This window comes from Quercus suber, unplaced genomic scaffold (assembly GCF_002906115.3).
Source record: "Quercus suber isolate HL8 unplaced genomic scaffold, Cork oak 2.0 scaffold_614, whole genome shotgun sequence".
Lineage (NCBI taxonomy): Eukaryota > Viridiplantae > Streptophyta > Magnoliopsida > Fagales > Fagaceae > Quercus > Quercus suber.
The window spans coordinates 1-65,408 of NW_027070057.1; the positions used below are offsets into that span (position 1 = coordinate 1).

The window sequence follows — 65,408 nt, forward strand, 5'->3', positions numbered from 1 at the left end:
ATAGGATTCCAAACAGATCAATCCTTAAATTTTGCACCTAATGGAAGGCCAAATATTTCAAGGGCAAAGAAGACTGCCCACATCTCAACAGACCCATCAAAGCCTCCAATTGTGTACCCCACCACAGGTACCAGCTCAGACTTCCCCAAATTTTAAAGAATTGTTGGGTGAATCAAGATATTTAGCAAACTTGGAAGTCATGCCATACATACTAGAGGCTAGCAAATCAATATATTTAGCAAATTTGGGAGTCATTGCATGGTTACATGGGTTAATTTGTAGAGTTTATCCCTATGCCACCGTAGTAATGAGATAGAACCCTATTTTTATTTGCAGGTTCCAATAAGCTTGCTGATAACGATCCTGTACTGACTAGTGTATTGCATCTTCAGACATCACTCTTCAAGGGATGAAAGGGATTTCAACTCTTTTCCTTTTCCTTCGTCCTTTGACTCTAGATTCATGTGACTTGAGGTCTTAAGGGGTTCAAGGTCAGTGCTTACTACCATCTTCTAGTTGGCCATAGTAAGCAGTTTTTCCTTGGAAAAGCATTTGGAAGCAGAAAATTCCCTCTAGAGTGGCTTTCTTTCTTTGGACCACAGCCTTGGGGAAATGTCTGACAATTGACAACTTAAGGAAAAGAAAGATTTGCATTTTGATTGGTGTTATATGTGCAAGTGTAATAGTGAAACTATTGACCATCTTTTCCTTCATTGCCAGGTTGCTATGGAGTTGTGGGATATGGTTTTTGGTTTATTTGGAGTTTGTTGGGTTAGCCATTCTCTGTTGTTGGGCTTTTGGCTTGCTAGCAAGGTCATTTTGGTCGCCATCGTAATGGAGATATATGGATGGTTGTTCCTCATTGTTTGATGTGGTGTATTTGGAAGGAGAGAAATAGTAGGTGTTATGAAGACAAGGACTGTTCCATGCCTGATCTCAAGCTTCTTTTTTTTGGAACCTTACTTGATTGGTTCTCTGTGTGGAGAAACCATCATTTTTCTTCTATTTTGGATTTACTTGATTTTTGTAATGTTCGTTTTTGATTTGTTCACCCCTATATACTCCTTGTGTACTTGGGTGTCTCTCTCTTTTTGATATCAATGAATCTTTATTACTTATGAAAAAAAAATTTATTAGGCATTTCTTGTAAATCTATTTTAAATAAAGTTTCCTAATACCTATAAGAAAAAAATATCCAGGCTGATCTCCTCATCTTGATTCTGCAAGCATGTGCTGACACTATAGACTATTTAATTCTGTTCATAACTTATCTCGACATACTTTAACTGACTTATGCTCAGCTACAATTAAATTAGATTAGTTCTACAAAAGCAACTACCCAAAATTGTTTCATTTTTGCTATAACTGCATAGTCTATGACCATGAATTGGTACACATAATTTGCGTTGGCATTATTACTTAAAATTTAATATTTTATTTGGGTGGTGAAAAGAGATTGGTTTTAAGGTGAGAAAATCTACAGCTTTGATAAAGAGCTTTGAGGTGTTTTTTTATTTTCATTTATGCAAATATATTTCCTACAGCAAAACAGAGAGGAACCTTAATATTCCCAGCTAGTGGTACAATCACAACTGCATAATTTACCTTAAAAACTTAGTGAATGCAAGCTGAGATTTTGAATGGGAAAATATTCAATAGAAATAAAAAAGAAATGAATAAATAAACTGGTTCAAAAATTTAACAATATGCACCTGTCCAATGAGTGGAAAATATAACTGTGCAATATATAGCTTATCTTCAGGCTTTTGGTATCGAGCATCAAACTCATGCTTGCACAAGAGGACTACTAATATTCTAGCTGCCTACACATGGAAAGCAAGTATTACAACAAAATAATAATAATTGCATGTTTTCCACAATAGTATACAGTACATAGCTAAAAATGAATAACAGTCATATTTATGCAAATTGTGCAGGACACAAATACATCTATATATATATGAAATTAAGGTCAATGCAAGAAATCTGAATTGAGACTTACATTTGCCCGCAGAGATAAATCGTCATGATCCCAAGTAAGGAAAATCTCCTGTATCAAGACAGATGAAAGGTAGTTCCTACGACATGAACATGCATTTAAGTCAAGCACACATCACAGACCACCTAAAGTAGCTGAGCCAAATAGATTGAAATCTTAAAAAGTAATGAAAATAAAGATTTAAAATAATAATAATAATAATAATTGTGAAGATATTCCATTCTTCCATAAGCATGCCAACTGTTAACACTAAAGGTGATGTATCGTCAGCTATCCCATAAAATCTAATACAAATTGTAATTCAAAATGGAAGAGTCACACCTTTTGGAAATGTATTATAAAGGAACAGTATTCTGGATATTGCATGGGAATACATCTATCACTAATGCAAGAGTCAAGTTTTTCCAACCTTCATTGTAACAATAAATGGATTTTAACAAAAAAATAAAATTAATTAATTTTCAACATCTATGATAAGGATAGCAACACATCTGAGAAATAATTAACATGCATGTGAAATCACAACTATAATTAATTTCTAGCTTCTGTACATAATGCAGCATTATACTCCCTCCAATGTATTTTGTTAAACCTTTTATCCTTAATAGGATGTCTGTAAACATGTCCATTTTCTGCAAAGGCATAAACTATTTTATGGCCTTTTCTATATTACCCTTACTTTTTGAAATAAAATACAATAATACTAGATGAACTCAAACAATGAACTAAGTCAATAAAAAGAAAATGTATAAAAACAATGAACTCAATAAGTCAAATGCTCCCGTTTTAATACTAAAATTCGAATTTTGGAGCTTATTAGCATTACTAATATGCTTATAAACAAACAACTCTAGATGTTCTAGTATGATCAAACCAGAGGCTCCAACTAGTAGTGGCATGATGTGGTTTAGCAATTTTGGAGAAAAGCAGCAGGCATCCTTGGATGGATCAATTAAATTAGCAGAATATCATCAATTCCAACGTCAAAGTTTGGTTTGATATTATTTTACAGAAATTATATGCTTACAGAGAACACTATACCACAAAACAATATCAAATAAGCAAGTTACACAGAAATTTGAGCTACTTTGAGATGCTAAATTCACCTACAATTCCACCGTTATCCATATAAAAAGTGATGAAGTACCAAAGAAGAAGTGTGACATTGATGAATTACCTATCTGAAGGGTCTCTCCCAGGCATTTCCACAAAAAGGTCATGATCACATATAATCTGCAAAAATGTAGCTTGCAGTCATGCAGAACCATTTGGCACACCCAGAAAACTTGTCAAGGTACAAGGAAACCTGCACATACAGAAGAAACTATGTATAGAGTATAGAAAAGGGCAACAACAAAGTCCACCACTTTCAGGCCAATAGCCCTACTGCTTTAGTACGGATGTACAAATCACATTTTGCATTCCCCTACAACTAAGATATGTTTCTTTATCAATGTTAATAAGTTGGTGTCGTTTGTTAACTCAAAAGTCATCATCCTTATTGTCTTCACCTCATCCAAGTAGCTAGTGGAGAGAAAATAGACAATTATACAAACAGAAAACCCAAAACAAAACAAAATAAAGAGGATTGATAAGGCACTGTCTCAAACATTCAATTAAACATCCCAAAAGTTAATCATCAGCTGTATAAGCACACTCATAAATACATTCCAGTTGCCCCTATTAAAACAATGTTTTATACAGTAGCAATTTGGAATTCAGCCACAATTTAAATACAGCAACCAAAACCACCAAGTAAAATATGGAGGTGAAATAATGCCAGCACCAGCAAAACAAAGTATTTTGCAGTGCAATTCACACTGAATTGTAACAATGAGTAATGCAAGGAACATATCCAGTGGTGTCATTTGACCCAAGATACAATGTCTGTATTGCATCAACTTTTAGAACAAGACTGCTGGTGTATTCCTTAAGCATGGTAATCCATTTTATGAGAAGTTTGTGACCCTCCGCTCCTCCCGTTTATTACAGAAAAGTGGATGATAAGTTGGCATTGCTTAAATTCTCCCGAAGTTACTCTTTTATCTAATTCTAATTTTCTAAATGATGAACAAAACTATTGAGTATTTTTTTATACGTCACCATGTTTATCATCAAAAGAGTTCTCAAAATATAGCAGGGCCATTCAACATTCTTGGTCTATGGTAGATTCAAAAGGATCAATCATAAATTCTTACAAATGTGCAACATTAAAATACAGCAGAAAGCATACCAATTCAAAAACTTGGCGAGGTTCAATGATGGACAAAAGATCATAACAAAAGAAGGCCAAACTGCTATTCAAACGTTTTGCCAAGCTCAACCCCTTCTTACAGCGCTCATGCACTTCTGTTAGAAGGCAATCATACAACTGCATTATACATCTAAAGACACCTTCTTTCAATTGCATTGGAGGGATATCTTCATCTGTACCAAAAGGAAAATAATATTATTAAAATAAAATAAAATAAAACTCACTCAAAAATTAAACCAGATTATAAGCTGATTAGAAATGTGATGCTATGATTTGCTGGCAGCGACATGGAATTAAATTGTACGATCAACAAAGAATTTTAAACGAAAGCAACTATATATATAACAAAAGAAGAAATGGCATCCTAACATAGTTCAGTAGTACAATCTATCAAAAAAAAGTGCAGCAAATAGAATGGCAAAAATAACATTTTTTTTAACACCAATCAAAGATATGTGACTCTAAGCAGCAGAAAAGGATATAAATTGTTATTAATATTTACTAAAAACACCATATGGTACCATCACTACTACATGATTCACTTGAAGTTTAGACTATAGACAACATCCAGTAAGCAAGGATGAGCAAGTCAAACCAATTTTTAAAGGAAATATCACTCCTTTGGACATGGAAACTACAGCCCAAAAACCAAAGAATATGCTTGTTTCCATGATAGATGAATCATTCCAAAATTTATTCATGCTTTATATAATATTAATGAACTTAAATTTAACAAGCAAAATATTATTCAACATGCATCTTAGATTGAAAGCATATCCTATCAAAGGCACAAAATAAATTTCTTTCCTTACATGTTAAATTACATTTTTTATATCTAATTTCTTGGATTTTGGACATGCATGCGACTTAGCTAGATAATATTTATGATGAAAGAGGCACAAAGAGATTTGGGAAAATCCCTTCAACCTAAAAAATCCAATTCCTCATTAAAAAATGAGGGACACATCCAATGCACAAGCTAGCTTTCACATGGGAAGTTACACTATATATTAAGCTTGTAATCATGCACCTAAGTAGTATTATTAAGCTTTCCAATAATTGAAGACTTGACCAATGGCCTTCTCTACTACCAAATAACTTCTTAGTAATTCAACATCTACTAAAAATATAGATGCAGAAACAACATGGATATTAGCAAAAGCCATCTTAGGAGATGGCATGAATAAGATTCAGGGAATTCAAAAATACCTGTGGGAAGGTTATGATAGAAAAGACGAGTCTTCTCCAATGCCATTGACTTGACAATTAGCTCAAGGAAAACCAAGCCATGGCCAAAACATCATCATATACTGGTCCAACACGGTAGCCTTTAGCCTGCACAATAAAGTTAATACTGTTTAAGAAATGAAAAACAAACAGATATATAAGCAGAAAACACTTTTTTTTTATAAGTAATAAGATTATATAAATCAGGAAAAGAGCGTCACCCAAGTATACAAGAAATATACTGGGGTAGACAATCAGTTACAAAAATTGCATAATCTAATAAATCAACATTAAAAATAAAGAAATGTTCCTCATGGCTGTCAGCAAAATCAATTATATATTGGCACAAACAGGATAGCAAAATCAGGATTTCGGTTTGAATTAATAGGATAACATTGAATAACAATTATATAATTAATTTATGTAAATATATTTGGATTGACATCTTCACCAAAAATAATCTCTCTTTCCGCTTCTATTCTATCTATCATTTTACAATATTAATTAAGGATTAGTGTAGAAGTTTTGTAAGTAATTGGCTTAAGAGTGATGGGAGATTGGGAACAGAATATAGAAGTTTGTTTGGCTCTGTTCACTAGAAATAGCTCTCCGTAGTAATAGTAATAAGAAGTTTTTGTCCAAATGCTGTTTTTTCTTCTTTTTTTTTTTTTTTTTTTTTTTTTTTGAGAAGTAATTGGTAAGCTATGCATGCATCAGTAGGTCTTTATATATATATATATATATAAGAAATAAAATGCATCCAATGGATCTAAAAGCCACGACCTTACCCTCCACCCAATCTTATACATAGGGAGGAGGTATCATTTGAACTAGATTTCATTGGCTGTTTGGCTGAAATTTTAAATCTTGAGAGTTACTGGTTTTTGAGAATTTGAATCCACAATAGTAGACTTTATTGTGTTTAAGCATGCTTAGAATTTGAATTCATGTTGCACTTTCATTACTCTATATTTTAAAATACACTTTAAATGATGAAAATAATCTTTTAAATTGTTCACTTTGTACTTTTTAAAGTCATAAATTAATACTTTGAAAATTATGTGTAATTTTCTTATACCCTCAATGATCAAAAAATCATATTTTTGTTAAATTACTCCAATATTTTGTATAAAGTTCAAATTAATAAGTCTCATATCAGTGATGTGAGAAATGAGATTTCTTTGGTAAAATGTCGGAGTTGAAATTCTTACATTTCATGAGTACTGTCATTCTTGAGTTCGTCAAAGGAACAACCAAACTATCAAAAATTCTCAGAAATTACAATTTTCCAACTTGAAATCCTACATCAAGCACATTCCCTAAAAAAATTGATGAAAAACACGTTTGAGAATGTATTTTTGGTCATTCATTCTTGATAACGTGTTTTGCATTCAACAATGGGGTTCTTCACTGGGATTTACACTTTATTCAGGCCATATAATGGGAATTGGAGTCCTTGATGACTTTCATGGATACCATTCATGGTTTTAGATTTAGGGGGATAGGGGAGGAAAAGATGTGCTAGAAACCTGATAAGAAAAAGGGCTTCAAGGTTGGTTCTCTTCTGGATACAGCTGCAATCACCAGTGAGCATCCTTCCCCTTGGAAAATCATATGGAAATCAAAAGCTCCTCCGAGAGTAGCCTTCTTTGTATGGACTGTAGCTTTTGGGGTAGATTTTTTTTACTATTGACAACTTCAAGAAGAGAAAGGGAAGGATTAAAAATGGTGCTATATGTAATGCAATGGTGAATCTGTTGATCACCTTGTGCTCAATTGCCCTATTGCTTCAGATTTGTGGTCAATGATTTTGGTTTTATTTGGACTTTCATGGGTGATGCCAAAATCTGTAGTTAAGCTCTAAGCTTGTTGGCAAGGTCGTTTTGGTTGTCATCGAAATGGTCGGTTATACCCCATTGCTTGATGTGGTGTATTTGGAGGGAAAGAAATAGCAAGAGTTTTGAAGACATTGAAAGTTATTTGCCTAACCTTAAGTTGTTCATTTTTAGAACATTATTGGATTGGCTGACAGCCATAAGGAACTTTTCTTTATTTTCTACTGTTGATTTATTAGATTTATGCAATTTTTGTAACTGATTGTCTACCCTAGTATATTTCCTGTATACTTGGGTGACTTTTTTTTCTGATTTATATAATAATAATAATAAAAATAATAAAAAAAACCTGAAAGCAATAAAAATAGCATGTCTCCAAACTTTCTTGTCGTTGTATTTTAAAAACCAAATAGGGCATAGCATTTCAGAGCTGTTTAATGATTTGCTGGAAGGTTTTATTTTAAACAGCAACCAATGAATGAATTTAAAAATTTTATCAGGATAAGATTGTGATCCGTATTGCATTTAAGAAACAGGCTTAGGTTTTTATGGCTGTTTGTTGATTTGATGTCAATGTTCACATGTTCAGATTTCTTGTAAGATGCTCATAGACAAAGAAGAGGGAAAAACAAAGATGATCAAAACAATAAACTGAACCATTTGATGTTAATGTTTCCATTTCCAAGCTGACAAAAACAATATACTGAAATGAATCTATTTTTACTTGGTCAAAAGTGGACACCAGAACCAACTTGCAAAAGTGGCATGCTAATTACCATTGCATGTAATTTACATGCTACACTTGCATGCTAAATTGTTCCTGTCAATATAACATTCAGGACATACACTCAGTGGCGGTTTACAGAGAATTGTATGTTATCACTTTTGTTTTTTCTCGGTCCCATGCACTTCTTCTATACATCACACTTAATAGTTACATGTTCTGAAGTAAATTAACTCACTAGAACTAGCATCAAAGATTAAAGTGTGAGCAGTGAGATAGAATTACCTTACTTCGGGCCAAGCTACCCCAGACAGTTGACAAACCAGGATATACTGGTGCTTGACGACCCCCAAAGTCATCAAAAGTATAATCAACATAGTTAACTAGAAAATGATTTCGTTCAGCATCATCAGCCGACTCCTGTTGCACCCTACCAAAAAAGAAAATATTACACGCTATTAAATGCTAAATTGGAAATGCAATCGTTGAACTACAGGAAAAAGAGAGCAAAAGAGAGGGTGGGGGCTGTTAGTTTTTTTTTTTTTTTTTTTTTTTTTTTTTTTTTTTGGATTAGTAAGAAATAAGTATACTCACAAGGCTACTTTATGCATGAAAAGCACAAAGCAAACCACAAAATTACAAAGAAAAGAATTAAATAAAGAACAGGAAAAACAAGAAAGAAAATTAATTACAAAAGAGGAGAGAACAAGGAATGAAGGAGAGATTCACTAGATGTGAGTCCCCAAGCTTGAGACCAATCAAATAGAGATCCACTAAAAGAAGCACACAACTGATCTCTGGAGCGTAGCCTGTCANAATTACAAAAGAGGAGAGAACAAAGGAAAGAAAGGAGAGATTCACTAGATGTGAGTCCCCAAGCTTGAGACCAATCAAATAGAGATCCACTAAAAGAAGCACACAACTGATCTCTGGAGCTGTCCAAGTCCTCAAAAGTCCGCTGATTACGCTCCTTCCAAAGACACCACAATAAACACAACGGAACTGAATACCAAATATTAGACGAGTGCTTCTCCAACCAATTCCACTAACCAAATAGCAGACCTGTAACCGTTCTAGGTAAGACCCACAAAAACCCAAAAGATTGAAAAACTCACAAACAACTGATGAGTCTTCTCACAATGAAGCAGTAAATGATCCACAGTCTTTACACAACAACGACACATAATACACCAATCAACAAAATCAAAACCCCTAAGTCTCAGATTATCACCCGTAAGAATCTTATGCCATGCTACAGTCCAAACAAAGGAGAGACGCGAAGGAGCCTTAACTTTCCAAATATCTTTCCAAGGAAAGATAATATAAGAAGAATAGCGTGTCATAATACGTACAAATGTCAAAATCCCTATTAGTCTTCAACTTCATCTCATCCGGTCACCAGTATCTGTTAAAGGAGTATTGGATTCCAAGATACAATTAAAATCCTCCCAAGTATCCAACTCCGAAACATTAAGATCCCGAAGGAAACAAACATTCCAAGTTCTCCTTTCCCCCACTCCCAACCTTAACAAAGAACACTCAACAGAGGCTTCCCTATAATGGCAATACCATACAATCTCGGGAAAGCCAGTTGGAGGGGTTGATCCCCACACCACACATCTTGCCAAAATTTCACTCTACTCCCCACCCAAACAACAAAGTGAGTGTTTTTGCTAAAATCCTCCCAGCCCATGCAGATACCTCTCCATAAACCACACCCATGAACACCCCTACCCAACTTAAAAGTCCATCTCCCCCCCCCCCCCCCCCCACAAAACTCTTCCCCAAACTTCCTCACTACCACCCTCCTCCAAAGCCGTCTCCTCAGGCCCAAACCGCCATAGCCATTTCCCTAGTAAGGCTTTATTGAAAGTAGTTATTTTCCTTATACCTAACCCACCATTGGCAATAGGCACACACACTTTATCCTATTCTACCAGGTGAGTCTTATGCAAACTAGTCAAACAAAAAAATAAAGAAGAAAATTGAAGACACACACACACACACAAAAAAAAAAACAAACAAAAAAAAGGAAGAAGAAGAATAGGTGATTGCACACAGCACTCAAAAGCCCTTCATATTTTTGTTAGCATGGAAGTATTTACATATTAAGTGTTTGCATGGATATACGAATATGCATCATAGTGGCAAAGACCTCAAATTTCTGTATAGGTGTGCATGGCACATAATTCTGACCATAACTGAAATACATACCGAGTTACAATATTAACCATGGCTCTGAAGGCCGCAACCTGAAAGAAAATTAAAAAGAAAATGAGATGGCAACATAGAGCTAAGAGCCCAAGAGAATATCAAAGTGACACTCAAGTGAAGACATCAAGGAAATTATGAAAACCGACACAAGAAAATATGAACATTAAATTCACAAGCACGAAACAGAGACAATAAAAAGCACTAGTAGAAGTTTCCTGAATACCTGTAGGGTTTCTCCACCATTGCCAATAAGATGGAGAAGCATATTCAAAATTGGGTGAAGAAACTGAAGCAAAGCTGTGGAATCAACATTCTTCAAACTGTTAATGGCCTGCACAGAAATCAGTACATATTGGAGTCAAGCCATTCAATAAAGCAGGTCAACCTCTATTATATATACACTAAGAAGCCTGGACATGGACACAGGGCATGGATATGACACTGAAACTAACACTGACACAAACAGAAATTTTTGAAAAACTAAAACATGACATGGCAAAGGCATGGAATAAGTAATTGATTAACATATTTTTAGGTATATTTTAAGTTTGTTATAATTTTTTAATATTAAGAATTAAGTTCTAATAAGAAACAAAGGAATGCATCAAATATACAGGACATGTCACAGGAATATCACAAATAAGCTCTAAAGTTTCAATGCTCAATAAAAATTAATAAGTTTGAAAGAAGAAAAAATCTTAACGCTGCCATCCATTCAAACAAAGTTCTGAAAAGCTGCAGTTTCAGATCAAAAATATCCTGTTCACACCCAACCATTTTTGTCTTTTTTCCTGTTCCCAGTAATTGTGTAAATTACTACTATGGCAAAAAACTTAGGTATTAAGTACAATACATAGGTGTTGTACCTCCAGTTTACCATTGAAAACACACGTGGCACACACAAGAGTACAGTACATTAGGTGGGGTACCTCCGGTTACCATTGAAATTATGCCACATGTTGCACACACAAGGCATGATTACCGCTTGCAACCAACTTTACTTTCCCATATAATGTTCTCTCTCTTCCTTGGTCATGATGAAAAAACAAAATCCCCATTGAAAACACACGTGGCACACACAAGATTTCAGTACATTAGGTGGGGTACCTCCGGTTACCATTGAAATTATGCCACATGTTGCACACACAAGGCATGATTACCGCTTGCAACCAACTTTACTTTTCCATATAATGTTCTCTCTTTTCCTTGGTCATGATGAAAAACCAAAATCCCCATTTTGTTCCTCTGTTACTATCAAACCTCAATCTCACTCCCACTGGAAATACCATTGAATCGAATTTCAAAATTGATCCCGCCATCAGCTCTAAGGGCTCATTACAGTAGATAGCATTGTCATCTAAAGCCTTCACAGCTTTTGCAGCATCACCATGCATATTGATGGCAGACTCTTTACTACTGTTCAAAATGAGAAACAGACTGTCAATGAGTTTGGATAAGCACTGATCTAACTGTTTTGAGCGCCGATGAGTGCAGATCGAGAGAGAGATTACATTGCGGGTAAAACAAGCTGTAGACTGGAAAAATTTTTAAAAAAAAAGAAATTGCTAGATGCACAACAGACACGCAGGCAGCCGTGTCCCCAAAATGTCCAACAGAAACATACCTGGGTTGTTGCCATGTACAAGCTTCCTTGTTTCTACACAGTATTTGTATATCTGTTTCTATACTATAGAAGTTGGGTAGCCTGTCACACAATGGCACAACCACCCATGCCAGACTCAAGCTGCTGATATCATATACTACATCTAAGTGACTCAGACTTGGATCCCAACCATTAATCATGCTCTGATGATTCCTGTCTCCATTAATCATGTAAGGCTGTAAGTCTCTAGATAGCATCAGTATTTGTGAATGTATCCTAGCCCAGATGCAGGGTCAGCAAGGTCTATCCATTGCGAGCTTCGGTGCTGCCCCTTAGGTTTTTCACAGACATTTTGGGACCTGATTGAGAACTGAACAGTCCAAACTAGCCCTTCACTGCATCTTTTCAGCGATAGGATCAGCATCAGGCAGGCAGCCATATTTTGAATCCCATCCCAATAAAACCTTAAACTGATATGGTAGAGTACTAGCCTAGACTTACGAAGACACATATCCAGGTAGTTGTCTACCTCATTTGGTTTTAACATTAATTGGAGAAGCAGGAGAAACAAAAATAAATAAATAAATAAATAAAGAAAACCAACAAAAGAAAAACATATGGCACAAAAGTAGTACACGACTCTTCAAGATCTTGTATTTATGTTGCTGGGAAAAGGAATTTCCTTCAGGAACAAAGAGGTATAAGAAATACAAAAGAAAATAAATAGATAATAAATTTTAAAAAAAGGGGGAGGTTTTGAAAAAGAATGAAACATATGATTATGATGATAAACAAAAATCCTAAAATACTGAAAAGATTAAAGCGTAAATTCAAACAATACCTCCAGAAGTTCAGAACCCCAAGGTGGGCTTGTTCGCAGTGTGTGTCTGTCATATTCAAGAAAAAAGTCTCTAATGCGCTCATTGATGGGGTATAAAGATGAACAAAGTTTTAAAAAAAAAAAAAAAAAAAAAAAAAAAAAAAAAAAAAAACCAAAGAGATGCCTTTTGTTCATCCTTGCACGTGAAAGCCAAGTAACTGAGAAATTTAGCACTCTAATAAACAAGAATGAAATCAGTATAAAACTTTGTGAGTGTGCGCGCATGTGTGTGTGTGTGTGTGTGTGTGTGTGTGTGAGAGAGAGAGAGAGAGAGAGAGAGAGAGACTCAACAGTCAGGTGTTTACTTTGTAATCATTAACTAGCCTAAGTTTGATTTGCACCCGAAGTATGAACTAAAACAAAGAGAAAAATAAAATGCAGGAAAACAGATGAATGTTTAATTTAACAAGTAAAATGTTCTATATAAGCGCACAGAAGAAAAGGTTCTATGGAACATACCCTTCCCGTGTCCTGGAGATAATGTGGAACCAACTCCTTCATAATTGGCAAAGAAATTTCAGATCGCAACCTGAGCAGAACCATATCCATTATAGCTTCTAGATATCAATTGACCATTTATTAATAATTACACTAGTACTAAATTTATAATTGTGCAACAAAGGATAAAAATGGTCATAAAATCAGAAAAATCGCATTATTTAGTCCATTTCTATAACTCAAAAATTAACAGGAAAGAATGCTTACAAAGAATGGATCTGTTTATGATCACATACTTGATGAAGTTTTAACATCAAATACAATTCAAAGAGAGGAAACCAATCCTATGGGGAAGGATCCAGTTGAGAAAATCACAATTTATTGGTTCACTGGCAAGCATGCCAGCAGCATCCTTTTTAAGTGATCCCACAGCTTACATTCTCACTTCTCAGGAAGGTTGAGTTACTGCATTAGGAAGCCCCCTTTCATTAGACAAGAGTGTAACATGTACTCCCTTGAAGATGTCACAGGAGGCTTTTCAATTCAGTTCATTATTCTTGACTTGACATCTAATTCTCTCTGTTTCTCTTTTACCCAGCTCAAATAATAGTAAAACGGAGCACAGAGCCATACACATAGTCAATTGCCAACAAGCATACAAAACCTCCCTTTTTTTCTAAATGCATTCCCTATGCATTTTCCTGGTCATTAACCTCTTACAAATATATCTGATTCCACGGTAGATACAATTAATTCAACTGCTATCAAGTCTACAGGTATTTGCCATTAATTGTTATTTAGATAATTATAGCGTGGTAGTTCATGAAGCATAGACAGACAAGATATGGCCAATGAAATCACTTTTTAGCCACCAGAAAGGCAGACTACATGTGGCTACCCAGTAATTCCAAGGCTATGCCCAAAAATTAGACAAAGATAAGCAGCTGCCACAATCAAAAGTAGATATAAACATGAGACAATTAATATAAGTGTCTGTTTAATGAATTACTAAAGAAACAGCAGCCATATGGAAAAAACAAAAGACAAGATGGACTCTTCTAGCTACTAGGACAAACAAGGAGAAAGATCAGATTTCAAGGAAAATACATACTGAGCATGTGTAGATAATGGAAGTGATGCATATCCAATAACCACCTGGAAAACACATGGACCAAATGATCATTTCAATGAAGTAAATATGATAAAACTGAAGAAGCCTCACAACACAAGCCATATAAATACAAAAATCAAGTAAAGAAGATATGACGATATAAAGCAGTAGTCTGAAATACAAAAAAAAACAAACAGAACTCACTGGCTTTGGAGCTTCTAGTTTTGTCTGAAGATCAACATGGAAGAATGTGAATAAAAGGTGATGTGTTGGCGTCCAGATAGCAGGGAGAGCAATTTTAACCTCGTCATGGTAAGAAGGCACTCTAGCCCCAACAGCAACTTGCGTGTTAACCCACTTATGTAGTGATGCACCAAGCTCCCTCGGATACATTGCCTAGTTAAATTAGTCATGCATGTAAAACAATATGACATTTAGAAAGCATACTGCTTTGACTTATCACACAGAGGGACCTATCAAAAAAAAACTTATCACACAAAGGGGGAATAAGCGTACTGCTGTGAATATATAACAATTGACAGATTTACCTCTAAAGGCTGTCTACGAATATCAGTATCATCCTCTCTCAGCTCAACCCGTATGAACAAATTCCTCTTCCGACTTAAACTAACCGTCAAGGGATATACATACAGACAATGAAAAAGCTGCAGGAAAGGTTCATTTCTCGTTGTTGTGCGGAAGTCGAAAGCTTGGAACTGCAAGTTAATCATATAGTTATTTTGGAAAATTATACGCACAAAAAGAACATTAACTAGACACATTATTAAATGTCAACTGCTATTCTGCATGTTACAATTTTCAGAATACATATAGCATTACAAGGATAAGTAACATTCATTCAAGAACAATGAGCCAACTGAAGCACATTGTTTGAGAGCGTCCACTGAATTAGGGTATATTCAAATTGCATACAGTTTCGAAAATGTGGACCCTCTGATCTATTTCCCTAAACATTATTCTTGAAGGGATGGTTAAAATTGATGTACATGGATAAAGAACTGACACTCCTCATACTATAAATGGAAATTCATGGGACCTTAAATCCAATCATTTCTCAAAGAAAATAAAAACCAAAACTGAATTATAGCCATAAGATCTTAACACTATTGACAAAACATTGATTGGGTATAGAAAAATTCAACACTATAGTGTGCTGCAATACACTTCCCAACCCTCCAACTTTACAAATTTTATAAGACACATTTGGGAACACAATCCACCATTGATCTTATATTGACTAAATCTTATAGACTAATACTCATTAAGTGATTAAATTATTAACTAATTTTAGTAATTAGTCATAGGTCAGTATGACTACCAGATATTCAAGAAAGGATACTGCATTTAAGTACTCGTATCTAGCTAATCCACAAAATAAAAGTACTTGACTTGCAATTTTAAGTGGCTCATATAAATTTTATATGAATTATATAAAAAAAAATTATTTCAATTTATATGATTATTTCATTACTTGATTATTGTATTTCCCTTTTTATATATATATATATATATATAGGATTATGATTTCAACTTCCTATGATAACTATTTTTCATCAGGCCAAGATACCAAATGGTTTTATGTGAAGGCAATGTTCAAGCCTCAGATCTCTTATTTCAAATTTATCAAAAAAAAAAAATTTAAGTGCGCTTTACTTCAATCATGCGCTCACTTGCACTTTGTATTCAACGCTATAGTGTGCTGCAATACACTTCCCAACCCTCCAACTTTACAAATTTTATAAGACCCATTTGGGAACACAATCCACCATTGATCTTATATTGACTAAATCTTATAGACTAATACTCATTAAGTGATTAAATTATTAACTAATTTTAGTAATTAGTCATAGGTCAGTATGACTACCAGATATTCAAGAAAGGATACTGCATTTAAGTACTCGTATCTAGCTAATCCACAAAATAAAAGTACTTGACTTGCAATTTTAAGTGGCTCATATAAATTTTATATGAATTATATAAAAAAAAAAAATTATTTCAATTTATATGATTATTTCATTACTTGATTATTGTATTTCCCTTTTTTTATATATATAGGATTATGATTTCAACTTCTTGTGATAACTATTTTTCATCAGGCCAAGATACCAAATGGTTTTATGTGAAGGCAATGTTCAAGCCTCAAATCTCTTATTTCAAATTTATCAAAAAAAAAAAAATTTAAGTGCGCTTTACTTCAATCACGCGCTCGCTTGCACTTTGTGCCTAAGTTCCAAAAGGCCTTTGCGCTTAAGTGCTCCCCACACTTTACCAACACTAGACCAAGAGCCCAACTCCATTTTGATTACCCTACACTAACTAGTTCAAAAAATATAAATAATAAGAAGTGACAGGAAATATGATACTCTAAACAAAGTGCCTAACAAGATAGGATCACAATTCAGACCCTAGAAGGTTGGTCATCTATTTAGGCATAGAAAAGGACTATATTGATAATAAAGAGACTATTATTATCAACATCCACCAAGATACCAAAAGAAAAATATGTGAGGCATAAAGCTATTTTGTTCTAGACAAATGATTATATAATTACTATAATAAATAAATATCAACCCTTGTTCTTTGATCATTTATTACTCACTCATCTTTGTACGTTATTTTCATTTTCTAGTCACAGACTTCAAATATCCCAACCAGCCATTAGCTGAGAGTAAAAATTGCAAATTAGCTCATTCCATTTCAGCTTTAAATGCATCTGCAGCCAGTGCCTCCATTACAATATGATGGATCTATAGAGTATGCTTATATTCTTTGTTTTTTATATAGGCAAACACCACACATGCACCCATAAAGGATAGAACCCATAGTCTCACCCTCCAGCCCTTGTTTACAATGGGACCAGATACAATTTGGTCCAAAGACTATTGGCTTTGTTTTCCAAAAAATTGAAAAATCAATGATGAATAGATCCACCAAACACCAGATAGATGAAGACAAACAAATATTTTACTACAAGATGGAAGTAATAGGTTGAGAACAACTGAATTCACCCATGTTTATAAGCACGCATGCGAGGAGACTGAACCATAAAAAATAAGTTAAAAATAAATAGGAAACCTGATGCATGCATCAAAACCACAAAAAACTTCATGGTGTATTCATGGCATTTCAATCATGATGAAACAGCTGTGAATTTTCATATAGACTCACTCAATAAAACGAAATGGACAGGATCCTAGTTTGTACAAGGGCATTGTACTTACATCATCAACACTGAAATCAGCATTTCCATGCAAACTCGATCCATTTCCAGAAATTTCTTTACCATCATATAAATTCCACTTTGAGTTACTACTCTGAGGCCCATCAGAACCATTATTGGTGAACCTTCTGAATGTGGAATCAGCAATGCGGTCCCCCAGGTCAATGGAATCATTGGTCACACTCCCAGTTTCTGATATATTGTCCAAGTCAGCTTGGCCAATCTGGTGCTTCTCAATTTCCAGTCGCAAAACACCTTTCACAGGTTTATGAACCTTCCGTTTCGGATCCTATGTACAGCCCAACAACAACAACAACAACAAAAAGGTTATTGAGCAGTATATTAATTAAACTTTTAATGATAAGTGAAAGAGAAGACTTCACATCCTCACATTTAGGGGGGGAAAAAGGAAGAAGAAGAAAATAAAAGAGATGCCTACAGAGTATCCATAAATATTCACATGTCCAGCAATGAACTAACATACAAATGATCAATTGAAAAGGCAAGCCCACTAAGGACTCATTCATCATATATTGATGGTAGACTAAGTCATGTCTGGCTCTTAGCCTCTCACTCTTTTTTGATCGGTATATTACACACATCCTATGGATCTTGAACTCACAACCTCACCCTCCATTCCATTATTGGGGGAAGAGGAAGTGTTGTTTGAGCTAGAGCTAGAGCTTATTGGCAGCTGGCCTACCACTTTCCTCATCTATGCATTCTCTGGAATTTAAAAAAGAAAAGAAATAATAATGGATATTTATCACATTCAAGTGATACACTAATCCTCTCAGGGAGCAAGATAGTGCAGAGCACCAACTTTTTTGAGAAAGGGGTATAGGAACTTTCCTTGGAGATCAATTTGGCAAGCCAAAGTCCCTGTGCGAAATTCTTTGCTTGGACAGCTACAAAAGGAAAAATTCTAACGACTGATAAGTTTGGATTGGTGTTGCATGTGTAAAGCAAATGGGGATTCACCAAATCATACTTGTCTTAATTGTGAGGTAGCACTTGTTTCTCTTCTTTATTTACACCCCATGTACATGCATAGTGCCCCTTTTGCACCCTTTGATCAAAGTTCTTATTTTCTGGTCAAAAGAAAAAAGATATTATTTTACCTATCCAGAGAAATAGTCTGGAAAAATCAAGCTATTATAGCAGGTCCAGAACTTAGTTCCATTATGCTTGATGTGGACTATTTGGCGTGAACACAATTGGCGTACATCAAGGATGCAGAAAGTACAGGGACTCAGTTGTTAGAGATGTTTACTAGTTCTTTGTTCGATTTGCCTCACACATGGGGGGTTTACTAATAGTACTTCTATTGTGGAGTTTATAGATTTGTTTCCTTGTTTCACATAATTTTTATTGTAGTAATTCTTTGGGCTTCTTTGTGTCCATTGTTCATGAAGTAGTCTTTTCTCAATAAATTGATTATTACAAATCCAAACGATAAAGAGAGAGAGAGAGAGAAACAGGTTTCTTTCAGTGGGCTCACCCATGGCAGGTTACATGTTGACAAGCTTCTTGGCCTTTATGATAGAGTACAAATGATGTCTGGAAAATTGCAATGGATCTGGAGAATCTATTTTTCAAGACTCCAGTATCAGCAAATCTAAAGAATGAAGCTCAGAAGAACAACATGCAGGCACACTCGCATGTCTGGTTCTGCCCAGGCTTTTACCTAATAAACTTGCTTCCACTCACCACCAGTGAAGTAGTGAGCACGTCCCTACCATTTCCCATATATTCTAGAGTAATCTTTTAGGAGGTGCGATTTTACATATTCCAGCCATATCCTTCTCATATATTTGAACTTAAGTCGTTCCAAATCAGGAGTTAAAGTTGAACAACAAGGGTTTCAAATCAAGTATCAAAGCATAGCTGTGAATTCCACCTGATTCCTTAGTGATAACATAAGATGCCTAAGGGCAAATCAAGGACAAAACTAAATAGAGACCCAAACTTTATGTAATATATCAACGAGAATAATAACAAGACAGCTAACCAACATGCAACATCACTGTTTTAAAAAAGAAAAAGAATATGGCAAAGTGGCAATAGGAGTTACGGGAGGCAAAGTACATAAAAAATTAATAGCAGGCTAAAAATCTTAGGGAAGCTGTACATAGACAGTCAGAATAGGAGGTGGACATAAAGTTCACAATGATTTAAGCAAGTGAATGACACCAAAAATTTTGCCAATGCATCATGGGGGGAGGATCAATCAAAGGCCAAGTAGTTTAAATCAATTCATTAGCATATAATAATGTTAGCTATAATTTCATGTATTATTTCTAAACCACCATAGACAGGAACCTTAAAAACCTACAAGAATGAGGCTTCAAAAATACAAATAAATCTCTTCCTACCTGAAGCGAGTCCTCAGTATAGCTTTCTTTAACTTTACTCAAGTTTGAAATTTCAACAATGACAGAGCTTCCACTTGAATAACCCAGCTTTCCATCTAATGTGATCTTTGTACTAGGCTCAAACACACCCTCATGGGAACTTGAGCCAGATACACTAGGAGCAAGAGGGCTGCTGGGGGAAGCAGACCCTCCAGTAGCTGTACCAATGCTGTTATCAAATAACGAAACCATAGCCCAGGCAAAGGATTCTCTGTAAGGCATGATTTGAGACCACACCTGCAGTTTCTGCCTTTCTCTCTCCGACAAATGCCCCTGTTCAGATAGGATAATGCAATGAATTTACAAAAACAGAATAGTTCAATCAAGCAATCAATGAAAAGAATAAATTTGTACCAGATTATTGAAAGTAAGGAAAAGAAAAATGCCTTCAACAACACAAAAACTCACACACAGAATTTTGCAAAGTCATTTCAAATAATTCACAGATAAGCATATTCAAGGTATCATGACATCTAGGACTGAAAAGAGTGATGATCAATACAAATGCCGTGATCAGGTTGAAACCCAGCAGGTCATGGGGAGACCAGAGCCAGCCTATGATGCACAAGTACGGATACGAGTATTGGTACTATACGGGTACAGGTACAAGTACGAGGATACAACATTTCTTTAAAAACTTAGGATATGATACGTAGGGGATACGGCAATTATTTAATTAATTAATTTTTTTTAGGTATATTTAAATAATTTTGGACATAATTTTTGTTTATTTTTGGTTTTAAAATTAAGTAACAATAACATGTTTGAAAAAATATCTAAAATTAATCTAAAGGAAAATTTAAAATTAATTAATAAACATAAACACTATTTTAAAAAATAATAAATTTAAAACTATATACAAGATTTTTTAGGAAAAAAGAATATATAAAAACATGATAAAAATTATACACAAGACTGTAACATATTAAAAAGAATATTAAGCTGATGCTTTAAATTGTTTTTTTATATTCAATTTTCAATATCCATTGAGTGCCGAGATGATGATGGTGCTGTCTTTTTTGGGAAAAAGAAAAGAAATAAATAAATGTACTCTTTGGGAATAGTTGACAGCTGGACATTTTATTATAGCTGTATTCGTTGGGAATACACATAATACTATTTGAGCCAAGGCACATATGAAAAAAACAAGAAAAAGTTGAGAATAAGGAGAAAGATGAAGAAGGAGATGAAGAAGATGAAAGAAACAAATGAGGAGAAAGACGAAGAAGCAGGAGCAGGGAGACAACGAGGGATGGGAACCTGGACCTGCAGTGACCTGTAACAACCTCCGGCAACCTTTGGCAGTACTTATTTCGACCCAAATCTCTTTGTTTTCCTTCTCTCTTTTTTTCCCTTTTCTTTCCTCTCCCATGTCCGGGACATAGCCCGACATATCGTAGACGTATTTGGGCCGTACCCGGAATAATAAAAAATATAAAAAAAAAAACATTTTTTTTGGCTTTGATACACTCTGGCTACATTTGTACCCAAAATCCAACCTGTATTCGTATCCGATACATATCGGAAACAGGTACGAAGCCAAAATTCACACATCCATGCTTCCCAGGAGCCAGCACTGGCACAATTGGTGGTAATCTAGCCCCAACTTCATAATCACATCAACGACCAAGAATTCTAACAAAGGTTAACAAAATTAAGCAATTTGTTAAATACAGACAAGGCATTAAATTTCTCAAGATGCCAACAGAACCAAAATTGAAAAAAAAAAAAAAAAAAAAAAAAAAGTGATAGAGAATGGACATTTTCCATTTGATGTAGAGAGAAGAAAGAAAAAAAAAAGGCCCACCAAGAATGTCGCCGACTGATAATCCACACAAATATCAAATTTCAGTTCATTAAGAAACAAGTTGAGGGCAACTAGTAAGAATGGAAATTTAAAGATTTATTTGGATATACCGGTTCTTTACGTGAATAAACAGAAGATGTAACTCCGCCTTCTTCAGTGGCATGCCTTTCTAACTGGATTAAAAGACAAACTGATGCGGATGGAGCATCCAAATAGAAGATTCCTCGTGGTTCATAAGAAAGTTTTTCCTGGAAATGGGGTCAATGAAAAAACATTTCCTTGGTCATAATGTAAGCAATACTTAACTCTATTTGCTAAAATAAAAGGATATAGAAAATTTTGGACAAATTAGTGCTAGATCGGTTTTACACTTACATCCTGCATTTCAGTTGGTAACACACGAAAATGGAAATCCTCAGACAACTTTTCTCTTCTCTCCTTATTATATAAGCAAATTGTACCATAGAATGGCTCTACAAGAGAGAGAATCAAAATTCAGAAATCTTAAGATGGCTTAAACCAATAAATCAACTACAGTAACATAACAATGATATGATGAAGCAACTATCAGAGGACTGCAGTACCAAGAGCAAAAAACTCACCTAATAATCCCGCTTGAAATGATAGGGACTGAACCTTGACAGAGATCTTCAATCCACTAAGGCCATCCAAAAATGAAACAAAAAAAGAGAAACAGAGAGTTAATCTGGAAAAGAAAACATACTTATAATTAAAACTTCAAGAGCAGAAACGCAGATTCTACTCCGTAATAAGACTTTGAAACTGCGTCCTTTTCAATAAAAACACAACAACCAAGCCTTAGTCCTAAATACAATTTTTGTACTCTTATGGCTGGGAGAAGAAAAAAAGTGGGGGGCATACTGTGAAAGAGGAGCTTCTGAAATCCTTTGACCAAATATCATCGACCTCTCATTTTCCCAATCAAACGCTGGTTCATATGCAGGGAGAGGAGACGGGCCAAAATGCTGCAAATTAATCTATAAAAATTAAATTAAATGAAACCCTGGAAAATTTACGAGATATAAAAAATAAAAAACTAGAGTAGCATGCATTTCACCAAATTCCGAAAAGACATGAGAAAATAAATACACCGGTGCTACATTTGTTCTTAATAAAACAAAGAGAGACAAATGAGTAAAACCTTTGGAACAGACACATCAGAGGTTGTTTCAGTAAATTGCCTTCCTGAGGTACTCGGAAGGTCATCATCAGTAGTATCTTCCACCTTTGCTCGCCTTGCATTAGCAAGACGCATTTCTGCAAATGTTTCAAAACAATTTCTCAAAACACTCTGCACAAATTTCACACAAACATATAATAATTCCCTCCTAACTGTTCGCCTTTTTCAAACCGCTCGGATTACTTGCACAATAAGCAACATCTTAAATTAAAAATACACATTCATTTTAGTCCGTCAACTTTTATCAATTGTCAATTTAATCCACTAAATTTAAAATCTTGTTATTTCAATCCACTAATTTTCAAATTTTTCATTTTAGTCCATCAATTTTGATCAATTGCGTCCGCCAAGTTTAAAAATTATCATTTTTTCTAGTTTAAATTGAAAATGTGAGACAAAATGGACTAAAATAACAAGTGATTAAAATTATAAAATGTAAAGTGAAATTTTTGCCTTTAGTTTTCACCAATCTATTTATGTCTAATTTTGTAAAATAAAAAATAAAAATAAAAAAAAAAATCAATTTATGTCAATAAATATCTTACACAAACTTCCTTTAACTGAATTTTTTTTTCTTTTTACTTTTTACTATAACATTCATTTCAATAAAAATCTCACACAAAAATTCAATATCATAAATTTAAAAATAAAATAAAATAAAATACCAGTCTCAATGTCAGTGTCGGGGCCTTCATAAATCTGGTTGGAAAACGACGGCGTTCCAATGGTGTCGTAGTGGCCGTACTTGTTGTCGTCTTTAACCCAATCCGCCGTGTAGCATTGTACCAGCTCGTTCAGATGCGGCCACTGCTCCAAATTCTCATCGAACTTCAACAAAAAAAAAAAAAATTAATTAATTAAATTAAACTAATTTTCTCTTTTTTTGTGTGTGGAAACGGAAATGCCATTGGGAATGCGACGAAATTACCTTGTTGTGCCACTTGGTGGTGGCCGGAGTGGAGTCGCGGCGGTGCCGGAGTTGGAGCATTGTTTGGGTCAGATCTAGGGTTTAGTTTTAGAGCTGAAAGTGGAGATTTTTTTTAATGGTTTTGGGTTTTTGGGGAATGGAAATGAGGAGATGTTGAAGTTGGGGGAAGGGAAGTAGTAGTGTAATGGAGGGGGGGGTAGTGGAAGTAGTTGGATTTGTTTTTGTGTAAAGTAAAAGGAGTTTGCGTATTTGGTAGATCTAAAAGCAAAGTCTAAGCTAACAAAAATTATAATATAGAAGAGTGTTAGAAAGAGTGAGAGAGAGAGAGGGAGAGAGAGAGAGCGTGCGTGTTGTACAGAAGTCAAAATAGAGTCCAAAGAGAGCAAACGCCAGAATGGAGAGAGAGTACTGGAGTTGTAGTAGTGGGGGTTGGGGTGAGGTGTCTTTCTTTCCTTTTCTTTTGTATCGGACCCCTGGTGACCCAGCAAATTTACTGTATCTTTTTTTTTTTCTCTTTTTTCTTTAACTAAATACTATTTTTGTTCATATATTTTTGGAGAAGTGCTACTGCCTTTACAATATTTTTATAATAAATCTTAAATAATTGATTGTTATAGGTTTTTTTCTTTTAGAACTCATAGATTTTTAATTTGAATCAACTACTAAAATAATTTTTTTGATCACTAGTAACAGTCAGTAATGCCATCTAAGATTTATAGTGAAAATGTTGTAAAAAATGTTCTGAACGTAACATTTCTTATATTTTAAGGTCACTATTAATTTAATTCCTACATTTTGATAATATTCAATTTGATTTTGGATAGTTGAATAAGAGATCTGGGATTCAATCCCCTCTTACATAAAAAATCAATTAGTGTCTTAGTTTAATGAAAAAGAGTTATCATCAAAAGCGAATGTCATAATTTGAAACTAAGATAAAAATTTTAAAAAAAAATTTTAAAATTACCCAAATTAACTGCTACCAAAATGTAGGAACAAAATTAACAATAACCCTAAAATGTAAGGACGAAATACCCAAACTTTGGCTTTTGGTTATTTTGCTTCTAAGAAAAGAAAAGCCAGATTTTGCTTTTGGTACGTGGAATTATTAAAATTTAAAATTTTGCTTTGTGTATCTTATCTAGTAGTAATAGACAATCTTCTAAGAAAAAAAAAATAGTATATACAATCTTCTAAGAAAAAAGTAGTAATAGACAAATAGTATATACAAACTTCTAAGAAAAGCTAGGGCTTTCTTTTTTGTGTAATGATAAGAAAAAACTAAGTATTTATTTGGTAATATTATTTTAGTAACGTTGTTCAAATGTTTTGAAAATACGTGTGAATAAAAAATTGTCATAAAAGTACGTGTTGTATTATTTACTAAGATCACATCATTTACTACAATTTATTGAAGTGGTCAACTCAACTAATTATTTTTATATGAACTCACCTTTTTTTTTCTACTACTCATAATCCACCATATTATATTGAAGAGCTAGAATTAGTGTTGTTCATGGGTGAGTGCATGTTTGGCCAAATTATTTATTGTTGTTTTTTTATTTATGTGAGACAAAAAGTGATTTTAGCAACTAAGCCATATGAAAAAACTCACTACTCCCAAGATGAGTGATATAAATGAGCTTGTTGATCGAAAAAATGTTCAAGCTAACTATTGGATTTAGTCAAAACCAGCTAAAACTTCATGTTTTTTTATCAGCAGAGTTTGCAAGCATGACTAGTTAATGAGCAAGTTGGTCAATAACTAGAAATGGGGCTAATTGCGAACACAATGGCATAATAATGGCGGTAGGGGTCGCAATGGAGAAAAGAATTGATAGGGCTTTTCTTTATGACAACTAGCTGATAAGCAAAATTGTTAGAGAAAGCGTGTTAAAATGGCCAAATACTACTATTTGACAAAATATATAAAGATCTACCACTATTTTGAAAATATATATGGATGTACTACTCTTTTGAAACTTGAGTTTGTTGTGTAACTCGAGTTTCAGGAACCCGAGTTCTTTGAAAAAATAAACTTCAAGTTTGTCGTGCTATTTTTATGGAACGCGGGTTACATAAAAAATTGATAGTTATTTTTCATGGAACTTGAGTTTGTGAAACTCGAGTTACATGGCAAACTCGAGTTTCACAAACTCAAGTTTTAAAAAAGTAGTAAATCTTTGATTATTTTGCAAACAATAATAAATTCCTACATATTTTGCCAAATAGTGATACTTGTCCGAGAAAGCGATATGTCACTAGAGATACAACTTCCATAGTCACTTCTGATTTTCCAATGGGACCAATAGTCAAATGTATGCTCAAGTAGTCAGTTGGTTTGGGTTCAATGGCTTGAGTTTTAATCAACCTAATACTTGATAAAATAATGTTGAGGTTAAAGGATTTAAAAATTAAGTATACACACAAAATTACTAAAACTAAAACCTCAACCAAATCGAGCCGGATACAATTATCGGGCTCAGTTCCTACCTCAACCAAACCTTAATGTATGTGATCAAAAAAATAAATTATAAATTTATCCAACCTCCCCATATACCATATCAGAAAGTTGTGTGGATTTCATATTTTTAGCACCTGCACAGTAATTTGACGCTGACTGATGTACTATTGAAATAATATTAGTCTACAACTCCTCATTCATATATATATATATATATATATATAAATAGACAAAGTTTAGTTACAAAATTATTTGTAGTCTAAAACTACAACTTTACTCAAAATTAAAGATCAATAACTAGTCATCAATAAATTATTTAACTTGCAAGTTTTTACAGTTTAAAATTATAAATAAAATATAAGTTGATAAATCATATAGTAAATAATATTCGATTGACACAAAATTTGACATATGTATTTAGAATATAAAGAATATGCAATTTATAAGTTAGAGTTTCAAAATATATAGTAATGTTTATTTTATTGAATAAAGTTATAAGCCCTAGACTCCAACCAGTTTTATAACTAAACTTTGTCATATATATATATATATATATATTGTGAGGTGTCTGAAGACCGAGGAGAATAAGGAGTGGGATGTCCTGCACCCACTCATTTGTAAAGCGCGTCTAACCCAAGAAGTTGGTCTGCCCGAGAAGAAGATGGGGAAGGTGCTTAGAACTTGATGAGCGCTCGAGTGAGAGAAATAGCATTCTAGGAGAGGATCAGCATGGTGGGAGGAAGCTTCCTGAAAGGGTATACCTTCCACCTCCGCATTGAATACTCTGTAACAACTTTATCAACTGCATTAATGAAGAAGTGACCCTTGAACAGTGTTTTTACAACTAGCAACCCCTTCTACCATCTTCAGCAAAACCTTGATGGGACAAAGATCTAGGGAAGAGCTTTAGGGCGTACAAGTGGAGGGTCAGGATGCCAAGAAGGAGGATATATAAGGGGAAAGAAGCTCAACAAAGAGGAGGATTTTTTTTCATCTAAGAGAAATAGAGTGAGAGATAGAGAAATGAACAATGTACTACATGATAAAACTAAAGCTTAACATATATAAGAACTTTTCCTTGGAAGTGACCAAGGAGCACTTATTTCAACAATTGCTTAACTCGTTCTTCCTTATCTATGAACCATTTCATTAGCACTAAGCTTAGGTAGCAACTTTATTGTAATTGCCTTCCCACCTCTACACAAAAACAATTCTATTGTCTGTCTTGGGTTGAAGTGCAAGGCACTACTAATCTAAGTGGGTTTGGGCTTCCAAATCCAGTTCTTACATATATATATATACACACACTTTCCTTGTTCAAAATTACAGGTTGAGAAAATGAGGTTGTAAGAATCAAAGCTACCACATGGACATCAATCAAATGAAAAAATCATCTAAACTATTTACATACGGACACGTTCAATGTTCAAATGTTTTCTCCCACAACTATGGAAATGAGGTTGCATGAATCAAAACTACCACATGGATATTAATCAATTGAAAAATCATCTAAACTATTTCCACAAGGACACATTCAATGTTCAAATCTCTTCTCCCCAAACTATCAAATTATATATATATATATATATATATATATATATTATGATTCAATTCAATTACTTTAACATAAAAAGAATAAATATCACAATTTTTAAGACGATTATTGTAAAAATAAAGTTTATTTTAAAAATAACCATTTTGAACTATCATATATTGCTTTACTAAAAAAATTTCAAATGTATAGTCTTATATTGCTAATCACCCAAAGAATATTTGTTTTAAATAAATTGAGCCAATATATAATATAAACTAAAAGAATTCTTCGTGTTACATGTTTTAAGTGCAATTCTTTAACTACCTTGAAAGTTGAAATCGGTAGAAATAAAAATCTTGAAGCCACTAAAAATATCAATTCTTTTTCTTTTTCCTTTTCTTTTTGTTTCTTTATTTGGGTGTTGTATGTATTGCATATTAATTTGGATTCAACTCATTCATGAAATTAAAATTTTTGTTTTAATTTAACTAAATGGGATGACTCAAAACATTTTGGGATATAAGATTATAAGGTGATAAATTTAGTAAATTTATTAATATTTAAATCTTAACTATTCAATTTTATATATATATATATATATCTTTTTCTTTTGAAACTCATTCTTCTTGCTTTTGGAGATACAAAATTACTAATGTGGGAATAAAAGACCAAATTTATATATTGGGCCTTAGGCCCTATTTGAAGATGTGGGTACGTCCGAGAAGGAGCAAATGATTGGAAAAGGCCCCGGACTGGAGAACCATGCAAGGAAATGATAGAAGAATATAGTTCGAGGAGTATGTCCTCCTCGGATATGATGGATATTGGTCAAGCAAATACCTGGGTGGTTTAGGTGACCTTCCTGGTAGTTCCAACGATAAGGATAAACGTTATGCACGTATAAAGATGATAAGAATAGAGAAATATTTAAAGGAAAAACTGCTACAACCGCATTAAATGCACTACAGCAACTTTTTTTTGCCGTATTTATGTAGAGAAAACCCTTGAATAGTGCAGTCTCAGCTGCCACCGCTCATAGAGAACCAAAGAAGGTACATGATGGGACATGTACTCAAGTGAATGCTTAGATAAAGAACAACTGGACAATAAAGATGGTCTAAAAGAAAACTATATAAATGTAAGAGACCTCTCATGGGGAGGATCAGAAGAAATTGAAAGAAAGAAAGAAGGAAGATTTACTGTAGCTCTAAAAATTGTATTAGCTTTTAAAACAAAAGTTTATCTCCTCGGACATCAATTTATTCAAGTTTGAAGTTTGTTTTTGCATTTGTTCATCTTTTAAAATCTTGATTAACTATTATTTAGTTCACAAACAGCCCAGTTCTTTCACCCACTCTCTACAAATTTATTGTATTGGGCTTATTGGGCTTACATCCCATATCTTTTACGCTTGGCTTGAGTTACAAATCTTGACCCTACAATTGGCGCCGTCTGTGGGAAGAGCTTGAGTAAGAGTGGAAGCAACAGTTGATGATGGCTAAACCAGGGTAACAACCAACGAAATCTAGGGCAGCTCAACACGTTGATCATTTTCTCAACCTAGAGCAGAGAGGTGACCGTGAAGGCAATGTACGTACCATACATACTGACCAAAATCAGCCACGAGGTGGAAGTCACATGTCTCATGCAGAGAAGAACAAGAACATGCAACAGGAGATTGATCAGTTAAAAAGAGAGTTGCGTTATGCAAAAAGAAAACGGACTTCTTCAAACTCTAATGACAATTCAGATGACAAACAAGATGTTAATTATAGGCGGAGGTCTCAAACCCCAGTTAGTGAATCATTTTCCTATAAAGATGAGCATTATCATAAACGAGAACATCGAAGCACATCACATGGAGGGGTAGGAAATGACGCTATGAGTAAAGCTTTGAACCAAATCTCAAAATCGCCTTTCACACGTAGAATTGAAGAGGCAAGACTTCCTCGTCATTTTCATTAGCCAACGTTCACTATCTACAATGGTTAATCAGATCTGTGGAACACGTGAGCCATTTTAACCAAATGATAGCTGTCCATTCCAAAGATGAAGTTTTGATGTGTAAAATTTTCCCCTCTAGTCTAGGACCAGTTATGATGAGATGGTTTGACAACTTGAGAGTAGATTCTATTAACTCCTTCAAAGAGCTCACTCAAGCATTTGGTTCTCGTTTTGTCACCTGTCGAAGAGTCACTTGGCCCTTAGCCTCCCTGCTATCCTTAAACATGCAAAAAGATGAGACCTTGAAAACGTATTTAGACAGATATTGGGAGATGTTTAATGAGATGGAGGGCGATTTTGATGAAGTGGCTTTTAATACATTTAAGCTCGGCCTCCCAACTGACGATGGTCTGAGGAAGTCTCTAATTGGAAAACGTGTCACTAGTGTGTGTCTACTGATGGATAGGATTGATAAGTATAAGAGAGTTGAAGAAAATCAACAAGAAGGAAAAGAGAAGGATAAGGTTATCCCTTAGGAGAGGAGGGATTTCAAGTCGGATCGTTACAGTAACAATAGATCAAGGAGAGATTTTGCTGGATAGTCAGGATCAACAAATCTTCAAGCAGTCAACGCTGTATTCTGAGAACCGGTGCATCAAATTTTGGAGCAAATTAAAAATGAGCCGTTCTTTAAACGGCCGAGTAAGATGATGGGAAATCTTGAAAAACTTAATTACAACCTCTACTGCTAGTATCACTAGGATCATGGGCATACCACAGAAGATTGTAGGAGTCTCTGGGATCATTTGGAACAGCTTATCCGCGAGGGTAAATTAAAACAACTCTTACATCATTCCAGTGGTTAGGGGAGTCAAACAAGCTTAGAATCTTGAAGAGATGTTTCTTCAAGACTCCCCTTGGGAACAATCAATGTCATCTTCACTACACTTGGGAGAATGGGATCCTACCCATCTAGGGTAATGTCTGTAGCTCATTTACCCACAGAAGACATTAATCAAAATCTGAAAAGGGCAAAAACGGATATTCCACCAGTTCTAGGATTCTCGAACGAAGATAAGATTAGAACTATCCAACCTCATGATGACGTTTTGGTCATCACCCTCAAAATTGGGGGATATGACGTGAAGAAGGTAATGGTGGACCAAGATAGTGGAGCTGAGATAATGTACCCTAATCTCTATAAGGGGCTGAACTTAAAACCTAAGGACTTAACGCCCTATAGTTCCCCTCTGGTGAGTTTCAAAGAAAGAGTTGTTATCCTGAAGGGCCAAATATGACTAACTGTACAGACTGGTCTAGAGGTAGTAGAGGTAGATTTCATTGTCATAAATGCGTATTCACCCTATACTGCGATCGTGGCTAGACCTTGGCTTCACACGCTTGAGGTTGTTTCCTCTACTTTGCATCAGAAGGTTAAGTATTTATCTGAAGACCAAGTTAATGAAATTTTGGGAGATCAATCTATGGTTAGGCAATGCTTAGTGGCTGTCATTCAACATAAGCCCGAAGCTAAGTTCTCGGCCTATGCTAGAAAGGATTTATAACAATTAAAACCTCTGGCATTGCCCATCAATGATTCAACCGAGGGTGTGAGGTGTGAAGATTTAATAAAAGTTGCTATCAGAGATGATCTAGAGGAATTTTTTCAAGTTAGATCTTAATTACCTCTTCAGGAGAAGGAAGATCTTATAGAATTCCTTAAAAGAAACATTGATGTATTTGCTTGGAATGCTTATGAAGCCCTAAGGGTGGATCCAGAATTCATATGTCATCATCTAAAGGTCACCCCTAGAAAATAGCCTCCTCGGCGCCCATCCAAGAAGTACGCTGATGCAGTGCAAGAGGAAGTCACAAAGCTCAAACAAGCTGGAGCTATTAAAGAAGTTTTTTATCTTGAGTGACTAGCAAATACTGTGGTGGTAAAGAAGAAGAAGAATGGGAAGTGGCGAGTGTGCGTAGATCACTAACTTAAATAAGGTCTGCCCTAAGGATCTATTTCCTATGCCTAAAATAGACCAGCTAGTGGATGCAACTGTTGGCCATCATCGGATGAGTTTTCTAGATGCTTTCTAAAGTTATCACCAAATACCATTAGCCTTGAACGATTAGGAGAAGACTGCTTTTGTCACTCCTATTGGGAACTATCACTACAAAGTGATGCCATTTGGTTTGAAAAACGCGGAATCCACCTATCAAAGAATGATGATGAGAATGTTTGAGCCACAGCTGGGTAAAAGTATTGAGATTTACATAGATGATATTGTGGTGAAGAGTAAGATTATTTATGAGCATGTAAAAAATCTTGGAAACATTTTTGAAGTTCTTAGAAGATACAAATTGTGTTTAAATGCATCCAAATGTTTGTTTGGTGTGGGATCAGGCAAATTCTTGGGTTAAATGATAACTCACAGGGGAATTGAGATCAACCCAGATTAGAGAAAGGCCATCAACAATTTACAACCTCCTTGAAATCCCAAAGAGGTCTAGAAATTGATTGGAATGGCTACCATTCTGAACTGATTTATCTCTCGATCAGCAGATAGGTGTAGGTCTTTCTTCTTGCTGATCAATAAGTGAAAAGGATTTAAGTGGACTGAAGAATGTACTTTAGCTTTCCAGCAACTTAAAGACTATCTAGCTCGGCTACCAATCATGTCTAGTCCTGAGCCAGATGAAGTCTTGTTTGCCTACATTACTGTAGCTCCTTATGCTGTAAGCTTGGTGTTGATATGAGTGGATTGTGGTATGCAAAGGCCAGTTTATTACATAAGTAAGTCGCTGTATGAAGCCGAGATTCATTACAAAGGGTCAAATCCTTGCAGATCTGGTGGCCGAGTTCACTGAGTCCTCGATGGAAGAATTGGAATCAGCATAGAACATGGATGAAAAATCGGTTGGCATGATCTCTTAACAGGGCTCCTCATTCTAGGAGGTGTATGTAGATGGTGCAACAAATTAGAAAGGTTCTAGAGTGGGGCTAGTGTTAATATCTCCAGAGAAGATCGTTATTGAAAAGTCACTAAGACTAAGCTTCACGGCTACAAATAATGAAGCTGAATATGAAGCTCTACTGATGGGAATGACTATGGTTCAAAGAATGGGAGGAAAGTCAGTGAAAATGTTCTCAGACTCAAGGCTAGTTGTTGGTCAAGTACAAGGGGAATTTGAGGTGAAAGATGAAAGAATGCAAGGGTACTTGAGCCAAGTTAAATCTCTGCAGTTAAAGTTCGAATCTTTTAATTTGCTACACATCCCTAGAAATATTAATGCACATGCTGATTCTTTGGCCACACTCGCTACCTCCTCGACACAAGATCTGCCTAGAGTTATCCTCGTCAAAGACTTGCATAAGCCTATGGAGATAAGAAGAGAGGTAGTCTAAATTCATCAAATCAGAGCTGAGCCCAACTGGATGGACCCTATAATTCAATTCTTGAAGGATGATATTTTACCTGAAGAAAGGTTGGAAGCTGACAAAGTTCGGAAGAAGGTAACTAGATTCTGGTTATTAGAGAACTAAAAATTATACAAACATTCCTATTTAGAGCCATATTTGTTGTGCATGCATTCTGAAGCAACTGAATCACTCCTCGAGAAGTTACATGAAGGAATCTCTGGAAACTATACTGGAGGTGGATCCTTGGCTCACGGAGCCATTACCCAAGGCTATTAGTGGCCAAATATGCAGAAGGAGGCCCATGAATATGTTAAAAAGTGTGATCAATGTCAACGGTTTGCACCAAACATACACCAACCAGGTAGAATCCTTAATCCATTATCCAACCCATGGTCTTTCGCTTAATGGGGCTTAGATATCGTGGGTCCATTCCCTAAAGTAGTAGGAAACAAGAGGTATCTTCTGGTTGGCACAAATTAGTTCACCAAATGGGTTGAAGTTAAACCCCTAACTAATATTAGAGACGTAGATGCAAAGAAATTTGTCTGAAAAAACATTGTCACTCGGTTTAGGATCTCTCACACTCCCATTTCGGACAACGGTCTTCAGTTTGATAGCAAAGCGTTCAGAAGTTATTGTTGTAAATTGGGAATTACAAATAGATATTCCATTCTCCCTTATCCTCAAGGAAATGGGTAAGCAGAAGCTATTAACAAGGTCATACTAAATGAAATGAAGAAAAGACTAGATGATGCGAAGGGCAAATGAGTGGAAGAACTACCACATGTACTCTGGACATACAAAACTACGCCTCGTAGGTCTATTGGAGAGACTCCCTTTTCAATAACTTATGGGGTTGAAGCTGTTATCCCTCTAGAGACTGGGTTCCCAACGTTGAAGACTAGCTCATTCAATCTAATTAGCAATAATGAACAGCTAGAGAAAAGTTTGGATCTGATTGAGGAAAGGAGGGAAAATGCAATGGTCCAATTGACCTATTATCAATAAAAGCTCAGGCAGGGTTATGATGCCAACGTAAGGCTAAAGCCTTTAGAATCTGGTGATTTAGTACTCAGGAAAGTTGTGGGCACTACAAAGAACCCAGTTTGGAGAAAGTTAGGACCCAATTGGGAATGGCTATATCGTATTACCTCTGGGGCTGGCATTGGGGCATATTTTTTGGAAGACTTAGATGGTCATGTAAAACCACGCCCCTAAGATATAAACAACCTTAAAAGGTATTATTATTAATCGAGTTTTTTCTTTAATTAATATATTTATTTATTACATAAAGGTTTTGAGGTAAGTGTTTAAACTTAAATCCAATCATGCCTGAAGTCCTCGAACTAGATGATATGGGTTAGTTAACACTCCTTCACAATTCTTATAAGTGTTTAAACTTAAACTCAATCATGCCTGAAGTCCTCAGACCAAATGATATGGGTTAGTTAACACTCATTCACAATTCTTATAAGTGTTTAAACTTAAATCCAATCATGCCTAAAGTCCTCGAACCAGATGATATAGGTTAGTTAACACTTCTTCACAATTCTTATAAGTGTTTAAACTTAAATTCAATCATGCCTGAAGTCCTCAGACCAGATGATATGAGTTAGTTAATACTCCTTCACAATCCTTATAAGTGTTTAAACTTAAATCCAATCATGTCTGAAGTTCTCGGACCAGATGATATGGGTTAGTTAACACTCCTTTACAATTCTTATTAGTGTTTAAACATAAATTCAATTACACTTAAAGTCCTCGGAGATATTTAAATAGACTCTAACTTATGATAGGCCTTTTCAGTCATGTACTTAGTTCAAAATTAGTGCTCAGTAGTATTCTTTGTAAGTGTTATACAAAAACCAATTCAAGTAAAGCATCTAACTATTTACTTAAGTACTAGAAAATATATAAGACCTTCATACCATTCATTGCTTCCTATGTTTATTAACAATTCTTATACGACCCACTTTTTCCAGTATTTGTATAAGTTATTTGCATCATTAGCAGGATATTGTTGTTAAGTTTGCTCAGGTTACAGTAGCTACAAGTTAACGTTATTTGCAATAACAATAAATCGTATAATATGTGCAATGAAGATATAGAAAATAAAAGGAGAACAATTTCATTGCTAAAAAAGAAGCATTTTTCAATACCTTACAATGTTCACTAAAAACAAAAATAAAAAAAATAAAATTAATATAGATATGAAATAGAAGTCCTAAATATCTAAGCCTTGCTGGACTGGGTGGCAGCAGCATCTAGGGCTTAGTCCTTGGGTTCAAAAGGAGTTTTCTTCTTACCCAAGTCCTTACTCTTGACTTGAGGATCCTCAACTTGCTTGCCTTGACCACTAGTTTGCTCAGACTCTTTGGGAGCTTCAGGAAGGGTGGGAGTAACTTGGCCTATCAAAGACTATTCCGAGGCCTCTGGGAGTTGTTTGGAAGGAGAGGAGTTAGGACTTGGGAGTTCACAAATTTCAGGGTCGTAGTAGACGCTCCCAGGTTGCCTCAAGTCAGATTCTACAGGGATCCCAGCAGCATCAAGGGCTTTACCCTAGGTTATATTGCAATAATCTCTGCAGACTATGGAGAACACCTCTGTGAGTCTGACTTGGGTCGTTTCTACCCCAAGCTTGTATGCTGTCTGCTTTTCAGCCTTGACTACCTCCTTGGCCAACTGGGCAGCATCCCTGGCTTTCTGAAGCTCAGCTCGAAGATCCTTGACCATTTATCTCTCTGTCTCCAGATTAATCTCAGTCATGTGCAATTGCTTGCGTTGATCTTCGGCTTGCTTTTTACCATTCTTAAGGCCAGAATCAAGACTATTCCTGGCCTTGGTTATCTCTTTTAGCTACTCGAATAGCTTATCATAATCCTCCTTCAGACTACTCAGCTTTTTCTCAGCCTTGGACTGGGAATAGGCCACCATTTAGTCTTCATTGCGGGCATCTTTATTTCATTCCTCGACCACGTAAACCTGTTGGGTAATCTGCATAACAGAATGAGAAAACTTCAATATAAAATAAAGAAAAATGACGAATGAAAATGACCAACAGTTTAATTGGAGGAACAGATCACATCACTTACCATGGCCAAGTCCTCCTTAAGGGATAGGAAGAGTTCATGCTGGTTAAAGCGCTTGTAAGCTTCCATATCCTTTGGCAGGAGAAGTGGTTGCTCTAAGGCCACAACAATAAGACCTACCTTCCCCCCTTGGTAGTTCCTGACCGAAGTATCCCAGGGGAATTGAACACCATAAAACTCTAACTTGGGGGACCAGATGCACTATCCTCGGCGCATATCAGCATTTAGAGTATCTTCTCGGCTCTCAACAGACGAAGCCCTTTTACTCTGTTGGTTCCTAACCACTTTCTATTGTTTATTCCCTTTTGAAGGCTCCACCTCACCTTCCTCAAGATCTGTATTAGGCCTTTTCTTCTTCAGCTTAGGGATTGGCTTTAAGCTGAGGTCAGAAGGGATTTAAGAAAGCTGTGGAGGAAGATTAACAGCGGGTTGGGACTTGGTGGCTTCTTTGGGCCCCGCTGCTTTGTTCTTTGTCTTTATAAGATCTTTTGAGCTCAAAGACATCTCCTTTTCCTCTTCTGATGAGTCGTTTGGAAAGGAAGTTACTTAAATCGAAGCGTGGACACTGGAATGCCTATCAGCTTCCTCCTCGGCGTCTGAAAGGGGAATTACTTAAACCTCCCTTGGTGCCTCTTCTTCAAAACGGAAATTTTCAATCTGTTCCTCTAATGAAGAAGTCGAGGAAACAAGTACTCCTTCCCCTGTTGCGGTTGCTTCAAGGGGAATCTGTTGAACTGGCTAGATGAGTAGTGGTATACCCTACGGATTCGGATGTGGTACGAGAGAAAGATCGAACGACACTAAAAATTTTGGCTGAAAGATGTCTATTCGGTTTATCCGATAGTCTTCTTGCCTTATAGCGTTGCTGATCAGTTGAAATGTGTCCGAGAGCGGCTTGAAACCAAGAATAAGATGAGCAGCCTGAAGTTGCCTGTCTTCACTTACAAAAATTTCTAATCTCAGTAAGTAATTGAGCGCGGTATTGTTAGTCAGACTAAGATAAGGAGCAACGTGTCTTTTATCTGTTAACACCACAACAGAATTAAGCATAATCAGAAACTTAAAAACTCTGATACAAAGAGAAGAAAAGCAATGATAAATGGCGAGGACCCTAAATCTATTGTTAGGAAACATAAGTCTAGGATATCCCACCTAGCTCTCCTGGTTGGGTTGGACAATGAAGACCATCATGCCACTCACCCGAGACGATCAGATAGTCGTCTTTCATTCCCTTGTTAGACTTAGGAAGACAGGAGATGAATCTAACAATGTTAGATCGAGATTTAAGGTAAAATCCTGCCCCTTTTTGTTTATGACACTCGTACATATGGACTACATTGAGCCAGGTGAGCTCCAAGCCTAAGTGACGATTCAAAGCGTCAACCACTCCTAGGATCCTAAAGACATTAGGTGCGCACTGATCAAGAGAAAGCCTATGATTACGAAGGTAATTTTTCCTAATAAGACCCATAGGAAGAGTCATTCCCCCTTCGATGAACGCTATCATAGGGATTATGACTTCTTCCTCTCTTCGGTCAAGTAGTCGTCCTTCTGGGGGACAATACTGCAAGTTTACGTCTTGTGGTATGCGATAGGTCTCTTTAAATGTCTCTATCAAGGCAGGACTGTCAACTAGATACTTAAATCTACCCATCTCGGATAAGTAAAAAAGAAGAAACATTGAAAGCAATAACTGGGAAATGAAATTTTGAAGGCCGAGGAAGCTGGCTGAGGAGGAATGGAAGGTTTGAAGAAATTGGAACTTACACAAATTGGGTTGAAGAATGATCCTTGAATCCGTAGAAGGATTCTTATGGATTTTTAAAGAAATGAGATTGATGATTTGAAAAACTTTGTGAGTTTGAATGCTTGAGTTTGCTGGAGAGTCTGAGAATTTGTAAAGTAAAGGAAAAATGATCTCCTTTGAGGCTTTATATAGGGGCCAGAAAATGAGTGGGAGTTATCCCACTCAAATCCTGAGGAAAAATGTCGTTCGTTGGATTAGTGGTTCACCGTTGGATGCCATAGACATAGCGTCGCTTAGAGCAATTAATAACGCTTCGTAAATACTGAAACGTCAGCAGCAATGATGAAGCGCCTAAATCTATGCTCCCACACATGTAAACTCAGGTAATTTTTATATTTTTAGCATTTATTTCTGTGGCAGATCAAAATCCCATTTTTTCTCCTTGGATGCGAAGGAAAAATTAAAATTTTGAAGGGCTATTGTGGGGATAAAAGCCCAAATTTATATATTGGGCCTTGGGCCCTATTTGAAGATGTGAGTACATCCGAGAAGGAGCTAATGATTAGAAAAGGCTCCGGACTGGAGAACCATGCAAGGAAATGATAGAGGAATATAGTCTGAAGAGTATGTCCTCCTTGGATATGAGGGATATCGGTCAAGCAAAGACCTGGGTGGTTTAGGTGACCTTTTTAGCAGTTCCAATGATAAGGATGAACTTCAAGTACGTATAAAGATGATAAAAATAGAAAAATGTCTAAAGGAAAAACTGCTACAACCGCATTAAATGCACTGCAACAACTTTTTTGGCCCCATTTATGTGGAGAAGACCCCCGAACAGTACAGTCTTAGCTGAAAGAAAACTATATAAATGTAAGAGACCTCTCATGGGGGGGATCAGAAGAAATTGAAAGAAAGAAAGAAGAAATATTTACTGTAACTCTAAGAATTGTATTAGCTTTTAAAACAAAAGTTTATCTCCTCGGACATCAATTTATTCAAGTTTGAAGTTTGTTTTTGCATTTGTTCATTTTTTAAAATCTTGATTAACTGTTGTTTAGTTCACAAACAGCCTAGTTCTTTTACCCACTCTCTACAAATTTATAGTATTGGGCTTATTGGGCTTACATCCCCATATCTTTTGGGTTTGAGTTACAAATCTTGACCCTACAACTATTGTAGTTTTTGTATTTAGATTCTATTAATATCATTTTTTACAAGTTTTTAGGAAAATTTATTGTCAATAATTATTCGACATATTCATAATAATTAAGCTCATAGCATTTTTTTTTTTTCCTTTTTGGGAAACAATTGTGTTGGATTATTGGCCCAATATTTTTGAGGCCTTCTTAAAGTTGTGAAAAGAATGTAAAATCTTTATAAAACCCTTGTATGGGGTCTAGTGGTCTAGCACCGCATCCAACTCACAATCATATGAGACTCATTAGTTAGCACTAGGGTTGTAGGCTAATGAGAGAATCCTATGGTATATCTTGTTAAATAGGGCACGACTTGCACTGATGTTTACCATTTTTTTTTATTTAGGAAAAAAAATTAATTATATATCAGAATACCAATCCAAAGAAAATGGTATAAAAAAAATAAATAACAAAATTAATTTGTAATCTCACATTTGTAAAAATAACATAAGACTAAGAAACAAACAAACACTAGATGGAGTCGGCCATCTCCATGATAGCATATTGGCATTGGGTCAGTCAGAAATCAAATTTGAACTCACTAAAAAAAGTCAAAACACTTTTTCACACGTCGCAATCAAATATATATATATATATATATGAAAATTGTAACTTTATTAAGACAAAGTTATAAACATTATATCTTGAGTCAAAACGGAGTTAATGAACGAAGGATTTTCTTTTGTTCATGGTACATAATTGCTAATATTCTTGGCATGCTAAGCCAACAAATGAACAAGACAATTATCTTGTCTCTTAATATTTGTAACTAGAACCAGGCAAAAGTCTTTAAATTTGTGTTGAATCCCATCAAATATATTAGCAATCGCAGTTGGGGCTTTACTGCTGCCATTTAAGGCGTCGAAAACAATCTTTGAATTACGTTCCCACGGCACAATCAAATTGATATACATCTTTAAACAGAAATTCAAATAATCCATATAAAGGAATTTCATCTCATATTATTATTGAGACAATATTAATAATCGAGACCTAACTTATCTTTAACTTAGGGTACGTACGTGGCTATACATATGCCATTTGCATTTATGTATGAAATAGGTATCACATAATTCTTGATTCCTCGTACTGTAGAGTGTAGACTTTGTCAGTGCCTTGGAAGAATATAATACCCGAAAAGGTTGAGAAACACAAAATGTTTGCCACTTCTTTACCAAGCATAATTCAGCCAACACATTTGGTGTGCATTTGGGTAAGAATGAAAAATGAAAATTATTTTACTATTTAGTTTATTTTTGCTACTATTTATTAATCTCATTGCACTTTTGGCACTATTCATGCACTTCATTATACTATTTCAACTAACTTTTATCTTTATTTACATTACTTTCAGCAATAATTTTTCAATTTCAGCAAAATAAATAATATTCAAACACACTCTTAATGGTATTTACTATATATTTGTTGTATTAACATCAAAAGGCTATCAAGATCCAATTGTCATATACTTGAGGTGCCTTCAAATAAATACTTGAGAGGTACTCTTCAAATAGTAAAAATTAGGAATGAAACTTAAAATAAGGTACAATATTAGGTGTGTCGTGGAGTGTTTAACCTCATATGTAATTGAATTTTTGAGTCCACGCCATTAGTTCAAGACTACATTTATCTTCCTTCTTAGTTTGGGAAACTTTCTTGTCAAAAAAATAAAAATAAAAGTTTAGTAAACCTCACGGCAACCGTTAAAGTTTAGTTCAAGACATGTGCTCCAATTATTGATCTATTAGAGCATTCACAGCAGTGGAGGTATATTGTTATATTGCTAAAATTTAGCTCCACAATCATAAAATTCTTGCCGCAACAGTGGAGCTAAAACTAAAAATTTTAGCTCCACAGCTACAGTGCACATCTATATTTAGATGTGCACTGTAGCTCACATCTAAAAAAAAAAGTAGTTTTTTATTAGGCTTCTCTCTCCTCTCTCATTAAATAATCATTTTCTATTTTCTTTCTCTCTCTCCGGCTTCTGTTCTTTCTTTTCTCTTCCTCAATTTTTTTTTTCTCTCTGGCTCGCCGTCCACTCATCTCCCTCATCCCTCAGCTCGCCGACCAGCTTTCTCATCGCCGATTTGTTCCACCGGCCCACCCCAAGCCCCATCGCCGAGTCGACCTGGTCCCCAAGCCCCATCGCCGATCTCCGGGCATCAACGAAGGACCGTATCGGGCACCTTCTTCGCCGCCCGATACGCCCATGCCGAGATACAGCAAGCCTTGCGACGAGGCCTGTTCGATACGGCGCTCGGTGTTTAGGTACCATTCGTTGCCGCCGTCGATGATGGAGTCGCCGGGCTCCATGAAAGAGGAGAGGGCGGCGATGGGTTTCTTTTTTTTCTTCTGCTGTGGACTGCTGCTGCTGGTGGTGGGTTTTTTTTTTCTTTTTTTNTGTAGACTTTGTCAGTGCCTTGGAAGAATATAATACCCGAAAAGGTTGAGAAACACAAAATGTTTGCCACTTCTTTACCAAGCATAATTCAGCCAACACATTTAGTGTGTATTTGGGTAAGGATGAAAAATGAAAATTATTTCACTATTCAGTTTATTTTTACTACTATTTATTAGTCTTACTGCACTTTTAGCACTATTCATGCACTTCACTATATTATTTCAACTAATTTTTATCTTTATCTACATTACTTTCAGTAATAATTTTTCAATTTCAGCAAAATAAATGATATTCAAACACACTCTTAATGGTATTTACTGTATATTTGTCGTATTAACATCAAAAGGCTATCAAGATCCAATTGTCATATACTTGAGGTGCCTTCAAATAAATACTTGAGAGGTACTCTTCAAATAGTAAAAATTAGGAATGAAACTTAAAATAAGGTACAATATTAGGTGTGTCGTGGAGTGTTTAACCTCATATGTAATTGAATTTTTGAGTCCACGCCATTAGTTCAAGACTACATTTATCTTCCTTCTCAGTTTGGGAAACTTTCTTGTCAAAAAAAAAAAAAAAGTTTAGTAAACCTCACGGCAACCGTTAAAGTTTAGTTCAAGACATGTGCTCCAATTATTGATCTATTAAACTGGGAAATTTCATAAACAACACTTATCGTCTCAAAGAGTGACTTAATTTGGGCCCTAACTCCACCAACTTTTATTAATAAACTTATTTGATGCAAATAAAAAGAAGGTTCAGGTAATATTTCTTATTTTTATTTTCAATATATATACAATACTTAAGATCAATTTGTACAATAACATGAGTATATGACATATGTAAATATTATGTGGTATTTTAATGTTAGAAAACCGATAAGCATATCTATTATATTTTATTTTATATATCTGAATAGGTTGTGTAGTAATTATTTTTCATAGTAAAAATCAATTTTTAATTCTTATATAATGGTTTTTAGTAATAATTAGATAAACCTTAAGTACAACTTATCATATTTTGTCAAACTCATAAAATGATTAATTATAAAAAAATTTGAACTATGTAGTAACTTTTTTTTTTGAGAGCATATATAGTAACTATTTTGAGCGTTTGAAACTTTAAAGTGTAACGTAAAACAATATCTGTTTATATTATATATATACATTTTTTTTTGGAGAAATAATAAGCTATTGCATTAAAAATTGGAACTCATAACACTTTTGAAAAATAGCAATATTTTTTGCATTTTTTCTCTTGAATTAAATTTGTTTCTCATTTTCTTTCCTATTCTTATTTTTATTTCATAAATTTTGACCTTAAAAAATATTGATATAATATGAAAATATTTCTTTATATATAAATGAAAATTGACAAATATATATCAATGACATTGAAAAAAATAAATAAATAAAAATGTGAAACAATAGAGAAAAAATAATAAGGAAAAGGGGGACTTTTGGTGGGGCTGAGGCGGTGCCAGCTTGACCATCAACTTACGCGAGGCCCGGCAATGACAAGGCAATGCACACACGCTAAGTACTTTTTGGGTTTTTACTGAGAATTCTTCGTAGTTTCCTTTCCCCACTCATTGGTTTTAGTTTTACGTTAAAAAATAATAATAATAATAATGCTAGAACTACAATTTTGTCATAAATTTTGTTACAACATATCTATGTGGTAAATCGTGAATAATAAAACTGTGGATCCACAATTTTTACTCCATAACTCATGACTTGGTATGAGCAAGTTGTGGTAAAAGTTGTAATGTTATCATTTTCTTGAATATATATATATATATATATATACATATATATAGAAAAAAGAGTCTCCACACTGCCTATGCAAGGAAAAACCATCTAAACTCCCAAACACCAGCAAAATGGAAACCCCAATTTCTCTTATTGACTCTCTTTCATTTGCATATCAGTCTAAATTATTAGAGACCACAACAGTCAATCATGAGTTCAACTTCGAAAGACCAAGATGTTTGTAGTTGTACAAGGTATTATCTCCTTAGATTACTGCAAGAATGTGCCAAAAACAATATCAAATCTTGTCAAGCCAAGGAACTCTCTGCCAAATCTTCCTCGGCGGTTTCTGATAATAAGCAGAAACGCTCAAAGGAGGAGTCCATGAGAAAAATCATGGACTTAAACTGCTGGGGTCCTACCACAACTAAATTTTAAATTACTGTGTAAAACCAGTAGAATGAGTTTAAATACCAAATTGCTGTGTAAAACCTGTAGTGTGTGTGTAACGATTATGTGTGACGATATGTCCTTTTGCACCCCAACGGTAAGTTTTCTGTTAATTTGGATGGAAAACCAATAAAGTGTGTGTAAATACCGATTATGTGTGATGATATGTCCTTTTGCACCCCAACGGTAAGTTTTCTATTAATTTGGATGGAAAAGTATGATATCATGTAAAAAAACTCAATTGCCTTTCCTCTCAATTCCTTAAAAACAAAGAAGAAATTATATTTTACCATCTTAAACTATACTTTTGATTATACTTTACACTATAAACGCTAGATTTTCATTCAAGTTAATGGCAAACTTAACGTTGGGGAGCAAAGTGTAAAAAGGGTTATAGTTTAGGATGCAAAATATACATTCGAAAAGTATAAAGTGCACAGTGTAATATAGGTTATAATTTAAGTTAGTAAAGTGTAATTTTCCCAAATTATTAGAAACCTATAAGCTTAACAAAAGTAATTATTGGGTTTAATTTGCATCAATAGTAGGTTGGATAAATGAACCTGAATACCCTTTTTTTTTCCTGAGGAGATAAATGAACATGAATACAATTCTCTGAATAAGTATGCCAAGTGGATCAAACTGGCCTTGACAGGGACATCTATATCTATATTAGCTATATAATAATATAATATAAACATTTTTATATTTCTAATGGACTTATTCTAATGGTGTCAAGCATGAAAGTTTTTAAACGCCAATATTTTTCACATTATATATATATATAGGTTTTTAAATTACATATTGTCAAGGTTATCAAAATTGGAATCCTACGTAGAATCATGAGAGGTAAGTTGTATCGTGGATCATAATATTCTATATTATTTGAAAAAAAAAAAAAACAATGGTATGTTAAACAATCACATAAATTATACATTCATTCATAATTTGCATCCATTTAGAGTTTGTTTATGATTCATTTGTTTTGCTGAAATTAAAAATATTTTGCTGAAAGTACTGTAGATAAAAGTAAAAGTTAGTTGAAATAGTTCAGCGGAACTCATAAATAGTACAAAAAAGTGTAATGAAGCCCATGAATAATAGTAGAAATAAGTTGAATAGTAAAATAAGTTGGCTTTTTAATTTGGAGCCAAACGAACATATAATGTAATTACCATATATCACTACATCCATTTGTAAGCATCATTTAAAAAAGCCAAAAATCTCAAAACGTGACACTCTATTGGGATGTTATTTTTCATTTTGGGTCCAACTGACACTTCATTTCTCTACCTTAGAATAGCAAAATTTGGTCTATTGGGATGTTATTTTTTATTTGGGTCCAACTGAGCTTTTTGTCAAGTTAAAGAAGATTACAAAAAACTGCTAAGATTGTTTGAGATCGTTATAATCGTACAATCCTACTGATCTTAAACGATCGCAAAGATCCTCGAAAGATTAGGTTCGTTTTAGGTAGGTATGATTATAAAATCGTAGGATCGTAGGATTTAGATCGGGATTTTGATAATCATGCATATTGTGGTAAATTATCTTTCTTTTATTTTATAGGGGTAAATTATCTTCTTCTTTTTTTTAATTCATTAGAACTTGCCTTTTTTTAGGATAAAGTAGACCAAAACCAAATAAAATTATATATATATATATATAATATTTATATTCTCTAATCAAATTCTAATTAAATTAAGTATATTCTTTTATGTAAGTTCTGTCATTAACTTTTTTTGTATTAATGCTTCTTAAATGAGTATGTATCATAGTTATTCTTTTATGCTTTTTTATGTAAGTTCTCACTAACTCAAACCAACTTTTTGTTCAAAATGTGTCCACCATAGTTATCCTTAACTACAGCAGAAACAGAATCTCAAAATCACTTTATCTATGTTTTAGTTTTTTCCCTTTTTCTTTTAGCACTTAAATTTCGACACATTTGGTTCCTTTTCTATGCTAATATTTCCGGAATCTTGGTTGCTTTTCCACTGAGAAGGTCTGAAGTCTGTTCTCCATGATTTATATTCAAGGTTTGTTTTAAAAAATGTGTAAGTAAAACCTTACATAAAGTCTTTAACATCTGTCAAAAAGATTCTGTCAAGCATACTACCTAAAAAAGAAAAACAAAAGGACAATTTTTGTCTAAAAGGGTAGGATTTAAAATGCAGTGGTAGAATTCAAATTAAATAGACCCTAACTACTGGAAAGCCCTTTGAAAATTATATCATAGCCAGGAACACAGTTGGTTGAACTTTAAAGGGACTTAATACTTTCTTACTATACATGATCATAATGTCAACTTTATCTCAATTTAGAGTCATCACAACTCAGCAGAAACGGCGAAATTACTTGGACCCTACTCATTGTGTTTTATAAGAACCAAAGAGTTATTTCAATTGACAAATATATGATGGGCTAAACACATGCAAAACGAATAATGCAGTACTTTGATATTGTTTTACACCTGATACAAAAATCTTTTAAAAATCAAGATAATTATGATTTGAAAAGAAATAATTTGGATGGTAGCTTATCATAATTTTGTTTTGGAAGGAATTACTTTATTATTTTTTCTTTCGACCATAGGATCATCATTGTGTTGTTTTTTCATTCATAATGGGCAGTGTTGTCACTTTTTATTCACTCTTCCTTATGTTGGTAAGAAAAGTATGCTATTATGATTATCGTCTTTATAACAGTTGAGGTGACATACTGTGTTTGGTGCAAAATAAAAAATATATTAATAGTTAATCTATATGAAAATAATATTACATCAATTACAAGTTCACAACTTATTAAACTGACAAATTATGAAAAAATGGTAAAAATTAATAGTAAATTGTACTATTTTCTTTCTTTTCTTCCTAATAATTTGGTAAAATGCGCTTGACAACAGCCATTTTAAAAAGATAGTTTTTGAGATAAGAGAGAAAAAAGAAAAAAGAAAAAGAAAAAGAAAAAAAAAAGAAGAGATGATGAACCTACTACAACATTGTGTGATTGATTGTCTTTAGTAATTATCTATTCTTTTAAAGTAATTAATTACCTGCGCTTTTAGTTCATGATCCTCATCAATCATTCTGGTTTCATAAACATGCCTATTTCCTTCATGACTCCTGATTTCAGCCGTAGCCAACAAGGCAGCAGTTATGCAACCACAATTTGGCAAAACCAGAGCAACCATAATTTAAAAATAATTTTTTTTTTTGGATGGAGAAAGGTAAAATTTGAAAAACAATATGAGAGAGAGAGAGAGATTGTATGAATAAAAAAAAAAAAAATAGGGGTGATATTTAGCGATCTCGTCATTCACTTATTAAAATATAGCAATCTATTAGATTTCACCCTTGATAAGAGGTTATAGATGACAAGTAATGACTAATGACTATCACGTATGGTTAATTCTTGTTACACACTATTGCATACATTTTGTACACACTTTTTTATTGCTATACGCAATCACAATTTTTGTTATAATTATGAAATCATAAATCGTGCTTTGAAAACATGATTTCACACTTTTAATTAAAATCACGTTTTTAAAATAAGATTTTAATTGATATAGTATTGTGTGTTCTATACACTCACCGCTCATCACATATTACCATTAAATTGACAAATTAAGTATATGGATTGTTTCGAATCGCCATGTGTTTACACTTGATTTGTCTTCTTTGCCAACCTGAATTTAGTTTGGGGAGTTGAATTTGCCATCTTTGTTTGCTCAAATTGTAAAGAAGGCTAGGGGTGCATTCTAGTACAACATATCACTTGACAAACCTATAAAAGGAGGTAAAACTGTGTGGCCAACTCACAAAACATACGCAAATCATGATGTAAGCTTTAGAATAAATGTATGAATAAAAAAAAAAAAAATAGGGGTGATATTTAGCGATCTCGTCATTCACTTATTAAAATATAGCAATCTATTAGATTTCACCCTTGATAAGAGGTTATAGATGACAAGTAATGACTAATGACTATCACGTATGGTTAATTCTTGTTACACACTATTGCATACATTTTGTACACACTTTTTTATTGCTATACGCAATCACAATTTTTGTTATAATTATGAAATCATAAATCGTGCTTTGAAAACATGATTTCACACTTTTAATTAAAATCACGTTTTTAAAATAAGATTTTAATTGATATAGTATTGTGTGTTCTATACACTCACCGCTCATCACATATTACCATTAAATTGACAAATTAAGTATATGGATTGTTTCGAATCGCCATGTGTTTACACTTGATTTGTCTTCTTTGCCAACCTGAATTTAGTTTGGGGAGTTGAATTTGCCATCTTTGTTTGCTCAAATTGTAAAGAAGGCTAGGGGTGCATTCTAGTACAACATATCACTTGACAAACCTATAAAAGGAGGTAAAACTGTGTGGCCAACTCACAAAACATACGCAAATCATGATGTAAGCTTTAGAATAAGGTAATTATGATTAGTGTAATGAAGGAGAAATTGTTGTGCACTTAGGAACTCATGGAAATGTATTAAAGTATCTGTTGAATATGTTTGAAGGTTTGTGTGAATGTAGGAAAGCACCTGAATGCAAATATAATTTTATATATTTCTCTAAGTCTTCTTAGGCCTAATCCCCTAAACATTGAGTTCCTCTTTCATTTTATAAATTTTAGAGTCCCTAAAAATTTTGCAAAATGAGAGAAAATTTGTGGTATCTATTGGGCATTAATATTTTACTGGCTTTGAGCAATGAAAGCTTGAAAGGAGTAGGTCGTGGTTTTCCTCAAGCTTTAGTCTACCAGGTCGCCAAAGGCCATTTAAATTGCTTCTCTGAAAGAAAATTGACTATCCTAATTTGCTGAATTAGAGGATTATGACAATCAACATTTTGATTGAATCCTGTATTGGGAGCAAAAATGTATGTAAGTATATTCATATATGAGTTAATTGAATAGATTTTTGGTTCTTCCATGAGTGACGGGCTTTGTACATTGAACTCAACATGGGCTTTATGGTTCTTCAAGTGTTTCAAGCCTAGTATAGAGACTTTTCATGGGCCAAAATTGGTATGAAATGACTCTTTTGCCCACCAATTCACATCTCCAAATTAGACTTTTCATGTGGGCTTGGTCCACACAATGGGCCTTATCTGGCCATTTTTGACAGCATAGCCTTTTTAACTCTAAAGGCCGAAATAGTATGTCTTTGGGTTAGACCTTGTGAGCCCAATTTTTTAACCAGTCAGAGCATTCGGCCGAATGCATGGGCTTCTTTCACGTGTTTGCGGGCCGGAGTTTTTCTGGAAAGATTGAGCTTGTGGGCTCATTTCATTTGTAACTCCAAAATGCCCAAGAGCAACAGGAAAATTATGCCACCACAAAATCACTCACTAAAACTTGCAATCAACGTATTACAAGAATTTTATGAAGTTTAAGTTAGGAGGCTTGTCCTGCATGTTTCTGAGTTGTAACTTAGATCTCCAAGCCCTTCTGTTCCAGGAGGTCCATGACTGTTAGTACCAGCTAGGTTCATAGTATTTATACATCTATGGAGGCAAAAGGTCAAGTATTCTGGCCTCTTTTTGAATTCTAATAAATTTGAGCATTTTTTTAATAAAAAAAAATTATAGAAGATACACAAAAGAAAGTTTTTTTTTTTTTTGATATTTGAAAATATATGAAGAGAATATAACTATGGTATCCATTATTGACATGTCTATTAAAAAAAAATTATATAAAATACACAACAGAAAGAAAATAAAAATATATGAAAAAAAATATAAATATGGTATCCATTATTGACATGTCCCAAAGCATCGGGATAGTGTTCAACTTTCCAAAGAGTGATAGATCTCTGTCTCTTTTCATCATCTTTTAAGTTTTAATTGCAAACAATTTTAATTTATTGTCCAAGTTTATTTGATGGGAGAAATTATTAGGTTTGCCGGGTGGATTGCAAAAGTGTTCCTCTTGGTCATTCTAACCAATAAAACACCGTTGTTTATGTAAGTGTGACGTCACCTAGTTATTTTTTTAATTTTTAATTCTTATGTTGATTAGGAATCTGACTCATGCATTTACATAAGTGGTATTATTATATTGATTGGGAGAACTACTTCAACAGTTCTCATAGTGGACCTAATAATTTCTCATTTGATGGATGAGTTGTGGAAATGAGGCTTTCAACAAATATTACAATGTTCCCATATCTAAATGTGCATCCATTTTCAACCTCAAAAATCCATTGTTTTGGCCAGTTTCGCCCAACATCTTAAGCCATGTCCTTCCTTTTTTCTGTCAATAATTCTTTTCTGCTTTCCTTATAAATGCCATTTATTTCCAAGCTATGTTTATGATTTGATTTCAACATAAATTGTTTGTGGTAGATATGGGGCCTTGAGTTCAGAGCCTATTTGGAGCCAAACTAGGAACAATATTCCCTCTGCATCACTTTGGGCCTATAACTGATGTTATGTAATAGGAATGTTACGGCTGCTTTCTATTATTAGTCAACTTTATTGGATTTTGCATCTTCCTAACTTGGTATTAAAATAGAAAAAAAAAAAGAAAAAAAAAGAAGAGAATCTGGCTTACCCTGAACAAGACAAATGAAACAAATGTAGAACACATAGTTGCTAATTATTCAAAATAGCCAATGAGCCATAAAAGTTGCCAGTTTAACATATACATTATTCCAAAAAGATGAAATGATTTTTCTAGTTACAAAGTCTACTCATCAAAAAAATAGAAGAAAAAGAAGTCAACAATTTCATTTTAGTTTTGTATGATATAATACAATATTGATAAAACACCAATGAACAAAGCAACAAATGAAAAGAAAACAAGTAGCCTCTACCTAAGTAGATTTTCGAGATGTCATCTACAAGAGAGTTTTCAGATTTTCGTTCAACACCACTTCAATTCTCACCAAGGCCGCCTAATAATTATGGGCAGAGTAAAGCAGGACATTCTCAGAAGAAGTGAAGAAGTGGCATGGTAGAATAGCCATCCATTCAAACAAGGCTCTCAAAAAATAAGTTTCAACTTTTAGGAGAGTTTTTACTTTTGCAAGGCTTGTTCTTCTAGAATTAATTCTCCCAAATTGATCAGGAATGACTTGAATAAAGCATGGAAGAGTAATTTTTTCTAATGATAAAATTTATGAATGGATTTAAGTTTTATTAATATCTAGTTTTGAAATTATTAGGTGTAAGAATTATTTTAAATCTAGAACATCATAAGTGTTTGTTTTGGTCCTTACAACTTAAATTTATAATGGGTTTTTAAATTTATATGAAGTAATTTATATTAGATTTTTTTTTAAAAAAATTTTAAAATTCCTTAATTTTAAATTCACAAATCTATAAACAACCTTATGAAATTGTGTATCATGTTGCAATTAGGGTGGCAAAACGTTACAATGTGAATTTTGTTCCATGTTAATACAATTCTTCAAAGCCTAACTTTTAACTTAATCATTGGAGTAGTTTTAGGACCACAAACTATTTCACAACTTCTTTGTCTCAACTTTGTCATGACAGATTGTAAGTGGTTGCTTATTACTTTCATATTGACCTACCATTTTTTTAATTCTTTAATTTTAAATTCTCAAATCTAAAAACAAGCTTATGGAATTATGCACTACGTTGCAAATAGGGTTGCAAAATAGGACGATGTGAATTTTGTTTCATTTTAATAAAATTGTTTAAAGCCTAACTTTTGCCTTAATAATTAGAGTGTTTCTAAAACCAAAAATTATTTCACAACTTTTTTGTCATAACTCTGTCATAGCAAACTGTAAGTGGTTACTTATCATTTACATATTGGACTTATTATTTTTTCTCCAACACTTATACTCTGCCACATCATAGTTGTGGCAAGAAGTGGTTCTTACAACTGAAATTTATAGTGTGTTGTTAAATTTATAAGAAGTAATTTATATTAGATTTTTTTTAATTAAATTTTTTTATTTTATAAATTCTAAAATCTCAAAACAACCTTATGGAAATGTGTAAAACATTGCAAATAGGGTGGCAAAATAGGACAATGTGAATTTCGTTCCATGTTAGTACAATTCTTCAAAGCATAACTTTTGCCTTAATCATTGGAGTGTTTCTAGGACCACAGATTATTTCATAACTTCTTTGTCAAAATTTTGTCATGGTAGACAGTAAATAGTTACTTATCATTTACATATTAGCCTACTATTTTTTATCCATTATTTATACTCTTCCACATCACAGTTGTAGCAAGAATTGGTTCTTACAATTGAAATTTATAAAGGGTTGTTAAATTTCTATGAAGTAATTTATATTAGAAATTGTTTTTTAAAGTTCTTTAATTTTAAATTCTCAAATCTATAAACAACTTATGGAATTGTGTACCATGTTGCAAATATGATGGCAAAATAGGACGATATGAATTTTGTTCAATGTTAATATAATTCTTTAAAGTCCAACTATTGCCTTAATCATTGAAATGGTTCTACGATTACAAACAATTTCACAACTTCTTTGTTAGACTTTATTTTGACAAACTGTATGTGGTTATTTATCACTTATATATTTACCTATCATTTTTTGTGCACCGTTTATATTGTCATGTCATAGTTGTGGCAAGAATTGGTATTATAATGGGATGTTAAATTTATATGAAGTAATTTACATTAGAAATTATTTTTTAAAATTATTTAATTTTAAATTCTCAAATCTAAAAACATCCACATTGCAAATAGGGTGGCAAAATAGGATGATATGAATTTTGTTCCACGTTAAAACAATTTTTCAAAGCCAGCTTTTGCCTTAATCATTGAAGTGGTTCTAGGACCACAAGCTATTTCACAATGCAAACATGATTGGCCCACGTACATGATCCATAAAGTAAAGAAGTCAACAATGTGAGAAAATTGGAAACAACTGGACAGGCTTAGTACACAACAAAGTCATTTGCCGTACCATTATTGAGAGTAAATATCATTCTAGAGCATAACGTGTCTCTTATCATATGAAATTTGAGAGCAATCAGAGCTATAAAAGTATAAACCGACCTTTCTAAAGGTCCGAAATAGGTCAATAACCCAGAAAGGCAAGAACGTTATGGACCATACATTATGATTTATGAATAGTGCAATTCTTTAAACTTTATGAACCATGCATTTTGAATGGTGCAATTCTTTAACTACCTTGAGTTGTTGGAATTGGTAGAAATCAAAGTTTCGTAGCCACTGAAAATACCAATCTTTTTTCTTGTTCTCATTTTTTCTTTTCCTTTTGATTTTAATGGCGGAAAGAATTATTCGCGTTACATGTGTCAAGTGCAATTCTTTGATCATGACAATTCTGGCCAGTGTGGGAATCAAAAAGTGGACGTTGCCGACATACTTTTCGACTGTTAAGGCTAACCCTGTCTTGGATATGAGGAGTCTATTACTTTATTTTAGAAAGCCTTTTCAAAAATTCCATGGGGATTCTCTCCAAAGTTTTTTGCAAATAAAAAGAAGGGTAAGATCTTATCAAAAAAAGAAGAAAAAAAGAAGAAGGATAAGATGCAAAACACATCCCTAAAGTTTGAGTATATTTAGATTTTATATTCTAAAATTTCAGAATTTAGATTTTATCCCTAAAGTTATATGTTGTTTTCATTTACAACTATTCCGTTAACTTTTTGCTGACGTGTCTGTTAAGTGACAAGTAAGTGTATGATGCTTACTTATTGATCCAATCAAATGATGTCACGTGAATTTTACAATTTTACAAGTAAGCGTATAATTTCTTCTCTCTTAGCTTAAGAAACCTTACGGCAACCATGGACTAAGTAGGAAGTAAAATAAATTAGAAATTTTTTTATAAAAGAGAATTTTAACTTATGACGTCTACTCTTAATGATAGTAGGGGTGTGCAGAAAACTTATTGACCCGCCAAACTCGACCCGTCAGGTTGGGTTGGTTTTTAAGGTTTGGTGGGTTGGGTTGGGTCACAAATTTTTTTTTTACAATGGGTCAGGTTGGGTGTGAGTCATAAAATTACAAACCCGCCAAACCCGACCTGACCCACCCATATTTAATATATATTTAAAATATATTATATATTTAATAATTTTATTTAAAAAATAAGCTGTAAATTTAATATATACTAATAATAATATTATATACTATAAGTGCTTATATATAATATTATATATATATTTATAATATAATATATACTAATAATAATATATTTAATAAATTTAATAATAATAATAATAAAAATTTGTCAAACTCATGGGTTCAACCCGACCCAACCCGACCCATGTGGGTTGGGTTGGGTTGGGTTGAATTTTTTTTGACCCACCATGGTGGGTTGGGTCAAAAAATCCCCTCAACCAGACCAACTCGACCCATGCACACCCTTAAATGATAGTTGTTTATCATCAGACTAAAACATTAATTAATTTTTGGTATAAGCGGAGATTAAATCTCAAATTTTTTATTCAACCATTAGAGATTTTACCAATTAAATTAACTAAAATCCATAAAATAAATTAAATATAGATGACTAATCACAGCCAAAAATTTATGATCGGTGACAACTCCTAAAAGTAGAAAAATAAATAAAAAGGCTTACTAATGTGCACACATCACTGTAAAGTGTTTGCATAAGTTGGCCCATGCCTTAGCTAGGAGAGCGGTTTTATCTGCAGATTTTGATGTATGGGTAGAAGAACTACCTAGTGATTTAGAGGATGTATTCCTCTTAATGTTTCTGCATTAGCTTAATAATATGAACTTACTGTTTTCTAAAAAAAAAAAAAAATGTGTTTGCATAAGTCACAAACATTATACACGTGTTCCCAAGAACATCCAAAAGGTAGTTGGGGTTAGAGCGTCTCCAATAGTTTGTCATTACAGTGATTGCACAAGTCACAAACATTATACTCGTGTTCCCAGGAACATCCAAAAGGTAGTTGGGGTTAGAGCGTCTCCAATAATTTGTCATTACAGTGATTGCACAAGTCACAAACATTATACTCGTGTTCCCAGGAACATCCATAAAGTAGTTGGGTTAGAGCATCTAGTTTGTCTAAATTTTTGTATTATTTGAAAAATAAATAGTGATATTTAGCTTTTATTTACCAATTTTTTAAAATACATATTTTAACAAATTCTCTATCCAAAAGGTAGTTGGGGTTAGAGCGTCTCCAATAGTTTGTCATTACAGTGATTGCACAAGTCACAAACATTATACTCGTGTTCCCAGGAACATCCAAAAGGTAGTTGGGGTTAGAGCGTCTCCAATAATTTGTCATTACAGTGATTGCACAAGTCACAAACATTATACTCGTGTTCCCAGGAACATCCATAAAGTAGTTGGGTTAGAGCATCTAGTTTGTCTAAATTTTTGTATTATTTGAAAAATAAATAGTGATATTTAGCTTTTATTTACCAATTTTTTAAAATACATATTTTAACAAATTCTCTATCCAAAAGGTAGTTGGGGTTAGAGCGTCTCCAATAGTTTGTCATTACAGTGATTGCACAAGTCACAAACATTATACTCGTGTTCCCAGGAACATCCATAAAGTAGTTGGGTTAGAGCATCTAGTTTGTCTAAATTTTTGTATTATTTGAAAAATAAATGGTGATATTTAGCTTTTATTTACCAATTTTTTAAAATACATATTTTAACAAATTCTCTATCATTTCTTCATCTCATTTAAATATTATTTTTTTAATTCATTTTTTATTCATTTTTTATTCTTTTTTAATATTTATTTTCTCTATTCATTCTCAATAATTATATTTTTAAATAAAAAGTGTTACATCCACAATATTTTTTGCAATACTTTCACAAAAATCATAACAAAATCTTATATGAAAAGTTGTTACTAGTTCTAATTTGAAATCACCACTAAAATTATATTTTTACTCACTAATATTAGCTAATAATAATATGTTACTTAAAATTTATAGTAAAAATAGTGTAGAAATATTGTAGTAGCATTTCTAAATTGTCATTTCTTATTCTTTATATTATTTTTCCTTTCTTTCATCCATACATTTCCTTTTTTTTTTCTCTTATTTTTTCTCCATCACACACGTATACCCATATCTCCATTCTCTATTTTTTTTTTTCTTACTTTCCACTTGATTCCAGAACCTCCCTCTCTCTTTCTTTCTCCAGTTTTTTTTTTTTACTTGATTCTAGAACATTCTCTAGCTCTCTCTAACAACAAATGTTCAAAATATTTATTCTCAGTTTTTTCTTATTTTAAAAAAAATATTTTCATCTCTAAACCATATTTTTGGGTAAAAGATAGTACTGTTTAAAAGCTTCTTACTCTACAATTAGCGTACACTTATAAGGGTATATAGAAAGGTAGTTAGGCTTATCGTCTCAAAGAGTGACTTTGTCTGGGCTTCAACTCCACCTCATCTTATTGATAAGCTTATTTGGTGCAAATAAAAGGAAGGTTCATGTATAATTTCTCCTTTTTATTTTCCACATATATGCAATACTTAAGATCAATTTGTACAATAAAATGACACTCATGAAAATATTAATTAGTATTTTAATGTTATAAAACCCATAACATATCTATTATATTTTATTTATTTTCTAGGTTATTTTATTTTATATATCTGAGTAGGTTGTGTATTATTTTTTTATAGTAAAAAAATCAACTTATAAATCTCATATAATTATTTACATTAATTCGATGAACCTCAAGTACAGCTTATATTGGATTTTGTCAAACCCATAAAAAGATTAAACTATAAAAACTTTAAACTATATAGTAAATATTTGTGTGTTTAAAACTTTGAAGTGTAACTTGAAAACAATATCAGTTCATGATGTTTATCTTATAATTATTTTCAAATTATATCACTTACACACATTTTATGAAAAACAATAAGCTACTACATAAAAAATTTAAACTCATAACACTATTGAAAAATAACAATATTGTTGCATTTTTTTTTTCTTGAACTATTTTTTTTTTCTATTCTTATTTTTCTTTCATAAATTTTGACCTTAGAAAATATTGATATAATAGAAAAATCTCTCTGCATACATACATACATACATACATACATATATATATATATATATATATATAAAATATGAAAATGAACACATAACAAAGACATTGAAAAAAAACATAAATAAAATATATGAAACAACAGAGATAAATAAGAATAAAATTTAGTTACAAAATTGGTTATAGCCTAACGCTACGACTTTACTTAATATCTTTTTATTAGAGGTGAATTTTGACAAATCCACCATTGGATTACATTTTCTTTTTTATATCCTTCATGCTTGCAAAATTTTTAGAAAATTAAATATCAATAGCTATGTCATCAATGAATTGTTTAAATTACAAGTTTTTGTAGTTTATATTTGTGTATAAAATATAAACTTATAAATTATATAATAAATAATATTCGATTGACACTAAATTTGACACGTATATTAAGAGTATAAAGAATATGTAATTCAACGGTTAGATTTTCAAAATATATAATAATATTTATTTTATTGAGTAGGGTTGTAGTTTTAAACTACAACTAATTTTGTAGTTAAAATTTTGTTCAAAAAATAAAATTAAGGGGGAGTTTTGGTGGGGCCGAGCTCTGTGCGCCAAGCCCGTCACGCAAAAAAGTTGGTTAGTCCACCCCCCCCTTGGTTTTAAATTAAAATATATAGAGAAAAACGGTCTCCACACTGCCTATATAAGAAAAGGAACAACTTCAACTCCCAAACACCAGCAAAATCGAAACCCCAATTTCTCCAATTACTCTCCTTGCTTTTCTTTTTTATGAACTCATTGACTCTCTTTCACCCCCCATCAAACTACCCTCTTCATTTGCATCAGTCTAAATCACTAGAGACCACAACAAATAATCATGAGTTCAACTTTGAAAGACCAAGCAGGTGGTGTTTGTAGCTGTACGAGGTGTTCTCTCCTTATTAGATCACTGCAAGAATGTGCCAAAAACAATATCAAATCTTGTTATCAAGCCAAGGAACTCTCTGCCAAATCTTCCTCCGTGGTTTCTAATAATAAGCAGAAACGCTCAAAGGAGGAGTCCATGAGAAAAATCATGGACTTAAACTGCTGGGGTCCTACCACAACAAAGTTTTAAATGGCTGTGTAAAATCAGTGGAGTATGTGTGAAAATATGTACTTTTTATTTCAACGCAATTAAAAAAAAAAAAAATTTGCTTCCGATTCATTTGTTTTTAGGTTTAAATATGTTTTTGGTACACAAGTTTTGGGGCCAAAATAGCCTAATACCATTATTTGGCAAAATATATTGCAATTTACCATTGTTTCTGAAATATATAAGGATCTACCATTATTTAAGAACTTGAGTTTCTCAAACTCGAGTTTGCTATGAAACTCGAGTTCTATTAAAATTTGCCACTGTGGCAATGGCTAAACTGGATTTTTTTTTTTTTAAATGCCACCTTGAACTTGAGCTTGTGGAGCTCGAGTTTCTTAAAAATTAAACTACATAGAACTTGAGTTTAGGAAACTCAAGTTCTTTGTAAGTACATACTTACTTGAGTATTGTGTAGTTTATATACCAAGAAGATGTTAAATCCCATCTTCCTTTCACGCATGCTTTTTAGTAGATGCAGCTCATATTGTGAGCAACCCTTTTGTAGCCCAGTCTCTTCCTTGGATCTCAACGGAAACACAAATCCCTACTTTCCTTTATATTCACCATATAGGTGGGTTGCATCAGTGCTGATCATGGGCTTGCAGTGCTTGAACCCACCAATAGACGGACCAAACACCCAAAATACGCACTTGAATGTACAAGTGACTTGTTCATAATTGTTGTGCACTAGTAACTTATACACTAAACCCAGATTTACATCTTTCAGTCCTGCTAGAAAATGTGGCAACTTTGCGTACGACTCCTTAAAATCCCTATACATAGTTGCAACAACCTTCTGTTTAGCATCCCATACATTGTAGTGAGATTCACGATGTTTTAACTTTGCTAAAACAATGTGGCATAAGAACTTTATTGAGTACGAGGGGTCTTCCCATATAAACTGCTCAAGTATCTATGCTAGGTATGCCGAATCAATCATTTAACCATTGTTATCAACTTGGATGGATGAGCATGTGTGGAGACCCTTGCATTTTGTGAGCTTCCAAACATTGTTTCTCTTGCTACATATAGCACGGATTGACCATAGACATGAATCATTCTCGCAACTAACTAAATAATTTTTTATATAAGCAAAATTCGAATTTAGATCTCTAGTTTGAAAAAAAAAATTATTATGATTCAAACTAACTAAACCCCAGAAATTCGATAGAGAGTGAATCATTAATTATTATTTTTTGAGTATGGAGACTTATTAAGTATTAGTTGGTAACCCGTTCAATAAACAAGAAATTTTTAATTTAAATATAATTTTTTTTTTGTTTAAATACGAAATATAGTAATTATGAAAACTACTAATAGACATTTATTGCGATTGTGTTTGTATATGAAATTATATACTATAGTTAGTATTACGTATTTATCATAATTTTACATTAGAATAAGCATTTGTTGTGATTATGTTTATATATAGAATTATAAATTTTACTATTTGTTGGGTTAAAATGAATTGACCCCATTGTAAATTAATTAATTACTTAAGTTAATTAATTAGTCAAATTACATGCAATGGCGTGGTAGGACAAACAAATCACCAAATAAAACTAATGCATCGAAAATTAAATTTGACATGGTGATTTGTTTATAAATGGGGAAAACCTTCAAGGCAAAATCTTACCGAGTGAATTTAAGGTCATCACTCCTGAGAATTTACTATTATCAATCACCAGCGGTTACAAGTATAAGGAATCTTACCAAACCTTTTGGCTTATCTCAAAATACCAACCTACTGTTAAACTCTTACCCTAATACCCAATTGGACTTGTATTGTAGCGGCAATCTCTCCGTTCAATGCACGAATCCTAGTACGTGACTAACCAATGATGCACGGATTCTAGTATGTGACTAACTCCACCAACTTGAGGAAGATGTTGGCTGCAAAGTTCTTCACTTCATCAACAATGAAGATCAGGAAGCTCATTGGTCACAAAACTCTTGCCTAAAGATGTAGTAACTTCTTCAGAGAGAATGATGAACTAGGACACTTTTTGCATGTCTTATTTTTGCATCATCTATGATGGCCCTTAAAATAATCCTTATATATGTCTAGGGTTGTGAGAAAAGAAACCCTACACAAATACATAGGAATATGCGTGTAATTAGATCTGAAAAGTATGATTTTGTAATTCTCGACAGATACAGCTTGTATTGAAAATCTATCGAGCTTCAACATTAAATCTCGATAGAAATAAATTTTGTCGAGTTTTAATGAGTAGCTCTTCTTCACTTGTTTCTTGGTAAGATCTTCATGGCTTTAACACTTAACGTGAACATCATGTTTCTTGAAGTCTTAAACCCATCATAGATCTACTCAATTACAAGTAAAATGTGTTTTGTCAAAGGATTAGCCAATTACATAAAATATGTCCCTAATACTATTTAAAGAAATATAACTAAATAAATTTTTAATGGAGGGTTCAAATATAGAATATAATTTTACTTCAACTACCTTTAAAAAAAGATCAATTCAACTAATATATATATATATATATATATATATATATATGTGAGTGATGTAGGACAAAATCTACAATTTAATTTTTGTAATTATTTAATTTTGATATTTTTATGTAAAAAATGTTATTTTAGGTTTAGGTGATTTATTTCCTTATTTTTAAGTGCTTTTAATTTTTTTAAGTTAAATTTGGTTCATGTTATGGTTAGGTATTAATTAAGAGTTATTTTAGAATATATTTTATTGTCTGTTAAGTTTTATGGAGCCTTTAAATATTTTCCTAAGTCTGTAAATTTTTTTCAGTATTATTGATATTAATAAACTTTTGTGTATTATTTCTTTGGTGGATTCTAGAACCCTTTCTCCTTATGGGTTCAAGGACCCTTGTAGATTTAATGAACCCTTGTGGATTCGAGGTTATTATCAGAAGCAAACGTGTTTTGTTTCTTGTTTTCTAGAAGTAGACGTGTTCTGCTTCTTGATGCTTTCTCATCCTGCATCAATAAGGCTTAAAAAGCTTGTGCGGCATAATAGTCTTCGATTTTATCAATGGTGAAGCTAGAAAAAGCCTTAAAGCTACACACACACACATGTTATATATATACATAAAATATGTTTGTAACATGATCTAACATATGCTATTTTTTTTTTTACATTTAATAAAGTATTTACATCTTTTTTTAAGATGTAAATACGACCAATGCTAATGGTCCGGTCATTGGAGACATCGTTCCAACAACCAACATCAGAGGTTTGATAATTGAAGTCATCATTCCGATGGTCTAAGACACCGTTTTGGCCACCAATGTTGGTGGTCCGATCATCGAAGACACCATTCCAGTGGCGATCAAAATCAGTTTGCAGATGCATTGGCTACTTTGACCTCAATGGTTGAGATACCCAAGGGAATATGGACATGTTCTTTGGAGATTGAACACAAGTATCAAGAAAACAAAAAATAATACACGAAGAAAATAGGGGACATGACTTTGCATGGAATGCAACTGCTCATAATTGGGTTTATCATCATTCTAGTCGAAATAGAAGCATCACGTTTAAGCTGCATGAAGCACTGTGGACCCTTGCAAATTCCTTATCCATTTGGAACAAGCGGAGGTTTTCCTTGATGAATCGTTTCTCCTTGCATGCAATTACACATTCGGGAATCACAAACTATTTCTGGGTCGCAATGCTGTTCTTAGCATTTCCTTAGATGGAGAATTAACAGTGTCTACAGGCGTTACTATCATGTGTTATGACCAATTCGGCGTTAATGAGTCACATACCTTCTCAGTTGATATCTTTCAGGTTTCATATTTCCATTAAAAATAACAAATTAATAGCAGTAGATTGTTATATCATTGGATTTTTTAACGGTTCAGTCTTCTCATTGCAAAAGACGTATGTCTCAAGATGCATATAAACCTGCATAGGCCTTGAAAATATCCTTAATGGGACTTATTCTGGGTCAGGTTGTTGCTAGAGTTCGATCCCACCTAGTTTAGGAAATATTGATTTGATTCTTCTTAGTTCTGATAACCACTCCAGTGTTCTTCAGTTCAACCCCTGTGACGTTGCCTTTGAAATAGATGAAAAATCATTCAATTTTTCAACATTATATTTTCAAAGTTTGTGTAGTTCTGAGACTGTTCTCTATGTGTGTGTGTGTGTTATTTGCAAAGAGTAACATGATTTAACATATGTTATTTTTGTACATTTAATAAAATATTTACATTGTGTATATAACATTAATAAAATTTAAAGGATTCTTAACTACTAATCATGAAATCCACATTTATGGTTTCTTTTAAAAAGAAAAAGAAAAAATTTTCCATATCTCTAATTTTCTAAAAACATTAAAAAATAAATAAAGAAGGTTTCTACTAAAAATATTTATTATAGATGTTTATATTGGTGATAATTGCACCAATAAACTTCAATTCAATATATCTATCCTTATAGGGCAAAATGATTGAGTTCCATAACTCATTACATATTTCAACTCATCATCTTCACAACAACGTAAGCAAAGTGAATTATTTTTGCAAATGTTTCAACGGTTGGATACAATAGTTCAAAACAAATATTTTATTTAAAACTTTTCCATGTTATGCACGGAAGGAACTAAATTTTGCCATGCAATCTCTTTGTGATTTCTACAAAAGGAGACAATGGTGGGAAATGCATAAGCATATGCATAAAAGTATTTTTTAATATGTTTATAAGGTGATATAACATTTGCATAAAACATAATATGAAATGTATTTTATATTAACCATCAATATGAAGTATAAACATATCATAACACTTGCTTATAATCATATGCATATGCACAATATAATTGAGAATAACCATAATTACTAGTAAGTAATGGACTGTATACATTTATAGTATCACATTCATTAAAGACTAATAATTTGAATTTTTTATATAAACATTTTCTAGGATTACATACTTGTAGATATAACTGATATAAAAATGAAAGAATAATTTTAAGGACACCTAACAAGAAATTGGAGTGCATTTAATTATCTAAACTCAATTAGATTGAATATTCTCTCCACTTCTACTTGAATATAATACTAGCTTGTAACCAATGCATACACATAGATGTATTTAAAATAATAAATGTAATGGGATTTATATTTAAATTCCTACCTAAGTTTAATCCTGTTGATGATAATTTTTTGATTTGTAAGGATATTAGTTTGGTAGAGTATGCAAATTATTAATTCTTGATAACTTATAAAAAAAAATGCTCATTCTTGATAGTTTTGTTTTAGAAAAAAAAAATTGTTACTTCTTAACTTAATTTTGTTATTGTGATGCAATAAATGTATTTCAGCTTTACATATTTCAAATAAGATATGAACAACCAATTTTTAAGATCATGATTAAATTTCACATTAAAATTTTTGTTTGAACTAATCATAATTTTTTAAAGACAAAGTTTGGCTACAACTTCCTTTAAAAATAAATTAATATTACTAAATATTTTGGAAAATGTAATCTAATTATGCCAAGTTAATATCATAATACAACTATTGTAGAAATGACTTTAATTGGTGACATGAATGGACAACTAATTTGAAGTATTAAAGTCAATCCCACTACAATATAAAAGTAACAACATGCACCTTCTGACTAAGGAAATAATGGCATAGAGGTTATTCTCTCAAATATTAGTACTACTAGATTCATCTACCACTTTTAAGTACTACAAAATACAAATTCAAATCTGATTCAAAATTGAAGTCTACCTAACCAATTGCACTGTACATATACGCAATAGAAACCACTTCTCAATTATGAATGAAAGTTTCCAAACAAATCCATCCATGATGACCATGAAACATTTCAATGAATTTATTTTCCACAATGTAAATAAACATTACCTACTAATCATTTGGTGTTCACGTAATAACCTAGGAATATTTTAATCATACAGTACAACAAAAAAGGCATTGATTGAGGTGTAGATTGACTGAGGAAAACAGTCAAAATCAAGATTGAAAAGCTTCATATTTGAGGTATTGAGTGCTAAAATTTTCTTTTCATTTCTTCTTTTTAATAATGTTTTAATATTTTTTCTTGCTTTGTTTGTGTTTTATAATATTTTTTTAGCTTAGGTTTCCTTTACTTTATGATTTGATGCATGTTAGGTTGTTAGATTTAAGTTTTTGTTCATTTTTTGTCTTTCTAGTTTCTGGGTTAGGGTTTAGAATGTGTTTGCATGCGCTTGCTTTAGCATGCATACATAGGCTTGAAGTATGCGTACACATACAACTAACCTGCGTATGTAGGCCTATGTATGTGCACACATACTCATGCCCAAAAACCCTAATTCAAGCTTTTTGTTTCTGTTTCTTTGTTTCTTTCACATGATATGCTTTTGCTTTGCCCCTATTATATGATTTTGAGTCTCTGTTACCTTATTTAGATACTTTTTTGCTTTAACATGCTAGATTAGGGTTTCCTTTATTTTTTTTTTGCTTTAATACCATGAACATGCATATAACATGATCATGTATTAATGCCATGGGTGTTGAGATGCAGTAAGGTGAGTAAGGTATGTCATGCATTCATATGAACATGCATTTCTTTGTTATAAGAGCTTTATCTTCCTTTAATGAACATGCATATGCAAGTCTATATGCCACACTTTGAATGATAATATGATTTGTTTGATGCCTATATTTCTGCCTTGATTTGACATATACATGTTTCTACCATGGATGTAATGGATGCTATGCATGATAGATGTATGCTAGGTCATTTGATTGCCATGATAGATGTGTGATAGGGTATGTGATGTGGTGATAAGCATGATATATGTATGTTAGGGTTTGGGATGAAATGTTATGTTTTATGCTTAGATGTATGCTAGTGTGTGTGTGTGTGTGTGTGTGTGTTTAAGATGCAATGTTGAATGTGCCCTTAATAGGATTAAGACGTAGGACATAATGAGTAGAAGCTGACCCACGGGTCGGGCGGTTTTGGGTGCCTAACATCTTCCCAAAATTGTACTTAAACTCTGAACCCATACTTTAGCAGTAAGATCAGTTCTTCCACGTAAGAGCTTTATATTCATAGTTCCTAAACCATAAAACTAGGTGGCGACTCCTTTGTTTCTCTGCCCTGGTTCACTCGGTTAAGGCGTACTCCCAAATCATACATTGCGCCCACATGAGGTAAAAATAACATAAAGAAATAGATAAATGGTATGAAAAGGAAGCACTAAAGGGGAATATAGTACTTAATAAAGCCTACCATATTACAAAATTTTCTCATGTAACTAGGGACGAAGCTAGAACTCCAAGGGGGGGGGGGGGGGCACAAATTTGAACAAAATTTTTTTCATGAAATTTTAAATTAGCATCTATTTAGTACAAAAGAAAATGCATAAAATAATATTTTATTGGTNAGA

General features: G+C 33.4%; 1 protein-coding gene across 1 annotated transcript; it reads right to left on the bottom strand.

The window, feature by feature from the left end:
• Nucleotides 1-1,712: 1,712 nt before the first annotated feature.
• LOC112012829 (guanine nucleotide exchange factor SPIKE 1) lies at nt 1,713-24,311 on the bottom strand (the record flags this gene model as incomplete). Its single annotated transcript, XM_065765190.1, is given in 25 exon segments — nt 1,713-1,823; nt 2,003-2,078; nt 3,177-3,246; nt 3,249-3,275; nt 3,278-3,305; nt 4,233-4,426; nt 5,463-5,534; nt 5,537-5,588; nt 8,325-8,469; nt 10,254-10,291; nt 10,477-10,584; nt 12,698-12,869; nt 13,206-13,265; nt 14,286-14,329; nt 14,490-14,681; nt 14,834-15,001; nt 17,528-17,815; nt 19,902-20,213; nt 21,858-21,995; nt 22,123-22,220; nt 22,350-22,405; nt 22,630-22,733; nt 22,910-23,025; nt 23,614-23,776; nt 23,877-24,311. Coding segments are annotated over 25 exon segments (2,892 nt in total), but the record flags the coding sequence as incomplete, so codon positions are not given.
• Between the last annotated feature and the right edge of the window lie 41,097 nt (nt 24,312-65,408).